Source organism: Pogona vitticeps, chromosome 2 (assembly GCF_051106095.1).
Source record: "Pogona vitticeps strain Pit_001003342236 chromosome 2, PviZW2.1, whole genome shotgun sequence".
In the NCBI taxonomy this organism is placed as follows: Eukaryota; Metazoa; Chordata; class Lepidosauria; order Squamata; family Agamidae; genus Pogona; species Pogona vitticeps.
This window is the reverse complement of record NC_135784.1, coordinates 158,717,956-158,789,159: the sequence shown is the minus strand read 5'-3', so window position 1 is coordinate 158,789,159 and position 71,204 is coordinate 158,717,956. Positions and strand designations below refer to the sequence as shown.

The 71,204-nt window shown below is 45.8% G+C and overlaps 2 protein-coding genes and 1 long non-coding RNA gene across 3 annotated transcripts; all 3 read left to right on the top strand.

Annotated features, from left to right (window-relative positions):
- The first annotated feature begins 6,910 nt into the window (after nt 1-6,910).
- Nucleotides 6,911-19,971, top strand: LOC110073670 (tubulin alpha-1C chain). The gene is made up of 4 exons (XM_072990970.2): nt 6,911-7,067; nt 15,624-15,846; nt 17,775-17,923; nt 18,891-19,971. The coding sequence occupies exons 1-4, from the start codon at nt 7,065-7,067 to the stop codon at nt 19,863-19,865; spliced, it is 1,350 nt and encodes a 449-aa protein (XP_072847071.1). The 5' UTR covers nt 6,911-7,064; the 3' UTR covers nt 19,866-19,971.
- Nucleotides 19,972-31,379: 11,408 nt separating this feature from the next.
- Nucleotides 31,380-33,976, top strand: LOC144586640 (uncharacterized). Its single transcript, XR_013541568.1, has 2 exons — nt 31,380-31,951; nt 32,050-33,976. It is a non-coding gene; the product is annotated as an uncharacterized LOC144586640 (long non-coding RNA).
- Nucleotides 33,977-44,462: 10,486 nt separating this feature from the next.
- Nucleotides 44,463-64,633, top strand: PRPH (peripherin). Its single transcript, XM_020783120.3, has 9 exons — nt 44,463-45,387; nt 49,496-49,556; nt 49,986-50,081; nt 51,580-51,744; nt 52,402-52,527; nt 53,382-53,602; nt 54,631-54,680; nt 55,170-55,255; nt 59,926-64,633. The coding sequence occupies exons 1-9, from the start codon at nt 44,819-44,821 to the stop codon at nt 59,971-59,973; spliced, it is 1,422 nt and encodes a 473-aa protein (XP_020638779.3). The 5' UTR covers nt 44,463-44,818; the 3' UTR covers nt 59,974-64,633.
- The last annotated feature ends 6,571 nt before the right edge of the window (nt 64,634-71,204 follow it).

Here is a 71,204-nt window from a genome sequence, read left to right as displayed (position 1 = left end):
GTTTATATTATGAGCATCCTGAAGAATCATACTAGGGCTTATTTTCAATTTAGGTCTTATTTTCGGGGAAACAGGGTACCTTAAAAAATAATTAAACTCTAAAACTGTTTCAAAAACATTGAATTATTAAAAGGTATCTCAACTAAGTAATGGTATTTAGGGACCCAGTCATGATTGCTAAAAGCCATAATTGTTAAAAGCTTGCCTGTAAAAATGGGTCTTCAGCTGTCAGCAGAAGCATAAAGGGCCAACTTGACCTCCCAAGGGAGAGTTCCATAACCAGGGAGCAACCGCAGAGAAGGCTCTCTCTCCTGTCCTCATCAGACATGTCTGGGCTGCCAGTGGGATCAAGAGGAAGGCCCCCTCTGAGAATCTTAAGCACTGAGAAAGTTCATATGGGGGGGGGGGATACAGTCCTTTAGGTAGCCTGGACCCAAGCCCTATAGGGCTTTATAAGTAATGACCAGATCTTTGAAATGGGCCTGGAAACAGACTGGTAGCCAGTGCGGTTCCTGTAACGGGTATTATATGATCCGTATAATTGGCCCCAATAAATAGTCTGGCTGCTGCATTTTGAACCAGATTAATAAGTAAAACCAGCGTTCCATATTGTGCAGGGAAACAGATGGGCAGCTTTTTTTTTGTTTCTTATCCCTTTAATCAGCCCCAGTTAACAATTTGGTTGTAGCATTTTTCTCATTCTTCTTCCTTCCAGATAGAACTCTGGGGACATAGGATTGACTTGTGAATATTAACAGCTCTGGCTTTGAAAAAAGAGCAAATGTCCTAAGGGCATAACTAGATTCTAGACAGAAGTTCTCACTCAATGATTGACTCATGGCACTAATAATATGGAAGCTGCAAAAGTTTTGGAGGAGAATGAGCAAATGGAAATAGGCAATGATCCCTCTGCTGACACAGATTCCCTTCTACCCTCTTTTCTGGCTGTTTTTTTCTTTCTTTACCCTTTTCTTCCTCTCTGTCATTTCAGTAACTGGAAAATGCCCACTAATGGAGATGAAAAGGCTGGAAAAAAAGTTAAATAGCATCCACTCCATCTAGTTATTTTATGCTTACATTTCCATAAGCTTCATAAATATGTTTCTGCCAACATGACATAGCTCTAGTGTCAAGATGTGCTGTACTCCTCTTCTTGAGAGATAAAGGGTGGAGTGATGCAGTTAATCAGTTCCACTGTTAGCAGCAGGGTGGATTAAAATGGATGATTTAGAAAAAAAATTAAATCAGATTTTTTCATTTAAATGAGATTTTTTAAAATTTAAATTGGACTTTTAAAAATTTTAGTCAAATTCATTTTAATGAAATGCTTTTGGATGAAAAATCTATCTAAAGATAGTTTTCTATTTAAGATACATTGTAGTTCAAAGGTTACTCAGCATGAAACAGGGCTTAGTTATGTAGCATGAGGCTGTAGTATAGTCATGCATTACATTTACATTTTTGGTAAACTAATTCAATCCAGGTTATCCAAGCTGAGATAACATGCACTTTTTCACAGTAAAATTGGTATGAAATAAACAAAGTTCAGGAAAAGACATTAATTCCATTGTTGTTTTGCAAATCTATGTACAAACAATGAACACATTATTTTAAATGCTAGGTTTCAAGTTTGTTTGGAGTGAAATATATCTGTACCAGGCTCTAAGTGTAGGGAGGGAGGGGCAAGCAGTAGAAATGAAAATGAACTCTTCGGAGCAGCTTAAAAACCTTGGGATCTTTGTGCACATAGCTTGAAGTTTGGGTTTTTTAAAAGATACTTTGGTTTTTAAAATGATATTTTTAAAGATATATTCAGTTAATAAATATTGATGTTTAAGCAAATACAATAATATGTAAGCTATATAATGTTGTTTTAGTTAAATAAATCAATTTAAGTAGTTCTCCAAATATGAACGATTAACCTATTAAACTGAAATCAGGTTTTTAAGTTTATTTGCAGTTGTTAACCCAATCCTACATAATAATAAAACTAAAATCACTTCTGATATAGCTTTTTTACCAATATGACAGGTTATTATTCTAAACATGAAATCTTCATCTGGTTGTAAATATCAAAGATTATAACTACCAGCAAGAATTTAGTCTTTACATTTAAAAAATCTTAATTTAAATCAAGTCTTGCCAACCTAGCGGTTCGAAAGCATGCAAATGCAAGTAGATAAATAGGTACCACCTCGGTGGGAAGGTAACAGTGTTCCGTGTCTAAGTCGCACTGGCCATGTGACCACGGAAGATTGTCTTCGGACAAACGCTGGCTCCATGGCTTGGAAACGGGGATGAGCACCGCCCCCTAGAGTCGAACACGACTGGACAAAAATTGTCAAGGGGAACCTTTACCTTTACCTTACCTTGCTGACTAGTGATTTAAAATCAAGTTGATTTAAATCAGATTCACCCTGGTTAGCCAATACTGTTCACTGAAGCAAAACACAAAAACAGAAAGATCTATTGGAGTAGAGAGTGATGCAGACATGGGTGCTACTCCCAGCGTATTGGAAGTGTAAGGCAAAGCAAAGATGTGTTCCTTGTTTGGGCAATCTTATCTCCTTATAGTCCTATATATATTATCTGAAAAAAAAATTGAAATTGTGTGCTGTTAAGTTGATTCTGAGTTACATATGATGACCTTTTTCAGAGTTTTATATTTATAAAGTACTGTATTCAGAAGTGGCATAATAGACCCTCCTTCAGGGGTACTCTGGGGTCATGCTGGCTGCCTGATGCTACACAGTTGGCAAGGCATATAACCCCATCTTGGTTGACCCCCTCTCCCAGGAGGCACAGTACAAATCTAAACTCCACTTACAGTACATATTCTGTATGTTTAAAAGTATAAATGAAAATCAATACATGATAAATACTAAAACAGAAGTAAATGATATTGTGTTAGAAGAGACTGCAGTTAAAGACATGCCAATGATTATGCATAGTCCATCTAGCATTGTCAGAGTAAGGTTGTGATCATTCAGGAAAACCAGACAGCAATTTGGACCACTGTGCACTGGACCACTCTTATTTCCTGGCGATGGCAGGGTGTATGGGTAAATGCATGCCCAGCCTGACCCAGATTAGCCCAGCTGTAGAGCTACTACTTTGAAGGGCCAGGCTGGAGCAATTCCCCTGCAGACAAGAAGGGTTGGTTTTAGCAAGGTTGCTGCTATTAAAGCCACCCTCTCCAGTGCCATCAGGTATGTGCCTTTGCAGCCATCTGACTGAACCCTAAGTTTCACCTGGAAATAGCAGCAGTAATGACTGCAGCCTGTAGCACTCTGAATTTACCGGAACCTTAATAGACTTCTGTCTTCATCTGGAGCCATATGAGAAGCTACAAGTGCTGAAAATTCTGCACCACCAGTAAAAGTGCAGGAGCCTTGTCCCTATTTTCACCTGGCCATCTTCTTGTTGTTGTTTAGTCATTTAGTCGTGTCTGACTCTTCGTGACCCCATGGGCCAGAGCATGCCAGGCCCTCCTGTCTTCTACTGCCTCCCGGAGTTGTGTCAAATTCATGTTGGTTGATTCGCAGACACTGTCCAGCCATCTCATCCTCTGTTGTCCCCTTCTCCTCTTGCCGTCACACTTTCCTAACATCAAGGTCTTTTCCAGGGAGTCTTCTCTTCTCATGAGATGGCCAAAGTACTGGAACCTCAGCTTCAGGATCTGTCCTTCCAGTGAGTGTCATGAGATGGGTTATGTGGTTTAAATCTTGTATTGAAGATGGGATATGTAGTAGTGAGCAATGTAAGATGGATTCCATTTTGGTTCTCTGTATAATGATTTCTGCATGCTGACAGTGTATTGTTCAGAAAAAGGTGGGAATGTTTTTCTGTAGGTCTGAGGGAAACATTCCTAGATAAGGAGGATGGACCTTGTTGTGGCGTGGTTGCAGACATGCTAAGACAAACAACACCTGTTACCCATGGGAAGAGAACAAAGCCTAGAAGAAAGAAGATAAAGAGGGACTGTTTACCTGACTTCATGCCGTGATTGGATGACAGCGTGAGAGATGGAAGATAAGGGATGTGCCAGCGAAGCTTAAAAAAAGGAACTTTTACTATGGACATTATACATTCATTCTTTCATACATACATTCATGCATTCATGCATTCATTCATTTCTTTTCCTTTGGATTACCTAACTCTACCTTTTTGGACTATTTTGAAAATGTAATTTTTCTAGGTTTGTTTGCCTGCTGCTCAGTGCGGGTGAAAGACTGGGAGAGGATGTAGGGAATTTTAGAAGAAGGGGGGCTTTTGCCTTCCCTTAAATAGCTTTTTACATATTTTTATGGATTTTTAGTATTTTAGTGTCTTTGTATTTTAATGCTTCATTTCTATTTTGTAACAGAGTCTTGAAAATGATTAATTGCTGCTTATGCATAAAACTGACTTTATTTTGTGAAACTTTTTTTAAATAAAATAATAATTATAAAAATCAATTGGTCTCTTGAACAGTGGAGCTGTCTTAAGGTTACCCTGAGGGAGAATTTAGGTCACACTGAGTCCTAATCTGATTGAGCATTCTGAGTCTACTGACTACAAAGCTCATGTGTTTTGCTTTTTGAGTTTTCCTAAGGTGGCAGAGGTGTTCTTTTTAGGGCAGACTTGTAAGCAGAAGTGTTGGGGCGGCCCTCGGTTAAGTTACCAGGACTCAACTTGGCCTAATGAGGGAGCACAAGCTTCTGATTACTCTCTGTCCAACCAGTCAGTCATCCTTTAGGGGATCTGATTGCTTGCAGTGAGCACTCAGGTTTGATTTCCTTTAGAATTGATAGGTTTGTTCTCCTTGCAGTCCAGGGGACTTTCAAGAGCCTCCTCCAGCACCACAATTCAAAGGCATAAATTCTTCAGCGGTCTGCTTTCTTTATGGTCCAGCTCTCACTTCCATACATCACTACAGGAAAAACCATAGCTTTGACTATTTGGACTTTTGTTGGCAAGGTGATGTCTCTGCTTTTTAAGATGCTGTCAAGGTTTGTCATCGCTTTCCTCCCAAGAAGCAGGCGTCTTTTAATTTCGTGGCTGCTGTCTCCATCTGCAGTGATCATGGAGCCCAGGAAAGTAAAATCTGTCACTGCCTCCATATCTTCCCCTTCTATTTCCTAGGAGGTGATGGGACCAGTGGCCATGATCTTAGCTTTTTTGATGTTGAGTTTCAGGCCGTTTTTTGCACTCTCCTCTTTCACCCTCATTACAAGGTTCTTTAGTTCCTCCTCACTTTCTGCCATCAGAGTGGTATCATCTGCATATCGGAGGTTGTTGATATTTCTTCCGGCAATCTTAATTCTGGCTTGGGATTCCTCCATTCCAGCCTTCAGCATGATGTATTCTGCATATAAGTTAAATAAGCCGGGGGACAATATACAGCCTTGTCGTACTCCTTTCCCAATTTTGAACCAATCAATTGTTCCATATCCATTTCTAACTGTTGCTCCCTGTCCCACGTATAGGTTTCTCAGGACATACATAACGTGGTCAGGCACTCCCATTTTTTTATGGACTTGCCATAGTTTGCTGTGGTCCACACAATCAAAGGCTTACTAGGAGGTATATCCAGTGTGGTGTAGTGGACAGAGTGCTGGACCGGGAGACCTGAGTTTGAAGATCTGCTCAGAAATGTAAAACTCACCAAGTGTGTCTGGTGGTACTGGTAAAACCATTACTTAAATACTGTATCTCATCCTGAAAGCCCTACAGTATTATGATCACTGTAAGTCACTTCTGACTTGGTGGCACATAACACAATCTGAGGAAGTCAGTTCCACTAAGTTTACTGAAGGTTATTTCCCAAACAATAGTGCAAAACTATGTGTCTCCTTTGAAGAAAGTTCTCAGGTAAACTGGCATAAACCACAGCTTTACTCACATCTTGCTTGGGATTCGGATAAGAGATAATCCATCTCTGCCAATAATTTGAAGATAGGCAGACAGACGCACAGCTCCTTCCCACACCCATATATTATAAAGCATAAACACCCACTCTGGTCATCTAGGAGCAAGGAGGAGCAGTGTGCCTGTCGACCCATCTGTCTTCGGAAATGTAAATCTACTGTACCTCCTTTTACACCACCCTCCGCCCCCATCTTTGGGGATTTATTCCGACACACAGAAAGAGGGACTGAAACTCTTCGGTTGGCGAGGGTGACTGGTGAGAGAGAACGATGTAAGCTAGGATAAGTTCACTGGATTGAGGGCGACCTTTAAGGAAAAAAAATCACTCACACCCAAAGCAGTTTTTCTTGGTGTGTGAACACGGATTGTGAAACGAAGAGTTTTGTGAACGTTGGTGGGTTTAGCGTTTAAGATCCTGTCCACGACCCTTCTCGACACTGCGGGTTGGCGTGGGCGCGCTGCTGTCTCCCAGGCTAGCCGGGCCAGCCTTCTGGAATGTGCAACGAGTTCGATTCCCGCCCTCTCCCGGCCCTTCTTCGTCTCCCCCCTCGGGGCGCCGCCTGCCTTCTTCGTCAACTTCCTTTTCTCCAACCCGGTCCTTTCACCCATTGGCTCTCCCCCAAACCCTGATCTCCATCTCCTCCTTGCCCACCTCCTCCTCCGGCCGCTCCACCATCACCAGCAGAGACAAGGCAAAGGAGGGAGGGCGTAAAGTCTGCTTCGGGGGTGGGTGGGTGTGAGACGCTGACCTCGGCACACCTTTATTTTAATGCCAGATGCAAGGTTCCTTCCTAGGTGGGAAGAATGTCCTTCCTCCAAGTAACTCGAGGGATCCCTCTACCCGAGGCTGGCTCTAAACGTCCCCTCGGGCTTCTTCTACCCACCGCCTCCTTCCCGCTCGTCACGGCCTCCACAATTCGAACCTGCCAATCAGGGGGCGAAGGGGCGGAGACTAAAAAGAAGCCCGCCCCCGTCGCTTTCAACTTCAGCCGCAGAGTTCCGCCCACATTTTTGGGTCACGCCCCTCCCCTACTATAAAAGGTCCCGCCCAAGGCCGGGGTGAGTTAGAAAGTATCTTTTTGCTCACTAGCGGCTTCCTTAACGAGTCGACTAGTGACAAAGACTTTCGGTTCCTAGCCTGTTTGCCAGAAGCCATGGTAAGTATACGAAATATTTTCAGGATTTTTTGGGGGGGGGGATTTCACTTTTTTTTTTCCTAGTCTGGCTTTCCATTTAAGGAGAAAACATCATGGATTTCCTGTGTTAAAAGCAGGAAGGCATGCCTATCTACGTCAGAGATAAAACTTGGGCGAGTTAGTTTTTTTTTAGGCTGGAGTTTCCAGAAACTTTCAGGCGGCATCAGATGGGGACATTCCGGGAAGTCTAGTGTGTAAAAGTAACTTTTTCAAACTCCGATCACCATGAATGAGAGTGTAGACTTGGCAAAATATACGACTGTATCTAGCAGAAGGTGTCTGGCCCTTTCTGCTGTGGGAGTAAAGCGACCCCGTGGGGGGTTAAAGAGCAATAGGTAAGGGAACTTGTGAATGGGGAGGGGAGGGAATTAAGCGGTGTCCCCCTCCTTTCTGGCTGGCGGGAGCCTTTTCTCTGAATCCGAGCTCTCGCGAGGGAGCGCCTCCCGGCACTGAATTTATCAAAAAAAAAAGAAAGTATTTCCGCCTAGAGCGCTGTGGGCACCCGCGTGAGGTCCTCTGGCTCTTTGATAGGACACGTGTCTGCTTCGATGCACAAAGCTTGGGAAAGCTCATCTCGGACGTTTCGCGCATCACGAGGTGGGGTATTAGGGCGGCAGTTTGAAACTTTATGCAACAGGATGCCTAGACCAATCCCAGTTCCCTCTTGCTGGAGAATCAGTAGAGCCCGAGGACCTGCATCTCGAAACTTCACTGCGCCACGTTCTTGCTACCCATGTGCTAGAAATGTAGCCTGTGCAGGCAGGCAGAGTTGCTTGGTCCGGTCCCTCCCTCTGTCCTTTCGGGAAATATGCGAGGCTTGGTAGAAAGTGCCCCAGAAGTGGGGGCTGGCGTGAGTCAGGCTAAGGAGCTGGCTGAGAAGAAGTCCGCATGGCAAAAGGGCGCTTTCAGCTGAGCACCATGTGCCTCGTGCTGGAGCCACCCGAGGCACTTTGCTCCCTTGGGTGGTAGAGCAAACAGGGGTGCCCTCAGTCATCCTCCAAGTGAAGGAGGATAGTACCTAAAGCCAGCTAAATAACTTTCTAAATAAATGATCTGTTTGTCTTTAAGATGCCGCAATTTATTTACTTTCGTTTACTTGTTATATATACAGAAAGAGATTGTATAAGAGATATATGATGTCACAGAAATTGACACGTACTTCTTCCCCTTCCCTGTCTGTAAAAAGAAAATAGCAGCAAATGCAATAGTTAATAATTTCCTTTTCATGACACCCCAAACCTGCTGCCCGAGACAATTGCCTTGCTCCGCTTAACAGGAGGGCTGGCCTCGCCTTACCTTTTCTAGAAAATGGGTCTGTGGATTTTTACTTAAGACCTTGGCCCAAATCCTTCGGGCTGCATTCTAAGGTAACACTTTACTCAAGGAAACAGGTAGACTAGGAGAACACCCCCCCCCAGCAAGGTTACTTTATCTTGCTTTGAGCAGCAAGTTATATCCAGCAGGGTAGCCTGATGGCATCATCTTGCTGGCCGCCCTCCTCCGGTGACTGCTGAGTCATTTTTCAGGGAAATGGGGAGGGGGGAGGTGTTCCAAAGAGAGCTGTGTAAAGGGGAAACTTCTGCTCTGGAACACCCAGGGGAAGTTTATGGAAGAAGCAGATGTTCATGAACTCGCAGGTTTTGAGGGTGACCTGCTGTGCACCTTTCCTGGAGAACATCCCTGTAGCACAGGGGTGGGGAATTTCTGTAGGAGGCCACATGAAAAATCTGAACTGTGTTCGGGGGCCAAACCAACTTTACTTAAAAATAAAATGAAACAGTGATGTTATGTGACTCAGCGGCGACGGGTGGGCCGGACAGGAGCAGCCCGCGGGCCACACTTTGCCCAGGTCTGCTGTCGCAGGTGCTTTTTAAAAAGATAGAAAGTGGCTCATCTTTCAAATGTCCATTGTAAAATGGTTGCATAAGTGGCTTTGGGTGCATTCCCCCTTCCCCTTTTATAAGGCTTCCTGAAATCCTCGTAATCTTCAGAGTTGAAGAATATCATGGAAATGGGCAAGTTCTGACTTGCCTGCCACCTGGCTTTGCATCTGTAAAGGGGCTTTATGGGACATGATGTAACGCCACCTGCAGATGGGCAGCACAACATTTCTTAAAGGATTTTTGTGACATATCCAGCCCAAGCCAATGATGGGCTGTGAAAGTATACAGGTTAGAATTGCTGTGTTGCATAACTCAAGAAGACTGCCGGGCGGGAAACACCAAAGCTGCAATTTGAACAGCAATGCAATGGTCGATTGCTCAATAACTTGACTTGAATGACAGATTTTTTGGAAAAAAAATATGCCCCCACCTTTAAAGGGGGAACATGCAGAATTCAGGGGTCAAGCACTAGGATTGTAAGTTCTGCAAAAAGCCATAGAGGAGCTATGAGACTTTGTATAGAAAGGTAAAGGCAGGATTTGCTGGTGAAACTACAGCATGGAATGTTCTAGGCACTTTAAGACAAGGATTTCTTTGCTTTTCTGAACTTTTCAATGGTCATGCTTTGAAAACCATAGAGGAGGCTTTCTGCCTCTGGTCGTCTACATGTTTGTTTTGTTCATGGATCCTGTGCTTCATCAAAGTTCCCTTCCCATGACAGGGCCAGCCCTAGCATTAGGTAGAATGGGCCAGTCAGCCCAGGCAATTTACATGGTAGGGAACGGCTCAGGCACTCATCCCCCTCTGTCAGTTAGAGCCGTGCCAAGCCCCATGGTCTTTCCTGCTCCCTCACAGCCACGGTGGAAGATGCTGTCCTTCATCTCCTGCCAAAATGATCCAGTCATACGTGGGGTGGAGTCTTGCCTTTGTCTTTGCTCGGACTACAATGGGAAGAACACACAGAGGTGATAAACCTGGAGTGCTCTGGCAAGGTGTCCCAGATAGATATTTTTAATGCACAGCTGAAGCAAGGCTGGAAAAGCTGGCCCTGCAGATGTTGGGCTCCAGTTACTATCAGCCCTCTAGTCAGTTCAGCCAGCAGCCTTGTATGGGGACAGTAGTAGTACATCAGTGTCTGAAGTATCAGATGTTTCGTACCTAGCTCCTAGAGAGAAACACTAGCTTGGTTGACTCTGGAACCTCAGTGGGTTAAAACACTTTGCTGTAGACCAGGGACAGGGAATTCAAATCTCCCACAGTGCCCCCTGGGGGAATGCCCAGCTGAGATTGCCTGGAACATATGTGGCTAATGGGATTGTGTGCCTACTGCCTATGCAGCCTTGGGCTAACTTCATGGTCCCCGAGTGCTTCCTGAAGGAGGAGCTGGTGAACCATGTCTGAATACTTTTGTACCTAGAAAACCTTGGCGGATGCTTTAATTTGGAACTTACTTGATGGCACATAACTATTATTAGTAATTAACTGTAGAACAGGAGCGGGGAGAGTATGTTCTGTGAGTTGCATGTAGCTCCCAGGGCCTAAACATAGCACCTCTGCCCTCCAAATTATAATTCTTTTCTTGGAAAAATACTTGGCTACTCTAGGGCATGAGGGGGCTTTAAAGAAAAATATTTTGAGATGAGTGGGGCCCAGGAGTGATTGCATACCTCCATGTTCCAGGGTAGATGTATCCAGTCCTCTGGAGGTTGCTTACCTTATTTTATTAGAACCTCTTCTGTTCTTTATTGGAAAAGAATTCTGAGTTCTGAAATGGAATGCAAGAGTGTTCTTAATGCTTTAGCCCTGTTGAATAGAGGCCCTTGGCCCTTTGCACTATTCAAAGGATAGTAGTGCTTCATTGCCTGCTGCTGCAAACAGTCTGTTTAGGGTAACCTCCTTCTTCTGCATAACTATAGCCAAATATTGCCTTGGCTGCTTACTGTTGGTTAAAACAAGCCTAATCCTGTTAGGACTACTAAATAGCTGGCTTTAGAACAGGTACTCATTTACATGTAGATAGATATCCCTGGAATAGAAGAGGGGAGATAAGGTGAAAACTAAAATGCTCTAATTACAGAAACTCTCAGCTGTAGTCCCATGGTTTTTATGGAGCAGCCTTGCCAAATCTGCCCTCACCCCCCACCCCACCCCTCCCCACCCCCCCACCTGCCATGTTTTGGATTACAAGAGTAGTTGTTCTCAGCAAGCATGCTTGGGGATGGTGGGAATAGGAGTTCAAAACATGGAGGAAATGCCCCCATTGGGAAATGTTGCTGGAGAAGTTGTTCATGGAAGTAGGCCTTTCAAGTCTTGCTGGAAGGGACCAGGAGTCCTTACAGATGCCTTTGGCCACAGTTTGTTCAAGGAAGCTGTCCTTTTATATATAATATATAAAAACCTGGTGAGATAATTCAAAATGCCTTCCTTTTCCTCCTTCGGCTCTTCTAGTTTACAAATTTCCAGTTCCCATCATTTGATAGTAATTAATTGCATACAACTACACATCCCTGGGCTATATGTGAGTTCTTTTGCCCCCTTGCTGCCCTTCTCTTTTCTCTCTGATAGCTGCCTGTTCATTAGATAAGCAACTCCACACAGCTTCTCTTGTCATATAGTTGAAGGTGTTGTGGGTGGGGCTCCGGCCGTGCCTGATAATGATATTCTGAGATAGTCAATCTTGGTTAAAATGTCCAGAAAATCCCTTTGTATACATCACCCTAGCCCAGTAGTTCTCAACCTTTTTTGAGTCACGCCCCCCCTTTAATAATAGCCAAGTAACCTGCAATCCTGCACCATGTTTGTATAAAAAGGCATTTTAATGGGATAAAGCCATCCCTTCTTAGAAAGCAGAGGCTTCTTTCTTCCCCAAAGGGCCTGTTTCTCATGCATACCTGTACACGCCAACTTTAACATCCTGCTCCAAAAGGTCAAGGAAGAAATTATTTAAGGAAGGTGACAACACAGAGAAGGTGAGCTGTGCCTCCCTAGAAAACACTTGGAGACACCCCCCTCCCCTTGGGCATTATGACTTCCAGGTTGGGGAACACTGCCAACTTGTGGAGGTGTTTGTGTGTGTGTGTATAAAAATGTAGAAGCAATGGTATTTCAAAACTGCCAGTATAGGGGTGGGGGGGTGGAGTTCAGCTGCTGATAGTCAGAGAGTACCCTGAGGTGATGGTGCCTCCACCACCTCTTTGTGTTTCTTTGTCTTTCGGGCAGGATCCTGTGTTGCTGCAGGCCCAGTGACTCAGACAGGGAGTCCATGCTGGCTCTGAGTCACTCCCAAGCCTTCCAGTACTGATTAGGAGGAATGAGTAACAGTATCTGGGAGACAATGGGATGGGGGTGGCTGTGACATCACACCCTTGGGAAGGGTGGCTCTGTTGCATCCTGCCAGGATCAAGGCCCTCTGGTGCAGAGGTGGGAACCCCTTTGGCTTGCCAGATGTTTATCCTTGCAGCTCTCATCAGCCTCACCCAGCATGACCCAGAATAAGGGATTGTGGGGATTTGCTATACTGTTTGAGCCTTCTTGGGAGCTGACATTCAGACTACTGTATCTAGAGAGCCAGTGATCTTGTGAACCTCATTTCTGCTATGGGTGGGTGAGCAAGCAAAGTGTGATTTAACTCAGCAGAGTGCTTTCTCATTGGAGCAGACTTGGGTCTCCTGCTCAGCTGTGTCACTCTTCAAAAACATTATTCAAGTAGGCTTGAATTATTTCAGATGCTAAAGATATCTGCAGTATTAGTGTGTGTACACAGACACACACAACCTCTTCATACCTGCTGCTGGCCGAAACTTTTGCATATCTGGGGCTACTGAGAATAAATTTTCCCGGAGCCAGTGTGTGACTAGGACATTGCAGCTTTGTGGTTTATAAACAAATGCCTCTGTTTTTGTGTAACAATGTTCATGCCTCTTGCCTAATGTTCACACAGTATTGCTACCCCAGTCAAATCCCTCTTGGCCCCTCTGTCTTGTCTCGCACAATAGCAGCTTCTGATTGCCCAAGCCTATTCATGTTTACTTGAGTAAGGTCCACTGCATTCTTCTGGAATTAATCCCAAGGGAAAACATGCCTGAAATTGCAGTTCAAGCCAGGCAGGATCCCAGCATAAGCTTGGTTTGGCCTTGGAATCCGTGCATTCAACAGAAAGTGCCAAATGCTTTGCGGAAGATCTTTTCTACCGACGTTTGCAGAAAACTTTCCACTGGTATCATTAGTGGATGCCTTTCCCTTAAATATATACCCTAGTCTTCCTAGGTATATGCACAGTTAAGTAGAGTATGGACGGGGAAATTTTAGGGATTTCAAGGCCTGATTTATGTTCTGCTAGAATGTTACGATCTACCAACTGGACCTGAATTAGGGAGAGAGAAAAAATAGTGGTGAATGGGCCAGATGTAGTTATAACTAAAGCATTACGCATGCACCCATGACCATTCATTCTCATTCTTTCTCTCTCGGCTCAGAAAGTTGCTTTTATTTCTGGAAGTGAGCCCCCACGTCTTCACTCACAAGTCCATTCCTTCATCTTAGCAGCCTCATTTGGGGTAGAAATGCCTTTTTCATAATTTCATTGTTAAAATAATTAAAACTCTGAAACCTTGGCAATTTACCATAAATTGCCCATCATTTTACCCATAGGTCTTGGTTTACCTTCTAGTTGCCGTTGTTGGTCTAGCGAAGAATGGAGGTAGAGTTTTCTGAAAGGCTGGCTCTATACTTGCTTTGCTTCTTTAGCTTGGCCTGACCACTAGTTTGTCGTCCATTCAGAGGCCTCATGGGAGTTACACGTCTCCTTCCAAACTGCAGTTCTCTCTGCTGTTTATCTATCCAGCATCTCCTGCTAAGCTGTTCTAAGGGAAGGGAGAGAGATAAGAAAGCTGAAAGTTGGAAGGGCGAAAGCAGAATAAGCTCAGCTGGCGGGTGTTACACAGTGACTAGATTGCTGTTTAGGCTCCAGATAGGGGAGGTGGAATGGTCAGCTGGAGCTGGAAAAGACTGGATTTTTTTTTTTTGAAGAGTGAAAAAAAACACTAGTTGTCTCATTAAAAAAAAAGCAGAGACTTTGTCTTAGCTAGCATTTTTCCTCTGTGGACGCTGCCAGCTTCATAAGCTTCTTTACAAGCCACTTTACCGTTCTGTGAGCAACAGACGAAAACTTTGTGAAAGTATTAAGTTCAAAACTGGATAAAACGTAACCACATTTTTCTGTTCTAGAACTACTTATAAAGAGTTTAGATAGATATATTTTTAAAAAAGGATTTCATGCATTTCAGTCTGTCAGAAACATGTCTTGTGACAAATATGGGAAAAGTGGGACAGGCCTCAGGCTTGTGTGATTTATTGCTGGGAGGGTAGGGTTGGGAGATGTTTTGAAATAGTTACACTAGTAGAGCCTGGTATACATGACATGTATTTGAGCCTTCTAAGCCAAGAGTTCCTTTTGAGTGCCACAACTGAGTGGAATCCAGGGATGTCCCATTTTAAAAATCTTGTTATGCAGTGGTTAAACTGCAGTACTGTAGTGAAGACTCTTTTCAGGACCTGAGTTTGATCTTGACAAGCTCAGGTAGACGGCTCTAGGTTGATACAACCTTCCATCTTTCTGAGGTCAGTTAACTAAGTAGCCTGAATAGTTAAATTGTAAACCACCCAGAGAGAGCTTTGAGCACTATGAGGTGATACATAACCAGCATGCTTTGCTTTTTAAAAATCTGTATATAGTTATCTAACTCTCTTCATGTGATTGGAATAATTCAGGGCAAGGGGGCAATTTTGTTTCTTCTGTTGTTAAACTACTGAGAGTCAGAAATCCTCCCTGAAGGACTGCAAACTAGCAACCCGCCCATCTCCAAAAAGCAGTATATGCAGATTTTCTTGCTACCCACCCCTGTATTGTAAAATAAATGGTCAGGGGATAGAATCTATTTCATAGATACATACCTACAGCCTTGGTTAAAATTCATGGAGCTAATGAAGTTGGCTAAAAAATGTCTGTTACTTTGTTAAAAAAAACCTTTATGGTGCTATAATACTATTAGCAGCAGCAGCATTTTCAAAAATTGGTGTATTTCCAAAGTATTCTTTCTAACCAATGAGAGCAGTAGTTCCGTTTTGACTTCTGAGCCTTTGGCATCTTTTCTACAAATTTTGAGTTCAACTATATAGTTTCTTACCTACTTAGTTGTTAGCAGGATGTGGATTTGTATGTTTTCCTCAGAACTAGTGCTGTGGATATTTTTGAAAACTCTTGTAGAAGCCTCTTTTCACTCCCAAATGCCATGCTGGAAGCAAGCCCTAAGCTGCCATTTCAGACACAGTGGTAAGAACTGGAGCGGCTGTAATGACTGGCCCCAGGTCTGCCAGGAACTGGTGGCTGAACGGTTACGATTGGCCTGCACCACACTGCCTGCTTAATAGCTCACCCAGAGAGAGTGAGGAGTCTCCGTCACAGCTGTGTTTTAACACTCCTGGAATGTCAGGGACCTTTGTAGCCACTTCCATATCGTGGTCCCCTTTGCATTAAGATGTCTAGTCATGTCCTACTGTCTGGGTCTTTTTCTGGGACCAGCAGCTTCCTAGCTGCGGAACTAATGTTACTTTATCTAATGGCTTCTCTTTCCAGCGTGAGTGCATCTCCATCCACGTCGGCCAAGCCGGTGTCCAGATTGGCAATGCCTGCTGGGAGCTGTACTGCCTTGAACATGGTATCCAGCCCGATGGGCAGATGCCCAGTGACAAGACCATCGGGGGAGGCGACGACTCCTTCAACACCTTTTTCAGTGAGACGGGAGCCGGCAAGCACGTCCCCAGGGCTGTGTTCATAGACCTGGAGCCAACTGTGATTGGTAAGCATGCAAGCCTTTCCATTTAGGATCTTCAGAAAACAGCTGGGAGAAAGGCAGGATATAAAATAAAGCTGTGTGTTCTACAAGTGGAGCTATAGGCTGGTGGTGAAGCACATGTTCTGCATACTGAAAGTTATTCTTGAATTCCTGGCATTTCTGGTTGGCAAGACAGTAAATGGAAGTACAGTGGTGCCTCGCTTAATGGGCACCCCGTTTAACAACGAAATCGCATAGTGATTAACTTTTTGCGATTGCTTTGCGATGTTCCCTATGGGGAAAAATTGCTTTGAGATGATCAGTACCCTGTTTCGCTTACCGATCATCGCAAAGCGATGATTTTTTACTGGCTGATTAGCGGTTCCAAAATAGCCGCCAGGTAAAAAAAATGGCTGCCTGCTGTTTTCTGGGACGGATTCCTCGCTTACTGGGCAGCAAAAATGGCCACCATATGGAGGATTTTCACTTAAAGTTGAGTCTGAAGCCCATAGGAACGCATTGAAGGGGTTTCAATGCATTCCTATGGGCTTTTTAATATCGCATAGTGACAAAATTGCTTTGCAGCGATTTTTGCTGCACTGATTATGGTCGCCATGCGAGGCACCACTGTAGTAGGAACCACCTCATCTTGGAAAACGAGTGCAGTTTAGAAGATACAGTGTTATGTTAAAGAAGTCCATGGTACAACTATGAAGTGAGTACCTTTGTGGTACTGAAGCTTGGGAAAGTTAGCTTATTTGTTCCACAGCTCCAAGAATCTGACCAGCCAAGTTGCTGGGAAATTCTGAGACGTGCAGAATTTCAAAGCCCTTTGTGTTACATGCCTTGGTAAGGTTTTAACTTGTGATAAGATTTGGTCACACAGTGTATTAAATGCCAAGGCTGGAGAAAAGAAGATAGAGGGGTGACAGATTAGCTGACTTCAGATATTTGGAATGGAGCATGTTTGTTTTCTTCAGCACCATTGAAGTAATGGATTCAAATTGTAAGGAAGGGGATTTGGGTAATATATTAAAAAGAACTTCCTGACAGAACTATGATGGTGAGATGGAGTGCCTTGGAAGTTGGTGGGCTCTCCAGTTTTTAAATTAAGTTTGGTATGGGCATCTTTAGGATGTTTTAGCTGTGGATGTTCTCCTTCAGCAGAGGTTGGTTGCTGAATTGTCAGCGACCTTTGTGGTCACTTCCAGATCTCAAGTTCTGTAAATCTAAGGCTGAATCCTAGAATACAGATAACAAAAGAAAGTTTCCCTCAGCCAATTTTGAATGCTGGAGGAGCTTGCCTCGTGTGTGTGAAACAGAGCTTGATGGCAGCAAGAGAGAAGTTGGAAAATACAAACATGGTACTTGAAGGAGGAAAGTTTATATTTGGATGCCCAGTGGGGCTGTCAGGAGGGAGACGTCAGGGTCTTAGTACATGACAGCCATATTGATTCCATTATGAGCCTGCCTTTTGTTTTGTTCTGCCCAGGGAGGAATGGCAGAATTCCATAATTCTGCATAAACTGTCCACACTTGGACAGTTTATGCTCTAGTTCCAGGGTCTCCAACACCCAGTCCGTGGCCTGGTACCGGGCTGTTGCCTTGGCAGGACCAGGCCACAGAGTCAGATCTGCATGTACAACCCCACATGCAGGCATGCCCCCCCGACATGCATGGATGGGTGCCCAGCCCACCTGTGCGCGTATGAGTGCACTGTGCATATGCATGGGTACCCTGCCCACACACACACACACGGACCCTGCCCCCCCCCCCCAACCAGTCTGCAGTTCAGAAAAGGTTTGGGACCACTGCTCTAGTTGATCCACCCTACTTACAGTTCCAGTCTTATGTACCCAATAATTTCTGATAGCAACACTTGTTTGATCGGGGTTGCACCTTCGCACAATGCCAAACAGTCTTAATGGCCACCCCTACTTGATTCTCTGTAGATGAAGTGCGCACTGGAACCTACCGCCAGCTCTTCCACCCTGAACAACTCATCACCGGCAAGGAGGATGCTGCTAACAACTATGCCAGGGGCCACTACACCATTGGCAAAGAGATCATTGATTTGGTCCTGGACAGGATCAGGAAGCTGGTGAGTTACTTATGCTGGCTATATGATGAGGTGAAATGTGGGATGGTTTTTCCAGCTTGAGGAAAAAATAAATAAATGTGCTTGTCATGCACACTCCAGTCTTCATAGGGGAAAAATGTTTCAGGGCATCATGATGCCCATGCTAAATTAAAAGTATTCAAGAGGGTCGTGGAGTAACCTAGAGTAGCAGGCAATTAAATTGGTCTGCAGCTGCTACTTGGATCACCTTTCTCTTGCTTCTTTATCCTGCTGTAGACCCTTTCCTAGACCCCCTCCCTGCCCCAGTGCTTGCATTACTTGTGTGAACCTGTCTCTTTCTTTTACTGCCTGAAAGTCAGGCTCATCCTCTCAGAGACAAGGGATGCATGCTTCTGTTTTGGACATCAGATCCTATAATCCCTTACCCTTGGTGATGTTGACTAAGGCCAAGGAGAAGTGAAGGTTCAAATTTCTGAACGGAGAAAGTTGCCAGCCCATCCACTACCTTTAGGGAAAGGAGAAGTGGCAGACATTGGATAAACTCCCCCCCCCTACTCCCCCCCCCACATGCTCTATGCTAGTACTTTCATATAAAAGAGCAATGTGGACAAGCATAGATTGACCCGAAGCATATGGGCTGAATAGGGTTGCTCAGCAAACCTACAAAACAAATAGTCTAGAAGTGGGAAATGTCCAGACTCTTGCTGGTCCCAGGTTTGGTCATGCTGATGGGATTAGAAAGTAACATCATTTGGAGGGCCACAAGATCCCCATTCTCTGTTCTAGTCCCCACATTACAGGTTATTGCCATGCAGAATGTGTAGCATCAACTTGAAATATGAGGCTTTCAGCCTTCTGATGGACTCCCAGTTAGGGCACCAATAAAGCTTTTCAGGTGAACATGCAAAAGCAATTCATCAATCCAGAGCACTCAGGATCTTTTAAAAAAAAAACCTAGCAGTAAGGATCTATTACTTTATTCCAACAGGCCGACCAGTGCACAGGTCTCCAGGGCTTTCTGGTCTTCCACAGCTTTGGAGGTGGCACCGGCTCTGGTTTTACTTCTTTGCTGATGGAGCGCCTCTCCGTTGACTATGGCAAGAAGTCCAAGCTGGAGTTCTCCATCTACCCAGCCCCCCAAGTCTCCACCGCGGTAGTCGAGCCCTACAACTCCATCCTGACCACCCACACCACTCTGGAGCACTCCGACTGTGCCTTCATGGTAGACAACGAGGCCATCTATGACATTTGCCGCAGGAACCTTGACATTGAGCGCCCCACTTACACCAACCTCAACCGCCTGATCAGCCAGATCGTGTCCTCCATCACTGCTTCCCTGCGATTTGATGGTGCCCTGAATGTAGATCTGACAGAGTTCCAGACCAACTTGGTGCCCTATCCCCGTATCCATTTCCCTCTGGCCACTTACGCCCCCGTCATCTCGGCTGAGAAAGCTTACCATGAACAGCTGACTGTCGCTGAGATCACCAACGCTTGCTTTGAGCCGGCCAACCAGATGGTGAAATGTGACCCTCGCCACGGTAAATACATGGCCTGCTGCCTGTTGTACCGTGGGGATGTCGTTCCCAAAGATGTCAATGCTGCTATTGCCACCATCAAGACCAAGCGTAGCATCCAGTTTGTGGACTGGTGCCCCACTGGTTTCAAGGTTGGCATCAACTACCAACCCCCCACGGTGGTCCCCGGAGGCGACCTGGCCAAAGTGCAGCGTGCCGTGTGTATGCTGAGCAACACCACCGCCATTGCAGAGGCCTGGGCTCGCCTGGACCACAAGTTTGACCTGATGTATGCCAAGCGTGCCTTTGTCCACTGGTACGTCGGGGAAGGGATGGAGGAGGGCGAGTTCTCCGAGGCTCGGGAAGACATGGCTGCCCTGGAGAAGGATTATGAAGAGGTTGGGGCAGACAGTGCAGACGGGGAGGATGAAGGGGAAGAATACTAATTTGTACTGGGGTTTTTTTTTTCTCGGCTAAACACTCCTGCCTCCTTCTGGATCCCTGTCGCTGTTCATTGTGTCAGTGCTCATTAAAAGTCGTCTTCCGCTGAAAGCGGTCTTGTTCCTTTCTTTACAGAACAAGCTCTGCCCTGTCTCTCTGTGCTATGCAAAGAGGCTGCGGGCCAGGGACCTGCTATGGTCTGGGGTCAGCTGAGAACATCTTTGCTGGATGACTGAAAGGGACTCGCTGGCCTGTTAACTTGGCAGCGCTTGAATAGTTGCGCGTCAGGCCAACACCAGCATTTGCAAACCAGTGAACCACACGGGGGCAATGACCTAGAAATCTGCAGCCCTTCAGTAGTTCCATGGTGACAAGGAGGGGTATCTCCTCCTCATCCAACACATGAATCCACCAGCCCAGGGCTTTTAATCTGGTTACTGCTTGCTGTAAGATTTTTTTTTCCAACAATGTTGTGGAGAAGTTTTTCAACAAGCCAGATTCTCTGAATCTGGTGTGTGTTTATTCACCCCTCATCCCCACTGCCACATGTATTAGAATATAGCTTCTATCATTCTTCACCAGTCAGCATTGCTCTTGACCAAGTGCTAAGCTGGCTGGGGATAATGGGAAGTGTAGTTTAACAGATTTAGGGATGCCAGGCTTGGGAGGCTCACCCTAAGGTATTGTGAAAATGAGATTCCCAAGAAGGGCAGTATTGTTTTTTTAAAAGGTCAAATTTACAAACACAAAAGCACAGTAAAGTGCTGTATTGGCAACTGGTAGTAAAGAATGCCACATTTTGATTAAGAACAGAGAATGGTTTACCACTGCTGAGCCTCGGTGACTTTCCATGGCTGAGCAAGGATTTGAACCCAGGCCTCCTGAGTCCTAGTCTGGAACTCTTATCCATTGAACTCTATGCACTACACTCAGGTTGTTAGCTTCTTGGACAGGGTTGATTATGTGAGGCCTGTGGAGCGTAGTTTCATGGATTTCAATAACCACCCTCTTGAATGTGATGGAAAAGATGTGTGTTAAACATCAGACTTATTTTACTTTTATTTTTTATTTGGAGGGGAAAACAAATATGGAGCTCTCTTGCTTGGAAGATAAGTGCAGCTAGAAATCAAGGACTTCCCAGCCTTGGCTTATAAAGGGTTGTCATGCAAGCCTGGAATGAAATAGTGCCAAGTTCAGGAATGTATTTGGAGAAACAACAGAACGCAATCCTTTCACAGAGAAACACGCTCCTGATGATACTACAATTTCTTCACTTCAGTAGTTTTAAGAGGAGGCGGAGGTGGAGGCACTTTGTTGCTGCTATTAAAATAACAGCTAGAGTATCTGTGGACATTCATTGTCATCAGGACAAAAGATGATAATTATCGTCTTAGATTCTACCACTAAACATGGGGTGGGGAATTTAGCAATCTAAATGTTGTTGGACTTCATCTTCCATCACAGTTACAAGAACTAAGGCAGAGGAGAGTTGGAGTTTAACACACTATCAGGAGAGGCAGCTGTTCCTGAGCTCTTCAGCAGATGCAGGTTATCTTTTATTTATTTGATTTATATACCACCCCATTAGTGCGAACACTACTTTGGGCGATTCTCAGGTTAAAATTTAAAACCCCACAAGACAAAATACACCCAACAACATGGTGATCCAGCAGTATAAATCTAAGATTCATACAAAAAGAAAAAAAATGAACATGAACATTAAAATTAACACAGCATTCGGGATAATCGGTTGTTGAAGGCAGCTTTGATGAATTCTGTTTTCACCAATTTCTTGAACATAAGGAAGGAAGGAGCCTGTTGTATCTTAGATGGTAACGTGCTCCAAAGACAGACCCACTGAAAAGGTGTGATTCCTTGTTGTCGTCTTTTTGGCTTCCCTCAGTATGGCCACTGAGGGAATGAGAAGAAAGGATGAATTGAGTGGTTGGTTTCTGAGAGAGACTTTCAGACAAGTATTAGGTTTTAAAGTGTTAGGGTTTTATCAGTCACCTATATATTGAGCTTGGAAACTGACAAGGAGCCAATGAAGGTGCAGCAAGACTGGGGATATATAATTGAATTTACTGGTCCCAGAAATCAGTCTGGCTGCTACATTTTGGACCTGCTGAAGTTTTCAAACTATATTCAAGGGCAGCTCTATGTAGAGAGTATTACCATAGTCTATTTTTGAGATTACCAGTATGTTACTAAGCATATCTTATCCAGGTAGGATGCAAATGAGTAAGCAACCAGAGTTGATACAAGACACTCTTGGCCTTGGCCAGTATTTGAGTCCCCTTAGAGAGTGACAGGTCTAGAAGTATCCCCAAGTTGCAAACCCAAGCCTTCGAGGGGAGTGTAATCCCATGAAGGACAGGCACCGTATGTGTTCTCTCTTAACTAGTCCAAGGATCTTCCTAACAGTAGATTCTCCATCTTATCTGGATTCAATTTCAGTTTATTGGCCCTCATCCAATCAATTATTGATGCTAGGCAGCTCTCAAGGGCCTCTACGGCACTGACTGTAGATGAAGCAAAGGAGACATAAGAGGTGTGTGTCATCGGTGTACTGACAGCAAATCTCCATATGACTTATCTCAGTGGCTTCATGTAGATCTTAAAGAGCGCTGGGGAAATGTTTGACCCCTGTGGAACCCTGCAGCAGAGGTCCCAATGGGTGGAGATGGCATCTCCAAGCCATACCATCTGGGATTGGACCTCATGGAAGGGCTGGAACTAGTGGAGAAGAGAGCCACTGATCCCTAAACTTGACAGACTTCTCAGAAGGACACTGTGATCAACAGTATCGGAGGCTGAAGAAAGATCCACCCAGCAGGGTTACAATCCCCATCTGCCTTCCTTAGAAGATCATCTTGTAGGACAACCAATGCTGTGTCAGTTCCATGGCATGGCTGAAACCTGAGCTGAAATTGCTTCAGACTATAAGTTTCTTCCAAGAACACCTGAAACGGGTCAGCTACCACCCTGTTGGTTAAGTTGACCAAAAATGGAATGCTTCAGATGGATCTATAGTTTGTCCCCAAATTAGTTTGCTTAAGAATGGGTCTTACTACAGTGGACCCTTGACTTACAGACGGCTTGACTTACAGACTTTTTGAGTTACAGACTTCTCTGGCCGCAAAATTTAGGTTTGACTTGCAGACTGAGATTTGACTTACAGACCAGAAAAAAACCAAAATGGAACAAAAACGGCCTGTTACGGGATTAATCGGTTTTCAATGCACTGTAGGTCAATGGAGACTTGACTTACAGACTTTTTGACTTGAGAACCGCCTTCCAATACGGATTAAGTTCTCAAGTCAAGACCCCACTGTATAGTTTAGTCTTTTAGACAGGAGGGTACATGATCTTGAAGAAGCATTGATGACATGGGCAGCTCATTCTACCATTACATTGTTGGCATATCTTAATTTCAGTTGTACTGTTCACATCTGTTTGTGATTTGTAAGACTGTGAACAAGTTGAAAGAGTTCAGTCAGTAGGTTGGAGGCCATGGTAAACAATTTGGTGTTACAGCCTATTTTGCCACCTTAAGTAAATTACAATATTTGGCAGACATCTGACTGCAGCCAAGTTGCTTTCCAAGGGAGCTTTCTTCCCTCTGCTTTCTAGCAGTCTTCTTGATTGCTTCATTGCCCTCAATTCTTCTGTAAACCATGGCAAAGGTCAGGCTCTGCAATGAAGAGGACATTTAGGAGTGATTGTGCCTACTGCCTGGGAAACCTCTGAATCCCAGTGGGCAACCTGGGCACAGGAGTACCGACGAGATCAGCAAGAAGACCCCCAAAGGACATTCTGGAAACCAGTTGGATCCATCAGTCTTTGGAGCTGGACCATTCTAATAGGGCCATCCACCCCACAGAAGGGCACCATTGTACAAAGGCTAAATCTCCGCAGATGATGATCAGACCATCTTCAGATCATCTTCTCTCTTCCCAGACATGAACACCAGGTCCAATGTGTGTCCTGCCACATGTGTAGGATGCATGACATGTTAGGACAGGCCCATGGATTCCATGATGTCCATGTACTCCAAGGCTGCCCTGTCAACATACCTCTCCACATGAATGCTAAAGTCTTCCAGAGGTAAAGGTCTGCAGGGACCTCAACAGCACCCCTGAGAAAAAGTCCATCAGCCTTGGTAAGGAAAGCATTTGGTCACGAGGGGCATGGTACACCAATACTATTCCCAATCTGTCCTGCTGGTCCAACTCCATGTGAAGGAACTCCAGGCCTGGGCATGAATGGGAAAAGATCCAGCTGACTTTAATTACATTTCCTATGGACTAGGGCAAGATCCTCTCCCTGTTCCACTGATCTGCCATAACTCTGGATGGAAAAACCTGGGTAAAAGGCGAACCCCACCTCCCACCCGTTCCCAGGTTTTGGTTATACAAGCCCAGTCAGCCTTTTCATCAGCTGTAAGATCACGAACGTGCCTGGCTCCTCTCTTTATCAAAAGTCCTACCCTCACCTCACTGCCCTCTTTCTCCTCTCATGTCCCCACCAATGTTCTTGAAATAGTATTTCTTGCCCTGTCCCATGGGAAATACAACTTAATTGAGATGAATGAAAGGCATCAAGTAGATTCATGTAGGATTTCTTTGCGTTCTTTACTTTCCTGAATTAAAATGGGCATTTTCCAAGTTGCTAGCTAGGGAATAGGGAAACCGGTGTATTCCAAAGTGGATGGATGATGTTTGGAGTATTCACAGAGCTACAGACCATGAGACAAGGATGTTGGCAAGTCTTTGGGTCTGAGCCCGAGCCCTTGGTACCAAGCCCCAAGACTGAGTCCCTTTTAAAAACTAATTTTCCCCAGTTCAAACTTAAGCAGTTCCTCTTCTTTGACATGATTTAACCACAGGAGGTGGAGTACTGCATCTTTAAAAGAACGTTTACTAACTTGAGGAGGGGAGGGGTGCACGACAACTTCGGTAGGTCTAATGGGACCATTAACTAGCTGTGAATCAGTCCAGGCTGTAGGTAGTCCTTTCCACATCAAACTTTCTCTCAACAAGGCACTGTCCCAAATCTCTCCCGGTTGGTTGGTCTCTGTCATGGGTTGCTCCTCATGGTGCAAACGGTCCCGCAACAGGGGTGATGGGCCCAATCCTCTTCGCGATGTGTCTCCCCAGGAGGAATAGGGTCTGGGCGCACCACCTTCCTCCAAGGAACTGTCCATTCTAAAGGTCCAATTCACCCAACGGCACTTCAATCCCCGGGATACCGCGTCCGCATGTCGGTCGGCTCTCTCTCTCTCCCTTTCTCTCTCCTCTCTTTTAGGAAAAGAGAACACATATGGTCCCTCTTCCTTTTCTTCTCCCCTGCTACCCTTTTTCTTCTCTTCCTCTCCTTTATTTAACAACTCCTCTGATCCCCAGCTCTTTCCTTTTCATGCCTTTTCCTCCAACATATCCGCTACTAAAAAGCCTTCCGTCACTGGCTGCCCTACTCTAAGGCCATTTCCAAGAGTTACACCTCAGACCATACAGGCCTCAGCATGTTAAATGTTAAAGTTCATGAGAGTACAATTAAAAAAAAGACTGAATAAGTATAATTTGTTTGGAAAGGTTGCCAGGAGAAAGCCTCTTCTCTCCAAAAAGAAAATGGCATTATGATTTAGGTTGGCAAGTTGCATCTGGACATACTATAGGACTTCTGGAACAAAGTCCTTTGGTCAGATGAGACTAAAGTGGAAATGTCTGGCCATAATGCACACTGCCACATTTGGTGAAAACCAAACACAGCAAATTAGCACAAAGACCTTATCTCAACTGTCAAGCATGGTGATGGAGGAGTTATGATTTGGGCTTGTTCTGCAGCCACAAGACCTGGGCACCTTGCAGTCCTTGAGTCAACCATGAAGTCCTCTGTATATCAAAGTATTCTAGAGTCAAAAGCTTGGCTGAAATTGGATCATGCAACAGGCATTCCAGCAAATCTACAATGGAATGGTTGAAAAATAAAAGAATCAAGGTGTTGCAATGGTCCAGTCAAAGTCCAGACTTCAACCCAATTGAAATGCTGCGGTAGGACCTTACGAGACCTGTGCATAAACAAACGCCTGCAAATCTCAATTAACTGAAACAAATTTGTAAAGAAGAGTGGGCCAAAAATTCCTCCACAACAGTATGAAAGACTGATAAAATCATACAGAAAATGATTACTTCAGATTATTGCTGCTAAAGCTGGCTCTACCAGCTATTGAATCATAAGATGTACTTAGTTTTTCACACACAGCTTCTCCATTTTGGCTTTATTTTTGAAAAATAAACCAGATGTAATATGTCATGTGTTGTTCATCTGAGGTTGTATTTACCTAATGTTCAGACCTGCTAAGGACATGATGATTTTTATTATGTGCTGATACATATAATGATAGCATTCAAAGAGAGTGCACAATACATGACTGTATTGTTTTAATCCTCCAGGCAACGTCTTAAAATTAGAACACTCATAACTCTTAGGTTGCATGGCAGCTAATATGTAACCCATTCAACCATTTCAGTTTTGAAATGAATACTTTCCATGGGACTTTGATGTTTTTTTACTCTGGGCATTTTCATTCGGCAATCCCTCAGCCAGCGTGATCAGTCCAGATGCAACAAACATATTTATGTAAGTTGGGGTAAGGGTAGTATCTGTGCAATGCCTTTCCTCTTGCTTTATAATATTTTCAAATTTTAAAAAATCACATACCCCTGATCCCTGTTGAAAAATCTTTGGACTACATGTTCAAGAACCCTCCAGCTTCCATAATCTCTTTTCTTGTTTCAATTGAGAAATCAAAAGTATTGTGAAAATTACATGTTTCTAGTCCAGACAATTTTGTCAGAGGATTATATCTGCCATGCAGCATGGCTGTTCCAAATGCAAGCCGTCCATTTATTTTGGGCTTGGGGGACTTTTGCGAAATGGTGTATTTATGGATCTTTTTGGAGATCTTACTAATTTGGTTAGAGGGCTACAACCCTCATAGTCATCAACCAGCATGACTAGTTAAGATAGAATGCACACTTTTATTTAACTTGGAACTTCAGAATACTAACAAAATTAATTAGCTTAGTAAAACAAACATGGACAATCCAATCTGAAACAATTTTAAAGCTTTGGCACTGACTGTGGAGCCAGACGTTGGGAGTTCGATTCCCCACTTGTGCTCCCTTAACAGGGGCTGGACTCAATGATCCCATAGGGTCCCTTCCAGCTTTGCAGTTCTAAGATGGTTGAAAGCAAAAAGCACTGGATCTCACATTAAAAGTCTCAGAATATAGCAGGAAGGGGAAATGTAGCCTTATCAACAGCATTTTCTACAGTGGTGAGAAAAAGTAGTATTGTAGGGTCCAAAGTTATTTTTTTTAAAATCACAGTTATAAAGCCAGTGTGGTATAGACAGTGATGAATTAGGACTCAGGACACCCTGGTTCAAATCTTTGCTGAGCCATGGAAACTCACTGGGGGTGTGGAACTGGTAAAACCACTCCTTAAATAACTCCTTTACCTTATTAGAATTGCTATAACTCAGACATTAATTACTGGATGGCGTATAACATTAGGGCATATGTATATGGCTGCTGTCCATCTTGAGTCTATCATAGGTGAGAACCCCAGGCTCTGAAGTGTGCTGAATGTAATATTTGTGGATTATACTGGGCGTGTGTGTAATAGGTTTTCACAATGTGATGCAGTGGAAGACAGATCTCTTTTTCTTGCCTTCCCTATGATGGGATAGTGAGTTAATTTATCTTACATGTTTGTAGGATCTGGTGTAGGTTATAAAAGAAGACATTCTGAAGCTGTTTATACTGGTGCTCTAGGCTGGAACTGTGACACTTGTCCTAATGCATGGCATGAGGTGGAGTGCTGAATTCACGTAGTTGGCATTTCAGCTCTCACAGTCTCTATAAATACCGCAGCTGTGCTAGAAAAACCAATAAAATATTTACTTGCAGTGCTAAGATGAGATTTTAGCAAAATGGGGAGCTTAAACTGAGATGAACCGAGATCAGTGCCAGAGACTGTGTTGGAAAAACCGAGGAATTAGAAAATGTGCTTTATTAGTAGATGCAGAAGATAACAAGTCCTTATTGTATACTGTGACTGAGATATCACCATTATAACACACTGCTGTTCCTTTGAGTCTTTAATTCCCCCTCTGCAGCAAATGGCTGCAACCATACTCTTTTATGAACTTTTTGTGAAACCATCCTAAATCTAGTCAGTGTATAAGCGATGAGGAGGACCCATTGCAGGAGCTTTATAGGACTCTGACCCTGCTTGCTAGAACATGCATGTTTTTCATCCTTTTCGTTTGGTGCTGATTCCTCCTCTGTTCCTGCAGTGCCTGTTCTAGGCCAGCAAGCAGCCGTGTCAATGGACGAGCGCAGACTCCTAAGTCTGCAACCGCTAAGTCTCCCCGAAGCATGAGAAAAGCCTCGCCTGCCAAGTAGTTTTCTGGGTGGCAGCGTACGTAATGGAAAGGAAGACAAGTCTGGATGGGGTTCATGACGCTGCTGCTTTCAGCTATGCCACAACTACATCTGCATAGGGCAGAGAGTCAACTTAATCATCAGAGGAGCCTGAATCTGGTCTTTAAAGTGTCTGGCTGAGGTTTGTAACAGGCCATGACTCCTTGACCTGGTTTCGTTCCCCTGCGTGGCCCACCTTAGGGCTTTTGAGCCCTGGTAGTAGGAATAAAGCCTGCCGTCTGAATTCAAGTACAGTGGTGCCTCGCATAACGTTTGCTTCGTTTAACGTTTTTTTCGCTTAACGTTTATTTTTTCAGAGTCAGATTGTGCTTCGTATAACGTTTTTCCCTATGGGCGATTTTCGCATAGCGTTTTTGGGACCATGCTTCGCTTAACGTTTTTTGTTTTAGGTCCCCTGCTTCACTTAACGATTTTTTTTTCAATTAAAAAGTGTCTTAGAAGGGTCAAAAATGGTTCTAAATGCTTGGATTCGTTAGAGGACCCCTTAAGACATGTGCAAACCTGATTTGGCTTTGATCTGACTTTTCGTTAATTTTTTGTGAATTTTTGTTTTTTGGCCCATAGGAACCAATGGACCTGTCAAAATCTGACAGCTCCATGCTTTCCTATGGGGGAGAAAACAATTTACAAAAAATTAACGAAAGTTCAGATCAAAGCCAAATCAGGTTTGCACACAACTTAGGGGGTCCTCTAACGAACCCAAGAATTTAGAACAGTTGCTGAGTCTTCATTAATTTTTTGTGAATTTTTTCTTCCCCCATAGGAAATAATGGAGCTGTCAGATTTTGACAGCTGTCAAAAGTTGGGGGAAAAAAATTCACCATTAATTAACGAAAAGTCAGATCAAAGCCAAATTAACTTTTGCATCCGTTTTAGAGGGTGCAGAAGCTAATCCAAGCATTTAAAACCATTTTTGACCCTTTTATGACACACTTAATTTTGCAAAAATTGACTTCGCAAAGCCATTGAAATGTATTGAGTCAGCTACAATACATTCCAATGGAGGATACATTGTATCGTTTAACGATGTTTCCTATGGGTTTTTTCGCTTAAGGACGGCAATCCGTGCCTATTGGAACGGATTAACCGGTTTCCAATGCATCTCTATGGGAAATGGTGTTTCGCATAACGATGTTTCGCATAACGTTTTTTTTTGGAACCAATTAAAAACGTTATGCGAGGCACCACTGTACCACATTCACATCTAGCTGTCTTCTTTGTACGATCACTGTCAAGAGTCCCTCAGGCCAGACGGCTAAAGGCTGTACTGACTGGGACTTCTAGGGTCTCAGTACACAACAGTTTGAAATTAAGCAAACTTTTCTAAGGTTTGCCTATTTACAAGTTTATATACCACTCACTGTCAGGGTTCTTCAACCAAGCCTTGCACAGTTGTAAGGAATGAGAGGGAAAGGGGATATTTGCACTTCTATTTTAGAAAAAAAAAGGGGGGTCCAGGGTCAGTACGTAATGCAACAGCTTGGGCCCTGTGCTTCAGTTTGATCAAAGGCCCAGATAATGTTTTCTTGCAGACAAAAAGGATCTGAGTCATTGTCCACTCCACACCAATGCCAATGATGGTCAAAAGAGAAATATGATCCAAGGTCTCCTGTGAATGCTAATTGCCCAATGATCTGAGCATTTGCTGTGTTACACCACATAACCCTCCCCCCTCCCAAGTGGCAGTCAATCTCCTCCTGGCTTTTCCTGCCAGCTTCATTCTCTTTAAAGAGCAGTGTTTTTGTAAACAGGGCTGAGGGCAAGGCAGGCCCAAGGGGCTGTCTAAGGCAGAAAACGAAACGGTAGCTCCATCTTACCAATGAAACTGCATTTTACCCAAAGACAGCCAAGTTATTTTGGTATATGAGGAAGGAAATCCTACAAACGCTGCTTCCTGCTCTCTGGGAGTAAAAATAATACAGTAACAAACTAGGTAATTAATAATTTGCTGCCCTCCATATATCTAAAATCAGTTGCCTTAAATTGGCCATCTTACTAACTGTATCTTCAACCCTAACCAGAGAGTCTTCCCATATTTTCCCCTCTCCTTTTTGTCTTGCCTAACAAATTCTGCCTCTTTCCTGAGATGCTTTTTGTATCAGGAGCAACGTTCCCTCTAATGTTCATTCCCGCTGCGCAGTAGACTCAACCTGTTTGTGCACAGAGGGATGAAGCTTCATCCAAAATGGGAAGTAAACTAACTGGCTGCCAGCTGCCCATGCGCAGCCCTGATAGAGCTCTGTGCAGGTGCATGCATCTTAGAGGGAACACTGATTAGAAATAACTGATGTTTGCACTGCTATAGCTGTATCAGGAGGAAAAAAAGAGAATGTGGAAACAATATACTGTACTGAAGACTTACACACCATTCTAAAAATTGAAGTGAAAGCTGCTCTGAAAGCACTGGGAAAAATAAATCACCCAGGAGTAGATGTGATACGGATAGAATTCTTTCAAGCCACAGGGACTGAATTTATCAAAATCCTAACAAGAATATGCAAATAAATGTGAAAAACAAAACAATGTCCTACAGACTGAAAACATTCAACATATATTCCAGTCCCCAAGAAAGGAGATGCCAAGGAGTTCCGTAACTACCTGGACATTGCTTTAATTTCCCATCAAGCAAAGTGATACTGAAGGTGTTGCACCTTATATAGAGAAAGAAATCACTATTTTTGTTGCATTCAAAAAAGTACTTGAGAAGATATTGCAAATATCTGCGGGCTACTTCAAGGCGCCAAAAATTTCAGAAGATCAGGCTATGCTTTATAGACTACAACAATGTTTTTAACTGTGTGGATCATGAAAAACTATGGATTGTTATCAAGAAATGGGCAATGTAAAGTTGGAGAGGCCCCAGAACGTGACAGAAAGAGGAAAGACAACGAACATGCCAAGTCACCCATTTTTTTACCACTGCAGATTACCCTGGTCCATGCCATGGTTGAGGATGCGGTACGTCTAACCTGTCGCTTTCCTCCCTCGGCCGATGAATGGCGGCACCCTCTACAACCGGCTGCTCTCTCTTCTGCCCGCCCCAGTCCCGCAGGGCCGCCAAGCAAGACGCGCCACCGCGCCCTCTATAGGGCCGTGGCGAGGTCCGCGCCCGAGCCGGGACTTCGAAAGGACTCTGGCTCAAAGCCCCGCCTTGCCGGGCAGCTTTTGCATGTCTTGGTCCGGATCCAAAGAGGAAGAGGAGAAGAAGAAGGTGCGGAGGAGCAGCGGGAAAGAGACCCGCCTTCGGGTTCCGCCCGTTAAAAGGAACGTCTCTTGTCCCCAAAGGAGGGCGGCTGGCTCGGCTGGCACCGCGAACCGTCCGACCGGCGTGGCCGGGAGGGAGGAGCCCGAGCCCCGCCGGCAGCCCTCGATCTGGCGAGAGGGACGAGCCCCGGGGTCCTCGGTGGAGCCGGGGGGGGGACTGGCGCCGGGTTGGCTGCAGAGGCGGAGGGCGCAGCAGGGCCGGCGGCGGGTAGGGAGCTCGGGAGCTCATCCTCGAGGTGAACGCGGCCCGGAGGAGAAACTCCCCGCCGAGCAGGCTTCCGGATGAAGAAGGAGCAGCCTCGCCCCACCAACAGGTCCCTCCTCCAAAATCAAATCAAATCAAATAAAAATACATTTTAAAAATCTGACCTTCGGTATTGATAAGGGACTAACATCTAAGTTTTATTCTCAGCAAATACAGGCTCTCTAAATCACGAGGACTTCTTGAGCGGTCGCTTCTGCAAATCCCACTGGCCGCCGTCCTGTTGGTGTTGGCTTCCGTTTCGCGTAACTCCGGCGGCGGCTCATGGGACGAGGTGCCAGGGCGTGGCTTGGTCGCGTCCCCGGTCGTGTCCCTGATGCGCGGACGAGATGCGCTGCCCTAGCTGCCCCCATTACCCAGAGCGAGTTATGCAAACCTTACATGAACTCGAATCGGAATTCCAGCCGCTGCTTCATGGGGGGGGGGGGCTGCACTTTTTAGGCAGAGCCAGTGAGGTACAGCGGAGTGTTGGAACTGGGGAGACCTGGGCTTAAATTCCAGCTCCACGTTTGCTAGGAGTGCACTGATAAAGTCACTCTTTGAATATATCTCATACTTCACAAACCCTATGTGGTCTCCATAAATTGGAGGTGAATTGACAGCACATAAAATATACTCTGGGAGTAACTGAGTTCAGCTGTTTCTCTCTCTCCTTCCTTTTATACTTCTGCCCCTACCCCACTACCATAATTTGGGAGTGTGGCTTTGAGTGTCACCTCTTTTGATTCACCAGATGTTGGCAAGATGCTTTCTTTCTCAACTTCATGCACTTCCTTTGGGGTTCTGGACCCAAGACCCAGATGTCGTTGGTTACCATTGTAAGGCACACATTTAAACAACTAATCTTATTGTTGTTCAAAACAAATTGATATAGTTACCTTTAAAACATTAAAATGTGACAAGCTGTTAATATGTGGTACAAAACATAAGCAGTGAATACATTCCAGATGAGTTAAATTAAAACACATTTGCACCATAAAAAGGAGAAAAATTATCTGTCAGTTTGTTATAACTATGTAATTTGCTTATCATGAAGTCACTGAAAGAAGGAATTGCTTGCAAATAACTTATCTGTACTGTACTTGAGAAACCAGGAGTCCTGTAGAACCTATAGGACCAATTACTGTAGTTATTTTTCATAAAGTTTTATGTGTTCAAGCACACTTCTTCAGAGAAACGGAATGCTGTATGTCTCAGGGAAATATAAAATTATTAGCAGTTTAAAACCATTGCTAACAGTTCTGAGCTGTTGCCTACAGTTCTCTTTGCCAAAATTTTTACAACTAGATCTTCCACAGACAATAGAAAGTAATTAATTCCATTAGAATGGTGATTGGAGTCTGACTGAGTGACAGTGGTTCAGATGATTAAATTTAATATATATGATGACACAGGAAACCATTGTCTTTGTTTGAGCCTAGAGAGAGCATGCTGGATCTCCTGTCGCATTCCTGCTCAGTAGCCTCCCTTTGGAATCTGTCCTTGAAATGTCTTTTTTCAAGGGCTGCAACTCAGATTCGAAAGGGAGCAGGAACACATCAGGAGGTTCAGCATCATCTTTCTACGCTTAAACAAGACAATGGTTTCCTGCGCCATTACTGAATAGATGCACAACAGTAACTCCTGTTAAAAGGCTTTTAAGCAGCCAGGGCTGTGAATGAAGAAAGAAATTAAAGGTAGACTGGTGGAAGCCCATTTCTTGATATATAGAACATACAACAATCTAGTGCAGATCCCTGCTTTATACCCATTGCTTTAGGCTTTGGGGGGCTCGCTGTGCTTTGTATAGTCAGCTTCAGCCATAAAGGTCAGTGGCTTGAGCCTTCTTTATCCTTTTAGACTGGGCGGGGGTTAGGGTTAGGAAAAGGCAACCCAGCAGTCTTTTTGCTTGAAGTAAGAAGACGGGGACAAGAAGAATTCGGAATTGTTGAAATTTAGTCTAAATGATGGATGCCTAGTTCTGTTGTTTTTAATTATGAACTGCAAAATATGAGCCCCCCTTGCAAACATATTGCAAAATCTCTGCAATATATTCACAACATCCACCCAGTACAGTATTCTGAAGCACTCTCCAAAACTATACCACTGATAGGTCATGGAGTTTCTAGCAAACATGCAGAAGAATCCAACACTGTCCTTTTCCAAATCAAAATGGATGCCAAGGTCTGCAACAGTAGGGGTTTGCAGTGCAAAGCGTGTATGTATAAATAGCCATATCTAGTTTTGGGGGAGTCCTGCTGATCATCCGCAAACCAACATTATCCTTTTCATTAAAAGTCAATGCCAAGTAAATTGCTTGGGTCAACCACCTCCGAGGGAAGTCAATGATGTGCGTGTAAACTTCCTTGGCTCTTATGTCTCAGTTCGGATCAGAGCAACTGGCTTCAGGGATGGGAGCCAGTGGTTTGGCTGCCCAGGCCCTTTAATCTTGGTGGCTCGTCTTCACACAGATTGAGAAGAATTAGAGATGGAAGGGGTTCCTTCCTGATTCTGTTCCATTGGGTGAACTCTCACTCCCAACAAGGAAATGCCAGGAATTTTGAGAAGCCAGTATGCTCATATGTCCAAGAGACAAAAAAAACTGTATTATTAAGAATTCTCTTGCCTTTTTTGTTTTAGGTATTGCTGGCATATGCAAAGATTTAACTTCCCGCTCTCTAAAGAGGCAGCACTTTAAAATATAAAAGTATGTCTAGCTCTTGAGTCAGCATTGAACCCTTTGCAAAGACCTTTTTCTCTGTCTGGCCTGACTGCAGATCATCTATTAAAGTTGAAAATTCAATACAGCTGGCATTTCACTGAGGTTTCAATTGCTCTGCATCTCTTTCTCTCACCCCACCTTCCTTAGCTGTGCTTTGGGCCCATTTCAAGTCCCGCAGCAAATATATTCAGTTGCCTGGCTTTCCCGTAAATTGCTGGCATGATTCTCAGACAGGGGAGGGGGAGTAGCGGCGGGGAGACAGGAGCGGCAAGGTGGTGGCCGCGGCAGAATAGGGCGAAGCGTGAATTGCAGTGAACCATTGAGCTGAAAAATGCTCGTCACTGGAGGTCCGCCCTCCTTCTCTGGGCTTTTATTGCAGGAATGATTTATTTGTCATTATATCTGCCTTGCCAGTCTCTGCATCCTCCTAATGACTTCGTTAGCATGGCTCGGCCTAAACCATCTTAGAGAGATACCAAAGCCTCAGCAGCACTGGGAGAGGTAGGTTGTTCGCTGAGTTTGGGACAGAGGTTTCAAATCCTTACTTACATCATTTTGTGTCCGAATGTCCTGTAGGGGTTAATTAACAAAAGTTAATTTGTTTTATTCAGCCATCCAAACCATGAGACCATGACTGTGTGGCAATGTTGTGGAAACCAGTGCCGAGGGAGAGGGAGAGAGAGAGAGAGAGAGGGAGGGAGGGAGAAACTGTTATGTAATCCATGATATGAATCGTCTCCCATTCCAGGACTTCTGTGGCTTCGCCTCAGATCGGTCACTCCTGGGCTCATGGCAGGCCCAAGAACCCTGGAGGGACCACTCTGGCTGACGTGTGCATCTCCCCACCCCCACCCCCACCCCACCCTTTTTTGTCAACCTGTGTGTAAAAGAAGCACCATGTTGGCTGGAGAGGTCTCCATCTTAATGCTCCCACAGTGCCCTTGGGTGCCTCACACGTCACTCCAAGAGAGCTGGACTAAGGCCCAGAGTCACGGTGCAGCTATTAAGATGGCGGCAGCTCCAGCCAGGCCAGCCTTTCTCCTCTCACTGGCAAGTGGCACAGCACGAAGGATAAGAAGGACCTGGGTCCCGGAGCCCCCTCTTCTTTCGGCACAGCTGCTTCTCCCACAGCAAGCCTCTGCTTTCCAAATGGACAAAAGAGCTGCTTTGCTGGGGGCACCGGAGGATGCTGGACCAGAGGCCGTATGCCTAGGCGCTTCCTCAGTCTTGGCCCCGGCCTGCAGGGCCTCGCTTCTTACCTCAGGGTCCTCCTTCTCCTGTCTCTGCCGTCCTCAGCTGTCTGAGGATTTCCTCCTTGCTTAAAAATAAGCAGCCCCCTGCATGTTAACTGATGCCTCTTACACCTGGAAATCCTTCCCAGGATATCTACAGGAAGAGCGGAGAGCCTGTGGCCCTCCAGGTATTGTTGGATGGCACCTCTTGTCCGCTGTTGCCAGTGTAGCCAACATTCGGAACTGTAGCCCAACACTGTATAGAAAAAAAGCCATAGGCACCTGATCTGTATAATGCCATCTTTAAGTTTGGAATCCCTCTTCAAAGCCTATCTTTTTTCCTTTGGACTAACCTTTTAGCCCTTCCCCACTAATCGAAGATAATTCCAATGAAAAGTTTATTAGCCATGTTTGTCCTCTGTTGAATTTGTCTGTCTCTCCCCCCCCCCCCGCGCCAATTTCCATTCATTCTCAGAATGTGGAGTGTAAGTACTTCAGGGCAGAGACCCTTGTTTGTTATTCTGTAAAGCACTGCTGACACCAATGATGCTGCATACGGAATAATAGTCTCCCACTGTTTGCCTAATTGGGCTGAATTTTAATCCACTTTCTCTTGCAAGGGTGGAGGACAAGGAGTAGTAGCCAAGCTCTTTCTGTCCTGGCTGTTCCAGTTCTGTGTTGGAGCCGTTTCCTTTTATTTATCATCTCAGTGGCACTTTCAGGGGCGCCAGGAGCTTTACAGTAATTGACTCCCTGATCTTCACATTCCAGGGTCATTCATAATGTCCCTTTCAGAGCTGAAGAACTGACACCGAGAGAGAAAGGAAAACATCTTGCTGGGCACGAATTTGAGCCCAGCTCTTCCCAGTTGCCCCCAACACCCACCTGGGCTTCCCTTTGTTCCTGTTCCCTAGTCCCAATCGACCCCCCCACACACACACACAGAGACAGAATCCAGGCATCCTGAGGCCAGTTCCCATGTCTTCTGACTGCTACATCATGGTTTCACTGGGCAAAGTTGTCAACCTAGATAAATACTGTACAGTAGTTGCAATATGACCATTTATGTTTCATTAGGCTTCTTTATCTGTATCAGAGCATTGCATAATTTAAAATTATGGATGTATACGAAATGTAGATAAAATGAAAAACCAATTAAAATATTAAGATGATTAGACTGTTTTCTACCAGAAGTGGGCTACTTCAAATAGGCTTTATCTTGGCCATTTGATAGATCTTCTTTTGTAGACACGGTATTTCTCTACAGTCCCAGAACATTTGTCTTGCATCCAAGTAGCCCCATTTTGCTTGATTATTCTTTTACAGTATCTTCTTACTTAGCTCCTGCTGGAATCTTGTCCCGTTGGGAGACCCTCTTCAGATTAAACAACCTATTACTGTATTTTGTCACACAGCCATTTCTGTTGTGCCACCTGGTGGTTACTGTCATCATAGCAGATCCAGCTCCGTTCATGTGGTGGAGCCATTCGCTACATCTAGCTGAGGAAGGATTCTCCTCTCCCTCAATCCTAGGACAAACATTTTTAAAAATAGAGGAGTTGTACTGATATGGAGAAAACAACCCCATCCAGGGTGCAATGGTGAGTTTAGCATAGGGGTTAGACAGTTGGGCTAGGATTCTGGAAACCTTGATGAAATCAAATCCCCACAGGGCCATCAACCTCATTGAATGGCCTTGGGATAGTCCCACTTTCTTTGCCTGATTGACTTCAGAGGGGTGGGGGAGAAAGAAATAGTCTCTCTGAAGAAGAACACGGGGCCCCTGGGCAAGGACAGCACCCTCTTGGGAGATCCGTCCACTCCGTAAGGAAGCATCAGTGGATTGCTTCGGACATGAATAAAACAGAACCTCACAAGAGTGTTCTGCGGATGAATATCTTAAATGGATGAATATAATGCAAAAAGAGTGATCTACAGCATTTCGATCTCACTGAAGAAAAGGTGCCCTGTCATTTTAACACAAAAACAAACAAAGGAACAAGAGCAATTGTGCTGAAAGAGATGAGGCTCTTTAGCTCAGGAATAGAGGCTCAGTGGGACTACAGATGCAGGGCTGAAACCTCCCTCAGTCCTCACAGTTACCTGTGCTGCCTAGAGCTGATGGTAGTTGTAGTTCAGTAACATCTTGAGGGCCAGACGTGTTGCCTGCAGGAGATAGACAGATATGCTCACGCTCTTTTCTCTCACTCTCGTTTCAAAATGTGGTGAGCCAAGCAGTTGCTGTTTTTGGAGCCTTCCTGCTCCTTCTTTTCAGAGATCCCTGGGGATGTCTGCCTTGAAGTGTTGGTCTGACACACCGCTGACCTCAATCGCAGGGGCAAACCATGATCAGAGAACCAGCTGTCACATGATGAGGCCATGAACCCCCTTCACTGGAAAGAAGCCCCCACCAACCGTCCTATCAGGAGGATATGCGTTTCCACCTCAGCTGATTGCATAAACCATTTGAGGAAGGAGCCCTGTCATTATTATTTTTGACTCAAGCAGTTGAGAAATAAGAACTATAATAATAGCAAGAGTAGCAATTGATTTTTTGCTACTCTTTTAATCTCTGGCTGCTTAGCTGCCGCTCTGGCACCAGTCCTTCCTGCTGATGATAGATCAAGTCTCTTAGGTTCTTCCTTCTTTCTTTTGTTTATTTGCTAAGCTCCATTAGTTGCTAAAAGCCACTGAGGTCTGTAGGCAGGATTTGCCAGTCTGGTTGTCTGGCTTGTTCTCTGCTTGTCCGCGTCAAGTCATCATAGGCCCACCAGCACTCCTTGGGCTATTATAAATAAATCTGTGTATACTTTTAGTGCAAAAATCCTTTACAGTGCTTTGCCTTTTTTTCTTCTTCTTCCATTATTGAAGAAGTAATTCATATCAGTCACTAATGGACTGGGCAAAAGGGAAAAATAAACTGTCTGCCCGGAAAATGAATGTTTCAGCATTAGAGTTGCAGCCTTGTTGTCCACTGGCTTCACAGCTTGAACACTGCACTTTTTTGGAGCCCTCGCACATGCTAGCTGGGAAAGCTGGGGAAGTGTTTTTTTCCCCCCAAGCTTTGATTGGCTAGTCAGTGGGATATCGGCTTCCAGTGCCTTTAGCAAGGGGGTGGAGAATCTGTGGCCCTCCAGATGTTCCTGACTGCAGTGCCCCATCACCATGAACCACTGCCCATGGCTGGGTAAGGCTTGTGGGAGTTGCCGCCCCAACATCAGGCAGACCGCAAATTTCCCTGCCTTGTCTGGAGAACTACGAGTCAACTGTGCTTGCGAAGCTCCATTAGTTGCTAAAAGCCACAGTAGTTTGCAGGCAGCAAAATTCAAGTTAGTACACACTTGATTAATACTAGAGAGACTCAGGCTCAAGTCTCTACTCAGCCGCAGTCCTCACTGGTTGATCTTGAACTTCTCCACCTACGTCACAAGTTTATTGTGAGGGTGAAATGTGGGTGGATGGGGAATCCTTAATTGCTTTCCTGAGGAATTGTGCTTTCTTAGGAAAAGCAGGATACAAATGTGATAAATAAGTGTGGAACTCCTTCCTTCTTTTCATGTATAATATCAAAGCCACATGGAGAGATGTCTTCTTTCTCTCCTCTCCCAGAAGAGAGAAAGCTTAAGCTTAATCAAAATTTGGCTTTGATTTTTATAATAATTTTGAGAAGAAGCAAGGATATCTGTGTAGCACCCATCAGTTTGCCAACTGTTTTACCACGTCTAACTTCCTTCTCTTCGCAATGGGCTTCTGCAGTAACCTAGGCTGAAAACGCAGTGAAATCACGGAGGAAGGTTCCTGGTCAAGACCATGTACCTTATGCAACTCTAAGCACAGAATTTAATATCAGATGGAGAATTCAAAAGCCTGAGAATCTCAGCTTTCATTTTCCTTTCTCTTTTTAAAAATACGCTTCTAGCCTTTATTGCTGCAAAACAATGTTTACGAATGTATAGGCAATATTGAATAAAATACTGTATTCAGAGTGCTCCAGCAAGGGTCTGGAAAGTTCGGCGTCTTATCTTAGCTTCTGGATCTCTATATCACCCCTTGAAAGGTTACATTCAGAAAAGAGATATAAACGAATACTCGCTTGACATCTGTGAGGAAATCAGATGGGTTATGTTGTATTTCTCCAGGCTGCTCCAACTGGTGCTTATCTGCATGAATAAGATTTGTTTTGCTCTGTTCTAGGCTGCACCAACAGCATCCTAAAGTGAGCCAGAGACATTATATTCCATTCCTAATTGCTTGTTAACACAGATGAGAACTGTAAGGAGGGACTGAGAGAAGTTACATTTTGAGGGTGAAGTTACTGGACAAAGGACTTGCACCCGATTGAATAACATCATGTTGGGGGATTTAAGATTCAGCAAAAAGCTAGTTAGGAGCTGTCCAGCTAGCTATTCATCTGTCTGATTAGGGGTAGAGATGCGGTAGAAGCTTAATCATGATAAGTTAGCTGGTATATAGTTTTTTAGTCAGAAGTAGTTAGTTTTTATTATTTTAAGGGGAAAGCTTTTATAGAGCTCACACATCTGAACATGCATTGCTTATTGCTTTTGCGTGGTTTTCGAACTGCACAACTACCTTTTTGAATTCTTTTTTTTAAAATATAATTTTTCTAAACCTTTTTATATTTTTACCAAGTGTGATCCTTGGGGGGAAAAGTGGTTTGGTTATCTGCAGAAGGTGGCTTGGCTACATTTGCTAAGATTATTATTCTAGGTGGTCTGCCCTGTCTGGCTAAGAACAAAGTGCACAATCAGGAAAGAATTCCGTCTTGGGTAAGGAGGCAGGCTGCACATCTAGGTTAGAAGTTTGCCCATAGTGCTAATTCTTTCACCTTCCAGGTCTCACCCAGCCTGGGGTTCAAAGGGTGAGACTCCTTCGCCTAACAGAATGTCCTCTTTTATTTTTAACTTAATTAATACTATAATACAAATTCAATCATGACTACACACAGTGCACATTGAACTTTCCCTACCCATGCCGCCTTCACCCTTGGGACTAGGTGACTGGTAATATCAATTTATGTCCCTTTTCACCCCATACCTTTCCAAAAATAAATTGATTCTTTTGCTGGAATATAGCTTTTCCCCTTCGAAAAGGCATGCTCCAAGTATACATTGCATACATCTTTGAAATCATTAGACTTTACCATTCCTCTTCTTATTTTCACTTCACGTTAACTTACTATTAATTGCTAAGCTCCACATTTCTTTGTACCAATCTTGAAGATTAATATGTCACTTTTCCAATTCTTTGCAAATATTAGTCTTGCTACTGTAACCATAATAACAACTAACTCAGATCTTTTTTAGATGGTCATTCTTAATTACATTTAGGAGGGCAATAATTGGTGGTATCTGAATATTGTATACAATAATTTTAATCATTTGCTTAAAAGCCTGTGCTCATTCTTTCTTTCTTATTTCACATGTCCACCACATATGCATATAGGGACCTAACAGAATGCCCTCAAGGGATTCCTTACATCTAAATGTAAACAGATCACACAGCTCAGCTTTTTATGGCACACAATTTGAACTTTCTTAGGAAAGAAAATGAACATCTTGCAAACTTCATGACTACACAGGACATGCCTCACACAAAATAAGTTGTACTTCATGGCAAAAAAAAATTACAGCTGCATCATGGTTCTGCTCTGAGCCTTCATGGGCTTATTAAAGGTACAGATTCAGAAATGCAGGCATCTATATTTTCTGAACCTATTAACTGTGTAGCTGGCATTAATTAGCCTAGATATTGGCTGTCCCAGCAGGTGGCCAAAGGACTGGACAAGCCCTTCAGGCAGCTTTCCCTCTGCTGGGAGCATCCCTTTGGCCATCTGCTGGATTGCACGAACTGGTTTTGCCCAGAGTCAGGAGACATATGTTTGTACACACTTGGGGGAGGTGGGGAGATCTGAAGCTACAGCTCCCATAACACTGTATCAATGGCCATGCTGAGTGCAGCTTCTGGGAATTAACAGCCAAACCAACTGGAAGGCTGAAGACACGTTATCCTCACAGACAGGTGTTTGTGTGAAATAGATATCCAGATCTTTGGAAAAGGGCTGCGACAGAATCCTCCGAGTTGAATGCCAATTTCCACGCCAGTGGCTGAGCCAAGCCACAGCCATTAGTCCTGCTGCTTCAGGACGGTTCAGACACAGTCACTTTCTCTGTAGATACAAGAGACCTATGAATAAACCATAACTATGTACGCATGCCTGTGTGATTCACCACACGTGGCAATTTTAATGTGGCAGGCAATCTTCCTGGGCTTGGCATACCTTTTCCACTGTGAAATACCTTTACTGCCAGAAAAACTTAATGGCTATGAACTTATTGAGCTTCCACTGAGTGGAAAGCACTGCAAAGTTATCATATGGAATTGTGCCCCTCGTGCAGTGGTTGCTGTTGCATAAGCAATGATCTCCACGAAGATCTTCCCTGTGGTGAGGCTTGCACAAGCAGTAGTGGTATCATCCTGTGTTTACTACGCTGGCAGATTTTTCCATTCAGCAGGAGCTGATAAGATTGATCCTGGCCCCATGTGTGAAAACACCTGAACTGGAAGGCAGCAGCGGGCTAGTGGAGGTGTGAGGAAGAAGAATGCTCTGGGAAATTAAAAAAAAAAGGAGGGAATTCGAGTGAATGCCAAGGAAATGGAGCCGTCACGCAATGCTGCAGATGGGTCTCTCTCAACCTTTGGCTCTCCAGATGTTTGGAAGGGATAACTCCCATAAACCCCAGCCAGCACGGCCACATGGTTCAAGATGATAAGAGCAGTAGTCCAGGACAGGACGTCCCATGGGGGAAGGCGAGCGTACATATTGCGAATAAACAGTGTGTTTATTTTCCGTCCATATTTTTGCATTGCTGTCATCTAGCCCCATTGTTTTCTGGCATAATAAACTGGATAGTTGTCTTTAAGGTGTTGCAAGACTTTTCCTTCTTATAGTTTTTGCCTGCTGTGAAGACCTATTGACAGGTGCAACCAAACTATTGTACAAGAGCACCTATGGAGGAAGGTGAAGGGGGGCTGAAGAGGCAAGTAGAAATCTTTTTTCCTCCACTCACATGAAAAGAAGCCAGCAAGGAAAAGAGGAGCAGCCCAGCAGTGGCAGCAAAGCAGCCTGGTCTAGACAACCCCAAAAGAACAGCAGACAAACGTAGCATTAGAGAACCAAACATTGTCTGGAGGAGGGGAGGGACAAACAGAGAAGCATGCCAGAAACGGAGGGGTGGAACAAGCAGCATTTGCAGGGTGGCGGCAGCGGGAGGTTCTGGGTCAAAAAAGACTGTTGCCACCGAAAGAGAAGCAGTAGCAAGCCTTCCAGTCCTATTTTTTTTTCCTGCAGTTCTTCAGCTCCAAAATTCTGGCTTCCAAAGAGCAAAAGTGATGGTTACCCACCTAGGCAGAGCTTGGAAGAGTTATCAGGGAGAGGCATTAATATCTGGTTCCATGCTCTGACTGCGCCACCTGCAGAATTCTGGGAACTGCACTCTAAAAATAACATTTCCAAGCTCTACATAATATAACAGTCCCGGAGCAATATTTCTGTGTAGCCAGCAAAATGTATAGGTGGGATGGGAAGCCAGGACAGCTTTTTGAGTAGGTGTGTGAGTCAGCATATGTGGGTCTCTCTCTTTCATTCGGTGTTCTGGAAATTCTACTGAATACATCGCCCATGACTTGGCATATTTTGTGTGCACACGGGTGTACCCATTGTTTCATGATGTTTGGACATGCAAGTATTCCCAAATATGATGGGACACTTCAGCCCGATGCTACTGTCAACATTTCTCTCCCCCCCTTCCATTTATCACAAGGAACCATGTAAATGCACAGTCTTTTACAAATGCTCTGGGATAACTGCTGTATGGTTTGTGGAAGGTCAGGATACCATGTGCTCCAAGAAAGAACCCCTTGAGATAAATGTCTGCTCCCTCATCTTCTCTGAGTGGTCAGGAAAGGCCAAAAGCCAAGAGGCAGGAGCCTCCCCATTGATTATGCTATACCAAGTCTCTCTCTCTTTCTCTCTCTCTCTCCCCCCCCCTGCCCGCCCCTGTGCCCCCCAGCCTTCCTTCCTGTAATGCAGGAAAGGAAAATTGCTAAAACGAAAATGGCCATATAAGAACTACTGTACTTCCTGCCTAATGGAAATGATTAAATTAAACAACATCTGTTTCTTCCTGGTAAATAACCATAAACAGCGTGGGGTAAATGTCGCAGTCTAAACAATTAAAGAACTCTCCCTTCAGGACTTAGCAGAAAATCCTTTTGCTTCCTAAGGCAAAAGGATATCATCATCACGTTTGGTGCTCTTTTCATTCTTCAGATAAAGGTTAGCCGAGCAGAACTGTCTTGCTGTCTCCAAATGTTTAACCTGCTGAACCTCCCCATTACGGTTCTATTTCATGGCCAAAGCCCGAGGGCGCGAATCGTGACTCCTGCTCCACCATCAAAAGAAAAGAGCGCTCCCTTCTAACCCCGCTCCCCCTCTCCCCGAATTACGTAACTTCTGCTTCTTTCCCGGGGAACTGTCATCCACCTGACACTCCAGCCCAGAACTGAAGGCTGCCGTCCTGGGGGGGAGGGGGGAGAAGCCCCCGTGGCGGGATTCAGCCAAACTTCTGGGCCACCCAGGGCGCGGCGCGACACGGGGGGGGGGGGAGTCCCGGAGCATCTTTGCAGGGCGCGCCGGCTCGGGTAGGTGGCTCCTCTCGCCGCGCGACGGGGCTGCAATGCGGGGCTCTGGGCCGCCGCCAAGAGAGGTGGAGCCAGCGGGCCCCTCGCTCCCCTCGCCCGGCCTTTCCTCCCTCCCGCTCACGACTTGGCCGCCTATAAAGCAGCATCCCTGCAACCGGCGCCTTCTTCCTCCTCCTCTTCATCCCCAGCGGGAACTTCTCAGACGTGCTCGGGGAGCGCCAGGCCGCCGCCGGTCCGATTCTTGCTCGCCCTTCGGCCCTTCATCATGAGCCACCTCCGCGCCACCTCCTACCGCCGCGCCTTCGGGCCGCCGCCCACGCTGTCGCCGGTGTCGTACTCCTCCTCGTCGTCGCGCTTCGCCTCGGCCTCCTCGGCCAGCGCCACGCGGCTGCTGAGCACGCCGTCGCCGGGCGCCTCCCTGCGCTCCTACCGGGGCAGCGGCGGCGGCGGCGCCCTGTACCTGCGCTCGAGCACCCCCTCGGCGGCGGCGCCGCGCTACGCTTCCTACGGGGCCGAGAAGCTGGACTTCTCGGTGGCCGAGGCGCTGAACCAGGAGTTCCTGGCCACGCGGAGCAACGAGAAGCAGGAGCTGCAGGAGCTCAACGACCGCTTCGCCAGCTTCATCGAGAAAGTGCGCTACTTGGAGACCCAGAACGCCGCCCTGGTGGCCGAGCTGGGCCGGGCGCGCGCCAAGGAGCCCCCGCGCGCCGCCGACCTCTTCCAGGACGAGCTGCGCGAGCTCCGCCGGCAGGTGGACGCCCTGGGCAAGGACCGCGACCGCCTCCAGGTCGAGAGGGACAACATGGCCGAGGACCTGGCCGCCCTCAAGCAGAGGTGGGCCGCCCCGGGGGAGCGGGAGGCGAGGGGAGGGGACAGGGCCGGCCGGGACACCCCCCCCCCCGAGCTCTGCCGCCTGAGGGCCTCTAGCTAGCCGGCCGACGGCAAGGGGGGGTCGGGCTCCTGCGGAGGCGAGGAGCCCCTGGAGCCAAGGGCTCTCCCTCTGCCTCGCTGAGAGGGGAACGAGGGGATGGAGTGAGGCAGAGAGAGAGAGAACACTATCTGCACCGATCAAGGCTCAATCTGGCCGCTCCCACCCCACCCCCCGGTAGTACCTTGTTTGAGGGCCAAAGCGCGTTCCATCAAGAAGGTGAATAGATGCTCCTGAACATACACAGAGCGCCTTTTCCTGTTCATCTTCCAGGAGCCTTAACTAGCCTTCTCCGCTGTGAAGCAGGGAGAAGAGTCTCCTCACTAGCCTGGAGTTCTGGCACGTGTCCGTTTCGAAACAAACCGCTGTTCAAACACGAACCTCTAAAGGGTGAGGTTTGTCTGGTGCTGAGAGTCGGGATGCCCGGATTTTTTCCAGACAGTGGGGGGTTATTGCGGTCCTTGAGTGCTGGCAGTGGATTCTCTCTTGCCCCCCCCCTCCGCCCCCCCCAACTATCTCTGATAACAGCCAAGAGTCAGCAGACCCTTGGAAGGGGCGAGGCAGCCTAGTGATGGGTGGACTAAAGGAAGCTGGACTAGGAACAGTAGTGGGGAGATTTAGCAGGTTAAACATTTGGAGGCAGCAGGACAGTTCTGCTAGGCTAACCTCGCCGGGCCGCCAGTTAGATGGAGTGATTTGTATGATCTTCTGGCTCTCCTTTTGGTTTCCTTCATTTCCAGTTTCCCTGAGAAACAAGCATGCCATAAATGAAAATATAAAGAAAACGAAACAGTACACTATATAAAAAGATTAGTTTTTTAAAAAGGAGCAAACTAATTCTGTGTGATTCCTTCTCTTGCTCTTGGTATAGAGACCAAATCTCAGTATGATGCAAAAGAGTTTACCCCCCTCTGCCCCCCCTTGCCTTCTAGTTTCGTATACTGTGTGGAGGAATCTAATGTCTTTGTGCTGCATTGGTCTGGGAATCAAGGTTTATTCCCAGTGCTAGAAGACAGACCAATGGAACAGTAACTTTCCAGTAACAGAAATCCCAAGCGGAGTTATCCTGCATGTGCTGTATATCCATCCCAGGGAGTCCAGAGGGGCGGTATATTCTATGCTGAGGAAGGGTCTGTAATGCAGCAATGGCGACAGCTGCAGTCCTTTGCATACTTGCAGTGTGTGCTGCAGGAGAAAGCCCCACTGAATACAGTGGGACCTCCTCCTGAGTAAATAGTCACAGTTTTCTACTGCATAGCCACATGCATTGGGACATAAAGACCTGTAACCTGAAATCTGGCCAGGGGCAGTCTGAGGACAGGAATTGTGGGCTGGCCCTGAAATGATGGGAAGATGTGCCTCCCTTGCTCTGACTGTCGTCCCTTGGATTTGGAAGCAGAGTGATGGTTTAAGGAGGATGCAGCTGTCATCTAGAGAACCTTTTCCGTAGATTGAAGACTAGAGTTTCTTGGGTTCTGTTGTCGCTGTGGGTAGACAATGTTGATCAGGAGTTAGGAAAAAAAAATATGTGGCAAGCTCTCTTGAGAGTCCTGCATCCCAGCACTCTTGGGAAAGTCCGGGTTTTATACACATAAAAAGAGATGTTGTGGTTCAAAGGGATGGGGGAGATCCCTGGAGGGTCTATATGATCAAAAAAAAAATTATCCAGTATATAGCTTATGGGGTAGTCCTTGATGGGAGCCAAAAAAGTAGAAAAGGGGTGGTGGCTCCACTGAGGTGGCATGAGACCTGCTGGAATGGTGTGACAGGGATGGTCCAGATAGCCAGCAAGTCATCCTGGGCATCCAGAAGGAAGGAAGGAAGGAAAGGGTGTGGCTTGATTCTGTGGGGTGTGGCTGTCGTGAACAGGGCTTGGGAGGAACAGGCAGAGCCAAGGGCGGCAGGGTGTGGCAGGCGTCCAGCATCGTTTGCACCAAAGTACTTCTTTCACCTGAAAGGCCAGTCTCAGTTCAGGTGAGGTTGTTGGGGGGCCACCTTGCCATGGAGGAAGAGAATGGAAAGTGGAAAGAGGAGGACCCTAAATACCAATGGATGATGATGAAGGTGCAAGAGGCATTTCAGGTTCCTAGTTGGGGCAAATAACAAAACCTGAGAAAGAAATGATGCTGGCCTGGGGAAGGGGTGTGGACACCCAAGGATCCTGGGAGGGCCAGATCCAACCCCAGGGCCTGAGGTTCCCTACCTCTGATCTGCACCCTCCTCCTGCTGCTTTGTGGCCCCCATAGGATGTCTGGGTGGGGCAGAGGGAGAGAGAGAGAGAATGGGGTTGCTTACTTCAGTCGGTGCTTGGACAGAGATGGACCGTGGGCGTAACTAGGGCACTGCTGAAGAGCGCTGGAGGGTAGGCATGGTGACCCATGGGAGTGGCCCGCCGTGCGTCAGCAAAAGCGTGCCATGCAGCAGAGACCCCTGTGGGTGGGGTGCCTGCAACCACTTCTCAAAGGGAGCGTGTGGTGCATTGAGGGTCCTGTTGGGCTCTCGTGCTGATCTCTCAAACTACAACCCTGCGGATGGAAAGGGATGGGGACCGAAGGGAAGGAAACCACCAGAGAGAGAGGAACCATGACTGCATTCCCCAAGGCACAGTGGGGTGGGGCTGGCATTTCTGCATCCTGGCATAGCTCACCGCTGTGGCAGATGGAGGAGCAGGAGCAGAAGGAAGAGGAGGGGACTGAGAAGCCGAGGGATCAAAAGCCTGAAAAAGAGGTGGGAGGTGTCCCCACTCCAGCCCTGTTCATAGACACACCAAGCAGTGAAGCTGCCTGCCATCTTTCTATGAGGGTCTTGAATCTTTTGAGGCAGCTTTAGAAGTTGGAGGGAGGCCTTAGAAGAGGAGGGTGTGGCTAGAGAGCAGCTCTCACTGACACAGTTTGAGTTGGAGGAAAAGCTTCTGTTTTCTGGTTGGGATCAACCTTTTAAAAGCATAGAAGAGGAAAAGCTTTTTCACGCCACTCAAGTCTGTACAATGTTTCTGGAATTATATTAATTTCACTTGACTTGCATCTTTTTTTATATAACCAAATGTCTACAGTACAGTTCTTCACTGCATGAATAAATAATGTTTTCCTGGTACAGGGAGGGGGAACTTGTGCTTCCCCAGGAAGTTTCAGCTGCAACTCCCATCAGCTATAACAAGCATAAGTAAAGGTAAAGGTACCCCTTGGCATTTAGTCCAGTCATGTCCGACTCTAGGGTGCGGTGCTCATCCCCGCTTCCAAGCCGTAGAGACAGCATTTGTTCGAAGAAAGTTTCCGTGGTCATGTGGCCAGCACGACTAGACACGGAACGCTGTTACCTTCCCACAAGACGGAACAGATTCCATTCAATTTGTGTTTTTTTAAAATTCATATTTAGGGAGAAAAAAAAGATGCTATGGCAAATGGATAGCATGTGAGGCACTGCTGATGAATGTTCAGTTTTCCCTTAGCTTTTTCTAACTTTAGTTAAAATGTAATAACTTTTCAAATGAACAAGCAAATAAAATGCAATCTTGTTATTTGTGGTATACTGTAATTGTATTATTGATTTTGTAGCTCATTGCATTTAATTTTAAAAAAATAATTATCTGACCCAAGTAAGCTTTGTGACCAGGACTGCCATTTTATATAAGTATATAGTGTTTTGCATACAGTAAATCAATGTTAGGTAAGCATGAGATGTCTGATGGATTTAAATGTTACTATTTAGGATGACAGCTCCTAAAATCCCTTGACTTTTGAGACCAGAAGCTGTCTGGCATATCCAACTTGGCCCCTGAAAGCAGAGCCCAGAGAGCAGGATTGGAAAGAAGTGGGTTACTATTTCCAAAATAGAAATAGAGAATTGGGATGTGTGAGGTGAGACAGAGAATGACTGGAGTTCGAGTCTGTGGTCAGGCAGAGCAGATGATGGCAAATTTGGTACCTTTTAAGATGCTACTAGCCTTCTCCTTGGCAAAGAAATGCAGTCTTAAGTCCTGCTTCTACCTCTTTTGCTGCTCTCTGCCCTCTGCAGGCTGGATGAGGAAATGCACAAGCGTGAAGATGCTGAGAACAACCTGGTTCTTTTCCGCAAGGTGAGCCAAGCCTTGAGGTGAGGCAGAGCTAAGACTGCAATACGTTTGGCTGCTTCAAACCTGCAGGCACATTCATGCTTGTATTCTTGCAAATTCTTGGTATGCTGGTATTTGCACACTCTCACAATTTTTTCTGATCTTTTCCACATGAGTATGAGTGCTGCCCGCCCATACATTTGTTCTTCTGTGTTGTTTCTGTCCCAGCATTCAAGCCTATTTCTTGAATGCATTTTTTTTTGGGGGGGGGAGTCATGTCGTTTATCTCTCTTAACAGAAAGCTTGCTCCATCTCATCACCCACCTGGTTGGTCAGGCTGGGAGGGTCTGGTGTGATGGCCCTAGTTTTGCTCTTCATTTTCAGTTAAATGGAAAGGGCCGACAACTTCCGGTGACTCTGATGATTCTTTGTTCCTCCTCTCCAACATGGCAGGATGTGGATGACGCCACCCTTTCACGCCTGGAGCTGGAACGCAAGATTGAGTCCCTCATGGATGAAATTGAATTCCTCAAGAAACTACATGAGGAGGTGGGGGAAATAAGGGCGGGTTGACGCCCTCTGGGCTGAAAGCAGCATTTATTTATTTCATTTCATTATCCTGCCTTTCCACATACACAAACAAAGTAGCTAACAAAAAAACCCAACCCCATAAAAAGAAATGAAACAACAAAAACATTAAAATAATCACAAAAAGCAATGAGCATCAACATTGTTCAGAAGACCAGACTGAATGCATGTGTCTTCATACCTTTCCCGTGAGAGCAGAGAGGGATAACCAGCTATGAAAGGAGTGGATTCCACGAGGCTGAGAATGGTCTCTCTCTCTCCTGAGTTCTGCAGGGGAGAGACCATTCCCAGAAGTTCATCAAATGGGCTTATGAGTTAGTATTTTTAAGGTGGGGTCTCCTTGAGATTGTAACCTCTGGAAAAATTTATAATGGGTTGAAAAGCTTCCCCCTTTCCTCAGTATAGAAATCCCCTTGGGTTGGCATTTGCAGGGTCGTCTTCAAAGATGACATGCTCATCAGGTTTGTTCCTGCTTTCTCTTGATCTTGTAAAAACATCAAAATGACATTTCTTTCCTTGCTTAGCAACAGTTATATGTTTTCCTTCAACTGAATGGTTTGCTGTTAGCAATGGCACATGCCCAAATGTCCCCATCAATGGCTTTATTGAACATGGTTAAGAAAGATCAAGTGTTGAAACAAAATAAGGATTTAATTGTAATAATGGTTACGGCAGCAAGGTTAATCTTTGCAAGAAACTGGAAAGATGATAACCATTTTAATTTAGAGGAATGGTATAGAGAATTATGAGATATGGCAATTAATGATATATTGACATGTGATATGAAGATAAGAGAAGGCCTATCAAAAAATAATGATTTTAAGAAAATATGGAGTGTATTCGTGGAATATGTATTTTGGAGAGGGAAGGGGCATACGCCGAGGGAAGAAACAATGATGTTTTGGAGAGAAAATTGACTGAATGAATTTTTTTAAAAAACTGTTAATACCAGCCCTGAGGGTGAAAGTGGCAATGGTGTTTTATGTGTATGCAATTGTATTCTAGGTTTATGTTGTGTAGACTGGATGTTTGTTTAATTTTTTATAAAAAAAAGAAAAAGCAATGGCATATGCTCTGGAATCATGGCGGCAGCCTCTGAAGACTAGTGGTCTATGCAGAAGAAGCAATAAGACTAAATGTGAGGGTACTGGAGAAGACCATATGTGCATATGGGTATCCTATATAGGTACTTCCAGTATTCATATGATGTCTTGAAAATCCTGCATAATCCATGTTGCTTGTTTACCATCTAGTGGTGGATGATAACATTACAGCAGCATCTCTTTTCTGCCATGGGATGTTTGGCAACGTAGGTTGACAGGGTTGATCTGGGTAAGAAAGCATCACACATTGTAGTTGGCCATGGATGACTGTCATTGTATAGGCACATTTTATTTTTGCATGACTGATGCAGCCTTGTACGTATCTGACCATCCCCATATGTGCCTGACATCTGCAGGAGATGAATGACATGCAGGTGAGCATACACAGCCAGCAGCAGGTGCAGGTGGAGGTGGAGCAAGCTAAGCCAGACCTGACAGCTGCCCTGCGAGACATCCGCACCCAATATGAAAGCATCGCTGTGAAGAACCTGCAGGAAGCTGAAGAGTGGTACAAATCCAAGGTGCTTAAACTGGGTGTGACTACAAGGGGGTGTGGTTAGGGCAAGACTGGCCAGGGGCATATATCTGCTGGTAGCCTAGGTAATGTCATGCATAGACCGAGGGTCAGACCTCTACTTGGCCATGAAACCTCCTGGTTAACCTGCTGTCCAGAACTGCTGTGTGGACAGATTGATGGAAAAACCCCATGCATGTTGCCCTGAGCGACTTGAATGGGGAATACATGAATGATAAATTGGTAGGTATCTTATGCAAACCATAGTTTGCTGGTAGAGCATGAGCTTTGTATTTGGGAAGTCCCAGGATCAGGACCTGACATCTTGTTGTTAAGCAGCCCATGATGGGAATAACTCCTGGTTGAGACCCCAAAGAGCCACCACCTGTTATACAGAGACCACAGCAGGCTGGTCTGTCCTAGAATTGGGATACTTCCCTTTGTCCCTTTGCCCCTGTTTGCAGGAATCCAGCATTTTGGTCTGGCCTTGCTAGTCAAGCCAAAAGTGATGATTGCCAACATTGCCTCTCTCTCTCTCTCTCTCTCTCTCAACTGGTTGGAGACCAACAGCTGAAGGGTCCTCACCTGTTTTGCTTTTAGGATGCCTTTCCCTTGTCAACAAGGGAACACTTTACATCACTCAACACTTTACAATTCCTTGCAGTTTGCTGACCTGTCGGATGCAGCCAATCGGAACCACGAGGCCCTTCGCCAGGCCAAGCATGAGATGAACGAATCTCGACGCCAGATTCAGACTCTGACCTGCGAAGTGGATGGGCTCAAAGGAACCGTGAGTAGGGGCTGCCACCCTAGACTCAGCCTCCAGCCCCCTTCCCTGAAGCTCTTGGCTTGGGGTCCTGACCCGTGGCCGCCATGGTCCACCTAGGTTGGCTAAGAGCTTGTGAATAGGGAGGACCGGCTCAATCCCCAGTGGCAGGAGGCGGCCCTTCCTTTCTCGATGAGCACAAGCTCCGCAAGGGTTGAACCCGAGGAACTGCCTGCAGGGTCTTTTTTCATGGATTTAGGGTAACAAAAGGTATAAATGTATTTATATTTCTGCCCTGTAATAGGATATCCCAAACTCTGTTTAGGGATATTCTCTTAATTGTGCCACTCCTCTACTACTGTGGGAAAATGTAGGCCATATAAGTTTAATTATTTGAATAATATACATTTTGGCACTTACCCGTATTTTTCGCTCCATAAGACGCACCTTTCCATAAGACACACCAATTTTTTAGGAGAAGAAAACAGGAAAATATAATCTGTTTTCTTCGCTCCATAAGACACACAGACTTTCCACCCCCCAGTTTTGTGGGGGAAAAGTGCGTCTTATGGTGCGAAAAATACGGTATATAGCTAGCTTTTAGTTTGGCATTGGCAGCTTATTGCATATCTGTGTTCATGGTGGATATGATTCGAGTTACTGGAAGATAAGTGTGGTATAGTGGTGAGATCAGGGCAGGGGAACATTTGCTTTCATGATCACTCTCAGACCTCTTGTCATCTTGAGGTCTGCAGACCCCCCCCCTCCCTTGAGTTGCCTACACATTGGGAGCAGGGATTGGGGGCTGAGGTCAAGAGGTCAGGTTCCTGGGTCAGTTTTCTACACTTTGAATCCCCTGGTACGGCTTGCCTTGCCAGAATGAAGCCTTGCTGAGGCAGATGAGGGAGCTGGAGGAACAATACGGGACGGAAGTGAGCTCTTACCAGGACAACGTGGCGCGGCTGGAGCAGGAGATCCAGCACATGAAGGAGGAGATGGCACGGCACCTGCGGGAATACCAGGACCTGCTGAATGTCAAGATGGCCCTGGACATCGAGATTGCCACTTACCGCAAGCTGCTAGAGGGGGAGGAGAGCAGGTGGGTCACCCGTGGACACGGATGCCTCTTTACCTTTTTGGCCTCGTGCGGCCATTTGGAATGCCTGGCTTTTGTAGGCACAGCAATAAAATAGCCGCTTCAAGGGGGTGGCTGTGGCAAAGCCCCGATTCAACCAAGACAAAAAGTACCAGTTCAATGGAAGGCCAAGTGACAAAGCTCAGAAGGAAGCAACTTGCCCAAAGAATTGAGTAGAAGGCTGGGGTGGACTCTGAGCCCCCCCCCTTCAAACCATACCTTTGAATCCAAATGTTTCTACCGTAACAAAGTATCCACTTCACAGAAGGCAAACCACATGTTTTGCACAATGTAAAATTTATTTTAGCAACTCATGTGCCCCTCAAAGTGGCATGTAAACCTGCAATGACCCAGAACAATTCCCCAAATACTCACGTGTATGCATAAATGTACCCACATTCATCTCCCAGGATTAACTATTCTCAACCCATTTCCCTGCTGGAATCCCCTTTTTTGTCAAAAATTCACGCCTTCTGAACTCTCACAAACATACACCTCTCCCCCCCCACATCCCTGTTCCTCTCCTTTTCTCACACCCACCTGCACACATGCTGTGCAACTTTCTATCTTCATAATTTCCTAAGAGTTCCCCAGAAGCCCAGAGGTGTCCTTTGGAAATTAAGATGACAGCTGCAGGTGAGGGACGTTGCTTTATTTTCTGTCAGAACTCCAAAACAACTAAATGGAAGTAGGCATACTAGTTTCCTCCTCCCAACAATAGCATGGTGTGACACCGAGGGGGAAACACGAAACAAAACTGAACTACATTTAAATTTAACACTGTCGAGCCCCTGGTTGACTCACAGATGTCCATGGATTCTGTGTGATAAATGATAGTCCCCTTAACTGTCCAGGGTTCAGTCCCTCTCTGGGAGTGAGAGAGAAAACCTCTGCCTTTGTAGGACACAAGAAAAATGTCTAGAAGGGAAGTTTACGGCTTGGCTTGGCTATGGGAATGTATCATACTCTTCACTCCCCTGTGTTCCCTGCAGGATTTCAATGCCTGTCCAATCCATGGCTTCTCTCAGCATCAAAACACAAGGTAAGTTTAGAGCACCATCTGTGAGATGGGCAAGCTTTTGCCCATGAAAGGGGGCTTCTGGAAGAGCTGGGACAACGATCTGTTTGTTTCATTAGCAGATAGGTGAGAGGCTATGTATGTTTCTGGGGACCCGGTCATATATGTTCCTGCCATGTTCAGTTCTTGCTCCCTGTTGACCAGTACCAGCACAGCCAGAGATGAAGTTTGGTTGACCTTGCGGACAACACACTGGCTGATGGTTAAGCTTTCCTGCCCCCTCCCGGTCCGTTTCTTACTGAACTATACAGACACATAGCTAAACTCCTGTTTAGCCTTTGTTGCCTCTACTTTCCCTTAGGAGTGGGCACAAAGGCTCCACCTCTGCCTCTGCCCCCCTCAACCTCTACTGTTTTTCCTGATCTTGTCAAGATCAGCTCAGAGACCTTGTTATGGGTGGAAGGGGATTGCAGGGAGGGGATCTCTTTGTCCCTAAAAACTTGCTAAATGTAGTTTCAGAGCCGGAGCCAGCCATAGAGACTCATACCAGTACCAGGAAGACGGTCCTGATCAAAACCATTGAGACCCGTGATGGAGAGGTGAGCTTATTGTTACCTATGCCATACACACACACACACACACACACACAGAGAGAGAGAGAGAGAGAGAGAGAGAGAGAGAGAGAGAGAGAGAGTTCAGTGCGTCAATGTGATCTTGAGTTATGGGGATTGCTGCATGTCCACATCTCCAGCAAGAGTGGGGGAAACCATTGGCTTTCCATGTGTTTTGGCTTAGAGCCCCCACGCGCTCCACCAGGAAGGCCAGTGCTAATGGACTGTGCAAATTTCAGGCCACAAGATTTGGAAGGACAAATGTCTTCTGCATGTGGAACAAAATGGGAGGTTTGAAGAGGCTTGTGTCATGGTTCTGGGCTGGATCCAGCCTTCCTCATCCTTGAGGGGGACCTACCAAAATCAGAAAGATTTCAGTGATGACTAACTTAAGATCATATATATATACCCCTATCCCAGTAGGTCTGCTCAAGGTATGACTAAGAGTGTGGCTAAACTATGAAAATAAATTGGGAGAGGGATTGGGGTTTTTGAAATCTGTTTAAAGTCGTGCGGTTTGGGGCTCAGTTTGTGTGTGTGTGTGTGTGTGTGTGTCCTTTTGGGAAAACTTTTAATCAGTTTTTAAAGTGTGCTGCATATTGGTAGAGGGGGGCTGCACAGGCTTTTACAATCACTGCATTTGAGGCTTTGTCCTGTGCCCGCCCACCCTCGTGCTGGCTGCCTCTCACAGCCACTTGCCGCCACCTCTGCTGCTGTGGGGTTATTTTTAATACAGTGGTGCCTCGCAAGATGAGCGCTCCGTTTTACGACGGAATCGCATAAAGATGAAGTTTTTGCGATTGCAAAACGATGTTTCCTATGGGTTTTTTTTCCCTTTGCGATGATCAGTTCCCTGCTTCGGGAACCGATTCTCGCAAAACGACAATTTTCCTACAGCTGATTGGCGGTTTCAAAATGGCCGCCGGGTAAAAAAAAAAGGCCAGCCGCTGTTTTCTGGGACGGATTCCTCACTGCACGGGCAGCAAAAATGGCCGCGCTATGGAGGATCTTTGCTGGACGGTGAGTTTCAAGCCCATAGAAACGCATTAAAACACAATTAATGCATTCCTATGGGCCCATAGGAACGCATTAATCGGGTTTTAATGCATTTCTATGGGCTTTTAAATTTTGCTTTACGATGTTTTCGTTCTCCAGCGATTTCGCTGGAATGAATTAACATCGTAATGCGAGGCACCGCTGTATATATTTTTTAAAAATCTAGCATCATGCAATCTGGCATTGTACTTTTATGACAGATAGGGGGTTAAAACTCAGATCAGACTGCAAGCTTTCACTGCAGCCCAACACACACACGGGGGGGGGCGGGGTTTGGAGAAGGACAGGGAGTGGGGGATTTAGCAGCCAGACTGGTGAGTGGGAAGAGACACCAGTGAGTGGAAATTTACAAGAGCCAGCAGAGAGAGAAAGGTGGTGGTGCGGGAAGCCTTTCCTCTTTCACAAGCCTAGAAGCCACTGATCTTGTAAATGTCTCTTGTCAGTTTCTCTTTGACACTCACTGGTGTGTCTTCACTCTGGCCAGCCTGGCTGACAGCTCCCTTTCTCCTTCTCCACCACCTCTCTGTGCGTGTGTGCACATGCGCACCTATCTGTCTGTCTCCATGTGCATGTGTGGGGCTGCAGTGAACGCTTACCATCTGATCTTTTCCCCCTGTATATCATACTAGCACTGTGAGTGGCTCAGAGAGGCACCCAGCATGAGGCAACAGAAACAATTTACACTGTCAGCGGCAGTCACATATGCTGAAACAATCCAAAATAAATCAAATAATCATCCACATTAAAATAAACAACCCCTTGGCAGCTGCATAAAATAACTTGCTTCTGATTTTAAAAAAACATGATTCACAACAGCAGTCCATGTTGTTGTCCCTGTTCTCTGCCGTCTGCTATGGTCTGCATTGTGTGGTTTTGTGCAGAGGTAGCTCATAGCTCAGCACCACCTCCTACTGTATCTTGCAGTATAGTCTGAAATTAGATTGACTTTTATTGCTTACCAGTTTTATGCTTGGCATGCGTTCTACTCCTTAAAGTAACTACAGTGGTGCCTCGCATAACGAGCGCACCATTGAACGATGGATCCGCATTGCGATGTGGATTTCCCCATCGCTAATGCGAGGGCATGCTTGCATTAAGATGGGGGAACAGCTGTTTAGCGGTGCAAAATGGCCGCCGGACACCCAAAATGGCTGCCGGAACACCAAAAATGGCCACCGGGACACCCAAAATGGCCACCGGGACACCAAAAATGGCCACTGGGACCACCCAAAATGGCCACCGGAACATGGGAAAACATTGAAGAATGGTGAGTTTTGGGCCTATTTGGAATGCATTAAACGAAGTTTAATGCGTTCCAATGGGTTTCCCCGTCCCGCTTAACGATGTTTTCCCATAGCGAAGGTTAATCTGGAATGGATTAACCTCGCTATGCAGGGCACCACTGTATTAGCACCAAGTAATCAACAAAATAGCCTTGGGTCTGGTTTCAAAGAAACTGTGCAAGTTTTGCAAATGTGGATATGTTCACTCATTTTTCACATATTTTTGTGCTTATGTCAGTCATGGGGGAGAAGCAAAGAACTATGTAAGGGAGCCCATTGTTGGCTACTGGAAATCATGTCCAGTGTCCCTTCCACTGCCAACTGGTATCTTTAGGGCAGTGGTTCCCAATCTTGGGTAATTTAGGTGTTCTTGGACTGCAGTTCCCAGAAGCCTTCACCACTAGCTGTGCTGGCAAGGGTTTCTGGGGGTTGCAGTCTAAGAACTCCTTTATGGGTTTCTGCACAAACCTGTACTGGTCTTCATATGAGGAAGATTTTCCTTGTTAAGGCAGGCATTTGCTCTATGGTTTTCAGTTTAGTATTTTATTGGCAGTATCTGTCTATTATAGTGTTCTGTTTTTGAAATTTCACTGTTTCATTATCGGTTTTCATTTTTCCCCCCTGAAAAATATGTGTAAGTAGGCATGGGCAACCATGGCAAGTTGGCAGGGAGGGGCCAGTTGTCTGCCACTAGGATCTGCTTGGACCACCAATAGAGATGGGATATTCGTATTCATCTCCTTGGGGGAGATGAATACGAATATTGCCACCACAGGTGGCTGGGCCAATTGGATCTTCCCCCCAGAAGTGGGCTGTCGATGTACTGTTCATGGCATGGTGCAGGTGGCCATTGTCATTCATGCCGCACCAATCATGGAACTAACCCGACTAGGGCTTCCCCACCTCCCTACGCTGCTGACCCATCCGGCAGCAACAGCTAAGTGGGGAGACTCATCATTGCACCTCCTTGCTGGATGGGTCAGCAGAGCAGGGAGGCCGGGAAGCCCTGTGTCGGGGCTACTTCCATGATTGGCGCAGTGTAGACGATGACAGCCGCGTGCCACTCTGTGAACAGTAAATAGATGGCCTGGTTCTGAAGGGAGGGTCTAATCAGCCTGGCCATCTGTGGTGGTGATATTTGTATTCATTTCGCAGGAAGATGAATATGAATATTCCATCTCTAACCACCACCACCACCACCAAACAAACAAACAAACAAACAAACAAACAAACAAACAAACAAATAAATAAAAGGCAGGGGGAGGGTTCAATGAAACTGGAAGAGACCAGAATTTCTCTTCTGTGTGTTTTTAATGAGTGTTTTTTTATATTAGTGGAAGGGGATCCTATGACCTATTTAAATGGTGAATTACTGTTTCTGGAGACCTCGTTGTTATAAAATATTGTTTTGGGGTGAATCATGGGGGAGGGCATGGGAGTCCGATGGGGCTGGGGGCTGGCTGGGGGGAAAAGGCCCTGGGAGCAGGAAGCGGCCGGTGGCCCCACTTTGCCCACCCTTGCATAAGAGGGATGGATATAGGTTCTCCTATACATAATTAGAAGGACGTGGTGGCGCTGCGGGCTAAACCGCAGAAGCCTGTGCTGCAGAGTCAGAAGACCAAGCAGTCGTAAGATCGAATCCACACGACGGAGTGAGCTCCCGTCGCTTGTCCCAGCTCCCGCCAACCTAGCGGTTTGAAAGCATGCAAATGCGAGTAGATAGGGACCACCTCGGTGGGAAGGTAACAGCGTTCCGTGTCTCAGTCGCACTGGCCATGTGACCACGGAAGATTGTCTTTGGACAAAAAAGCTGGCTCTATGGTTTGGAAACGGGGATGAGCACCGCCCCCTAGAGTCGAACATGACTGGACAAAAATTGTCAAGGGGAACCTTTACCTTTACCTATACATAATTAAGATGAAGGACTATTGGCAGCCTTAACAGCTAGAAGCCTGCTTTTCTAATGAACACCTCTTTTGTGACTGATGCCAACCCTAGTGCCTATGTGTGCCCCCTTGCACAGAACACCAAAAAGCCCATGGCCCTCCCTCTGTCTCTGGGCATGAGGTCACCTTCTTCTTGGCAACTTCCCACACAGCAGAGATAGCCCTCCAATATTTTCCCCAGGATCCCTCATTGTCCGTTATGGTGGCTTGAGGCTGAAGGGGGATATAGGACAAAAACATCTGGATGACCACAGCTGCCCAGTCCTTCTCCACACTGCAGCTGCCTTCTCGTGCCCCCTGCCCTCTCCTTCTCTTTGGTTCTGACCTTTGTGTGCTGGCTATTTCCACTCCCCCCCTCCTAAATCTCCTGCAGGTGGTGACTGAATCCAGGAAGGAACAAAGGGCTGAAATAGAGAAGTGAGATCCGTCCCCCTTGGGGCCCCCCTCCCCGCCGATGTGCTGTGGAGCCAGGCGCTTCGCTAATCACCATACAGAAGAACTCCTAGCAGCCGATTCCCCGTTTTCCTCACAAAGCCACACTGGCCTTACTGATGGTGATGATGATACCTCTTACCTCTGACAGCCTTTCCACACTGTATGCCAGGCTTTCCAAGCAAATTCTTCTCCTTTAGTGTGCACTTCTAGCCTTCTTTGGGGCAGCCTGGTTGTGAACCCAGCAATAACCTCACGTATGGGCTGGGGGAGTGGGGATGCCTTCTTCAACCCACTCCCCTCTTCCACTGCCTCCTCCTCCCTCTTTCTACCACATAGCCTCTTGCCATCCTTCCAGCACCCTTCTTGTCTTGAAAGGTAGCCTTCCTTGATCTGCCTCAGCCCCAACCAGGTACATATATTTGTCAGGTACATTTGGGTCTAAAACTGGGGTGATGCTGATCAGGTAGGTCCTTAGGTCTTCAGGGACCTAACAGGCTAGCAGACTCTCAGCAGCTGGCAAGTTTCGTTAGGCAACACCAATCTAGAAACACCAAAGAGGACCAAAAGCTTGGTCTCAGTTTTATTCTGTGTGCTCATCGCTGCAACCTGTCACCACTTTAGAGTGAACACGAACACCTCTCATTATGATAAGATCTTTCGCCAAGGTTAGGACTGTGAGGCTATAGATCACCCAAGTTCTCAGTTCAAATCCTGCCCCTACTGTCAATCACTAGGTGGTTCATTGGCCATCCCAGCCTTACAATATAAGAGAGAATAAAAGTCATTTTCTTTACAGCCCCATTTGAGGATGGTCATGGAACATTTTGAGAATATTACAAAAGTTACAACCCTCCTTCCCAGGGAAAAAAAGGCACATATATTCCACAACTTGCAAACAATTAATTTTTTTAAAAAATCAATCAATTAATTAATTTTTGGTCCCCAGTTCACAGACCTTCAAAGCCAATCCCTGGACTCTTGTGCTGCTGATGGACCACAGGCTGAGACCGTGAACCTACAGGTTTGCTGTGAGGATGACAATGAGAGAAATGCTTTGAACACTCAAAAGAGCTATAGCAATGCTAAGCCTTATTAAATTCCACAAGTTTTCCCAGATCTAATGAAAATGGGTGATCACAAAACAGATACTTTTTTTGGGATTTCCAAACCAAATTTACAATTTGCAGGAGAATCTTCCAAAAAAACTTTTAAAAAAAAGAGTGGCTGCCTAAAGAATTGATTTCTTTCAGGGTGCCATGGATTCTTCACACAGCATGCTCCCAAGTGACAAATGTTACCACTTGATCCTATAGATGTTTGCTCAGAACTAAGGCCCACTGAACATTTATTCACCTCACTCCTAGGCAGACGTGTCCTGTCCTTTCTATAGCAGCCTTGAAGTCACTGCTTTGCCTTTCAAAGGATATCTTTGTTTTTTTAAAGAGGCAATTCATACACCTCTAATGTGAAAACCTTTTTCCCATCTGATAAACTTTGAACCTTGCTGAACCCTTGCCTCTCCTTTATTCTTTTAATGTCTTCAACTGTTTGTACAAACCCAACATTTCTTATTTCCATCGATGGAAAGTTCTGTGAGATGTAGAATAACACTGTGGTTGGTTCAGCTCTTGTTGATCAAGATCACCATCTATGCTGCATGCAGGTGAATATTACATTGGTGAGAAAGGCAGATGATCAAGCAATATTTATAGAGTGGTGGTCCTTAACCTTAGGTCATCTACGTTTTGGACTTCATCCCTCAGAAATACTGTTCAGGAATTCTGGGTGCTGATGTGCAAATAGGGTAGCAGGCCAGAGACTAAGAACCACTACTTAAGCATTTGTTTATTCCTGTTCCTAAAACAGGCCCAGAGGGAATGACGTTTCAATGGCAGATTGTATCGCTATAAGTTTGAGGCTGTGTGTGTGTGCAATTTGCTGTTTATGGGCAACAGAAATAAATGGGGAAGGAACAGGAGTGTTGTAAGGAAGCACAGCCCTACAAGTTCCAGGACAGGACAAAAATGGTCCCCATCAGAAGTTGCTCACCCTTGATTCATATACTTTGAGTGAACACAATTTTTAAAAATGATGTAATAAACAGAGGTAAAGTATATACATCTAAAAACTGATTTATTACTTATCAACATCCCTCTACTGGAACTGTGGGTTCTCGTGGATACTAAAGCTAAGCTCTTATCAGTGTGACACCTTTTTCTCAGATCTGTATTTCCGGTGGTTGTGCCTGCATTTAGAGTTTTATCTCCTTTGACATCCTGTCTTTCTGCTTCTGCCTTCCCATCATCACCAGTTCTGTTTTTCCTTCCCTCATTCTGCCCTTAATGCTCCATATTCTTTCCCTTCAGAGATGTCTTCTTTGCTGAAGCTTTGCGAAGCACATAGCAACCACAGCTTTTCATGGGGGTGGGGAAATCATTTACAGTGGTGCCCCCCTAGACGATTACCTCACAAAACAACGAATCTGCATGATGATTTTTTGTGATCGCTATAGCACTTCGCAAAACAGTGTTTCGTATGGGTGATTTTTGCTATACGATGTTTCGGTCTGTGCTTCGCAAGACGGTTTTTTTTCCTGGGACCGACTTTCGTAAGACAATGATTTTGACAGCTAGGTCCATGACTTGCAAAACGGGTGTTTTCAGGACCGATTTTCACAAGACAGCGATTTTAACAGCTGATTGGCGTGTCGCAGAACGGTTTCTCTATGGGCGATTTTTGCAAAATGATGCTTTGTCCCCATTGGAACGCATTAAATGGATTTCAGTACATTCCAATGGGGAACGGCATTTCGCAAGATGTTTTCACAAGACAGCGATTTTCGCTGAGCGAATTAACATCGTCTTGCGGGGCACCACTGTACTCTTTTCACATCTTGGCATGTGGCTGGATCAGGGAAGGCCAGCATTCTTGTCCCTTTAGCCCTGGGACTTGTCCTGCAAAGCAAGAACACTGTTGTCCCATGTCTCTTTTCATATCCCAGAAGAGGAAGCGACTGCTGAGAAGCATGCTCCAGAATGTTTGCCTAATTCTTCCAGGCCTTTCAGAATAGAGGTCAACAGGTTGCATCCATAATACTGTTTTTTTTTTTTGCAGCTTCTGGTTCAGTCAGACCTTCCTGTGAAAAATAAGATTTTTTTCCTTAGGTATGTTCTTACTCCCAGATGGGTCATTTGCTGCCCATGCCGCCTACCTGCAGCCTGTTCTTGAAGCTCAAGGTCCCAACATCCCATTTGAGCATTTTCTTCAAGCAACCAGTGATTGGGACCTAGAAGCCAGGCTGAGTCACCAGGCACACAGTCAAAATGTGGGCTTGCTGCCCCTGCCTTGACTTAATTAACTAGTGGAGGCTTGGGTAACTGTGTGGCTCTTTACCTCTTTGTTGGATTACAATTCCCAGTGTTCCTCACAGCTAGCTGAGGCTGATGGGGTTATGTAGTTCATTGGCAGGACTACAAATGCACTTTTAAGGTGCTAGTGGACTCCCGGTAGGCAGTGGATTGGCCACCCTGTGAACTGAATGCTGGACTGGAAGGCCTTTGGTTTGATCTAGCAGGCTTTGTTTAAGATGTAACAGGAACTAGTGAGTGAATAGCTAGGTATATGATAAAACCAAACATAATTAGTCAAAAATAAATACAAGATCAAACAGGCAGCCAAATGCACTGTAGAGCTGCCCATTTTCTTTTTTTTTACACTAGTCATGGATACCTCCTTGCAAATGATCCTCTAAGATGTATGATTCCTGTACTTACATAGCTATTAGGAAGATAATACACACACAGAAAGATACAGCTTGTCAGAGGCACTTTTCAGCCAAACTGTGAGAAAACTGCGGTGCAATAGACCCAGCAGCTAGTTAAGCCAATGCAGTGGAGTCAAAGCAATGGCAAGTTACTGTAATCAGCAGTCGCGTGAAGACTTTAAACCCAGAAGAGAGCTGGAGGGCAAGAGTCCTCCTTTACATCCCTAAATTGCTGTTGGGAGCAAAGAAGGTTACGTACCCAAACTGGGTTCACTGTCCTCAACCCTGTACAGGACAAGGGTCTGTAGTAGTTCTTCCTTGTGTTGTTGCCGTATATGATGACATGGGCACATTACACAGTTCTACTGCAGAATATCTGATGCCCATTTCAGCCTTGCCTATATCTTACCCATTTTCAATAACAAATTTTGAAAAACAGGGTTCCTCCCTTATCCAGGTATCAGGTTCTTGGTGCTGTTTTCACCTGTTTTTGACAGTCATATTCCCAGTCTCTTCTACTCCTAAATCAAACCCCATCTCTTTTTCACCACTGTTCTGTGCTAATTCTCCACTCGCTCCACTCTTCTGTGCTCTACCCTGACATGCCCATATGCGCTGATTCTCCAGAGTCATTTTTTCTTACCACCTGGTTTGCCTAACATGGGGAAGGATGATGCAACGTGGCCAAGTGATAAACCATTCTTTTGCTCCTATGAAGATGGAAGGTGCGTGGAGACTTGGGAGTGGTTGCAGCAGGGCTGTTTTTGGTGCTTCTCAATCCCCTCACCCCCCCTCCCAATAGTGACTGGTATCTGATGCTACTTGGCAATTATCTGCCATGTGCTGCTTTCAATGAGCCAATAAACATCATAATGGAGAGTCACTCTGTATCTGTGCTGTTTCTGCTTATGTGATTTCTTTCACATTCTAGCCAGGGCGTGTTGGGATACTTGTGTGAGCTCTGTGTTTGGTGAAACAAGCAGGGGCCACCGGGTGAACATCACAATTGTGACATTTGCCCTAGTGGCCCCTGCTTGTCTTTCCCTCACAAAGGCTCGCGTCGCGTTCTCTTCTCGCTGCCACCAGTGGATTACTTCAATCCACAATACAAATGACGTATGTCAGAACACTTGTCTTGTGAACAGAAACAGAACTTATTTATTGAAGTGAAGCAGACTGAATAAGAACAGATGTTTCTCAGATACACATTATACACAAGCAATTCATCAACAGTTCTCTCAGTACATACTCCTTTTCTCTTGCTATATCATTACCACCTTCTCTACCTATTTTCCTAACCTATCTCTCTGATTAACCCTATCTATTTCAGTATCTGTTCCCTCTCTCTCTGACTTAACTAGCCCTATCTCTGGGAGTTCCTCATTAGGAAAATAGGTTCAGTACTGAACGGACCTCAGTCTTTCATAGGAAATATAGGTTGATAAAGAGATCAACTGGGGGCAGCGAGTTAAAGGGCAGGCTGGGCTACCTTTGTGAGCTCTGTGTGAACTATTACAATAAGTTCCGCTCCTGGCATGGTTAGCATGGCCATTGTCATTTGTGCCATGCCTATTGCGGAATTAGCCCTGCCTATGCTTCCCTGCCTCGTTGCACTGTTGACCACTCTGGCAAGGAGGCAAGATGATGAATCCCCTCACTCAGCTGTTGAGTGATTAGCAGCACAGGGAGACAGGGAAGCCCTAGCAGGGCTACTTCAGCAATTGGTGCGGCACAAACAACAGCCCCATGAACTGCAAGCAGCAAGTGGACTGGCCTGTTCTGGGGGGTGGGTCCAAAGGGCCTGGCCGCTTGTGGTGGCAATATTTGTATTCATCTCCCCTGAGGGACGAATACAAATATCCCATCTCTAGTCCTAGTCTCTCACTCTATCCAGCCATTCTCAAAAGGGGCTATATGGGCCACATTTGAAGGGGGCCATCAACTGGAAACAATTCTTTACAGAACACCTTATAAGGTTTGTTATACAACTTACACAATCTGATTCATTCTATATTTCTTTCACATTGTGCTTATAGTCATGGCCAAAAAGCAGTTGATAATGTCTGCTTGCACCACAACATGTGCCATATTGTTGTTGTTTAGTCGTGTCCGACTCTTCATGACCCTATGAACCAGAGGATGCCAGACCCTCCTGTCTTCCACTGCCTCCCGGAGTTGGATCAAATTCATGTTGGTAGCGCTGATGACACTGTCTGACCATCTTGGTACAGTAATTTAATACAGCCTTTTAGTGCTATGCCCTCACGGGGCAGTTTCAAATATCTGAAAAGCTTTCCCACTACAATTTAGTCTTTAAGTCATGTCTGACTCTTCGTGACCCCATGGACCAGAACATTCTAGGCCCTCCTGTCTACCACTGCGTCCCAGAGTTGGGTCAAATTTATGTTGGTAGCTTCGATGACACTGTCCAACCATCCCTCTGTCATCCCCTTCTCCTCTTGCTCTCACACTTTCCCAACATCAGGGTCTTTTCCAGGGAGTCTTCTCTTCTCATGAGATGGCCAAAGTATTGGAGCCTCAGCTTCAGAATCTGTCCTTCAAGTGAGCACTCAGGTTGATTCCCTTCAAAATGGATAGGTTTTATCTCCTTGCAGTCCAGGGGACTCTCAAGAGTCTCCTCCAGCACCACAATTTAAAAGCATCAGTTCTTCGGCGGTCAGCCTTTTTTATGGTCCAGCTCTCACTTCCATACATCGCTACTGGAAAAACCATAGCTTTGATTATGCAGACCTTTGTCAGCAAGGTGACACAACAATAGGGCTGTAAAAATCAATCTATATGGAATAAGAGGAAAGAGTTGAAATGCTGGCTTTCCATTTGTATGTACCTTTGTGCCCAAGGGACATTGAAAAGAGCTTGATCAATGGATTGTGAATCTGCACTGAAGACTTCAAGTCTCAAAACAAAGACAGATGCGTCCCTTTTGATGCAGATAAATTCCAAAAAATTCATGGAAAATCCTTGTACTAAATCTGTCTTCAGCCTCAAACCCAACATTAATTTATACTTTAAAAAACAACAACAAACCATGCCCAGGTATGAGCTCCTAAGAAACTGATACTGGTTGAACATAGTTTCCTGTAAGCACCATGAAAGAAGTGGGGAGAACTTTAGGAGTCCAAATCTTAATCAGCTCCACTTGTCCATCAGCTTCAGGCAGGATGGCTAATGGTCTTCAATAATGGGAAGTTGTAGCTCAGCAAAAGCAGAAAGATGCTGGGTTCCCACTCTTGCAATATGTTAATGAATCTTATGGTAGCACTACAAATACATGTTAAGTACCTGTAGCGCCTATATCAGGATAGACAGTATGTGTCCCCAAGGGCCCAAATGCTGTCCCAAAGCACCCCCACTTACCCTGCCCCTAGAATATTTGATCCAGAAACTCCTTTTGTGTTATCTAGGGCGGTGGTTCCCAATTTTGGGTGCCTAGATGTTTCTGGGATTACAGAAACTCCCAGAATTACTGGCTGCACAATTAGCAATGAAGGCTTCTGGGAGCTTTAGTCCAAGAACATCTGGGCATCCAAGGTTGAGAACCACTAGTCTTGGTAATGCTGTGGGCATTTTTGCCATGTTTTAAGGTTCCCATACCTCTAAATGATGTTTTTGTTTTTAAGGCCACCACAGATCCTGAAGTTGAGGCTCTGATACTTTGGCCATCTCATGAGAAGACTCCCTGCAAAAGACCCTGTGTGACACCCGTGAACCGGGTAGAGAGGTGATGCTAGGAGTGCCGTCTCGCCCCAAAGCCTCCGTGGGCACGCAGACAGCTCCCAAGCCATTCCCACCCCGGATGTTACACCAGTCCGTGGATACAGTAGACTTAGAGAAGGGAGTGAAAGGGTTAAGCATATCTACCCAGACTCCTCGGGTCTGGGCAGGGAGGGGGACGAAGGACCCTGAGGAGGGAGCAGCAGGGGAAGTCAGTGACCGGCCGGCAGGGGAAGAGAGTGGATGGGAGTGGGTATCTATCCAAGACCCCTGGTCGGGTAAATGGGAACAAGTCTGTCTGACGAAACAGGAGGCAGAGGAGAGGAGGAGGAATGAGGCTAGAGTCCGACCCTCTTATTGGGGAGAAAGAGAGACCCGAGAGTGGCGTAGGAAATTAGTAGAGGAGAAGAAAAGGGTAGAGAGAGAAAAGGAGGAGAAGACCAGATGGCATCTGGAGGAGTTGAAGAGACTGGGTTATCGCCAGGACCTTGGGAACAACCCGGGGCAGAGACCTCCATACCCTGGGGATACACAGGGTTCGAGGAGACGACCCCTCTACTAACAGCCGAGAGAGAAGACTTCGATCCCGAAGAACCCTCACGGGTTCAGGCTGGCCCATGGGCGTCGAAGTCCAGTAACCCGTTCGACGAAGATTGGGTGCCCCTGTATGAACCGTTGCTTCAGCAGGAGAAGTTTGTTCCCAAGTTGATTGACGTTTCCATCCCGTTACCCCAGTTAAATAAAGAAGACAAATGGTTCAGTTCAAATGTGTCTACGACTTTATTTGGGACGGGGGAGGTGAAGAATAGCGGACCCTCACATATTGGCGCCCAGAACGCGGGGCCTCCCCCGCAACCTACAGACGCGGAGAAATGGATGCAACGGATAACGGAAGGGCAAGAGGTCCTGTTAAAACAGCTAGCCGACCAACAACGGATGATAATCGAACAGCTGAGACCCCCTCAGTTAAACCAGACCCCAGAGAGCCCTGGACAGAAACAACCCATCGCGACACGACCCCCCATTAAGTTACAGAAAATGGGCCCTCAAGACGATCCAGCAGCGTTCTTACACACATTTGAGAGGATTGCCACCTCAGCGCATTGGCCGAAAGATCAATGGGCACTCATATTGACCCCGTATCTCACAGGGTTACCTCAAGAAATCGTCGATACCCTGGACCCAGAAGAAGCGGGGGATTACGACATAGTAAGGACGGCCATTTTGAACACTCTCAACTTAAACGAAGAAGCCTACCGGAGAAAATTTAGAGGACTAAAGCTGAAACCCGGGTTACACCCCAGAACACTAGCCCAGAAATTAAGGGTCAATGCCACGAGGTGGATTCAACCAAAGGGGAAGACCGCAGAACAGGTCTTAGAAATAGTTGTTATGGAGCAGCTGATCTCAACGTTAAACAGCGGAGCTCGTAACTGGGTCATCAAGAATAAACCCTCTACCCTAGAGGGCGCTGTAACGCTGTTAGAAGACTACCTAGAGGCTGAGGACACGTGGCAAATTCGAAGTGCGTCACAAGGAGACGGAGCTAAGCCGCGGGAGAAAATGGCGGAAACAAGCGGACAAGCGGACGCGAGAGGAGCCGGACAGACGGGGGCCAAAAAGAACAGACCGGACCGGATCGAGTATGCGAATCCAGTGGGAACACGGGTACCTAGGCCGACCGTCACGAGTGACCCAGCAGCCTCAAAACAGGCGGCGACCTGGAACCTGGGTAAAGACAAAATGACCGCTTGCTTTTCCTGTGGCCAGTTTGGCCATATCCGGAAGTACTGCCCAGTGACTGAGTGTGCTTGGGCAGAAGCGTACACCGGCGCCTCCAAGGTGGGTGAAGAGAACCACCCGGGGTGGGTAGTGGAAGCGAAGGTCAATGGCCACGTGAAACAGGCCTTGGTGGATACAGGGTGCAGTAAGACCCTAGTGAAAGAGCTAGAGGGCGAACTGTTGCCAGAGATTACCGTCATTCGATGCATTCACGGGGATACCAAAGAATATGCAACCACGAAGGCTGAGGTAGAGGTGGCCGGTTTGAAAAGAAACATGGAAGTGGGGATAGTCCCCGGGATGACCCGTGAAATGCTGTTAGGGAGAGACTGGCCAGGACTGAGTAATTTGACTTCAAAGCCTGGGGAAGTTGGCTGGGCACAAGAAGAAAATGAGGCCAGAGAGTTAGAAGTCATGAATTTGTCTAGAGAACAGATAAGAAACCTTCAACAAGATGATGCAGGACTTTCCAACTGCATGCAACGAGCCCTGGAGGAAGGGGCTACCCCGGATGGGGAAAAAGGATTTGAAATGAGGGGAGGCTTGCTATATCACATTAACAAGTCGTCCAGCGATGATGAGGCTCAACTGGTAATCCCAGAGGGCTTAAGATTCTGGGTGATGCATTGGGCTCACGATTTACCAGTGGCAGGGCATTTGGCTACCCAAAAGACATTGGACAGAGTGAAACAACGCTTCTTTTGGCCGGGGATGGCTCATGATGTGGAGGAGTTTTGCCGTTCCTGTAACAATTGCCAAATGACCCAACCCAAGGCAGGACCTGGGGCAGAATTAGTCCCTATGCCCCTGGTAGACAGACCCTTTGATAGAATCGCCTTAGATATCGTGGGACCCCTCAATAAGTCAACGGGGGGACACCAATATATATTGGTAGTGATTGATTATGCGACCCGATACCCCGAGGCGGTACCCCTAAGGTCTACAACGGCTAAAGTCTTGGCAAAAGAGTTGTTAGAACTCTTCTCCAGAGTCGGTTTCCCAAAGGAGGTGCTAACAGACCAAGGATCCAATTTTATGAGCCTAACCTTTAAACAGATGTGGCAATTACTAGGGGTCAAGCCTTTAAAAACATCTGTCTATCATCCTCAGGCTAATGGCCTGGTAGAAAGGTTTAACCGGACCCTTAAAGGGATGCTTAGGAAATTGTCCTTGGAAAAACCCAAATTGTGGCATACTTTTTTAGCTCCCTTGATGTTTGCTATTCGGGAAGCCCCTCAGGCTTCCACGGGGTTTTCGCCTTTCGAGTTGTTATACGGACGGAGACCCCGGGGCATTCTTGATCTAATAAGGGAAAGATGGGAAGAAGGAGAGGATCATTCAAAGGGGGTGCTGCAGCAGATAGCAGAAATGAGAAACCAGCTGCAGCTAGCCTGGGAGATGGCCAAAGAGAATTTAGGCCAAGCCCAGGCTAGGCAAAAGGCCTCTTACCACAAGAGAGTAAGGCCTTGGAGTTTTTAACCCCAACAAAAGGTGTTGGTATTGTTGCCTACAGACAACTCCAAATTTTTAGCCAAGTGGCACGGACCGTACACAGTGTTAAGAAAGTTAAATGAGGTAGACTATGAAGTGGAAACCCCAGACCGAAGGAAGAAGACACAAATGTTTCATGTAAACCTATTGAAAGAATGGGTAGACCGTGAGGCATTGTTCGGGTCTGAGGTGGACGACGAATTAGGCCCTGATAGAGAAGAGCTCACCTCAGGAGGTGACGTGGTTATAGGAGACCTGTTGTCGGGGGAACAAAAACAACAAGCGTTACACCTAAAGGAAGATTTTCCCCGGGTCTTCTCCACCACGCCGGGTTGTACACAGTTGGTAGAGCATAATATTGAGACCCTCCCGGGGGAGGTAGTAAGGGTTAGCGGAAGATCATGGCCCAGACATGTAACGGGAGTCATCAATGAAGAAGTAGAAGA

Excerpts from the sequence above, each read along its gene's own strand:
- PRPH (XM_020783120.3), top strand. The coding sequence starts at position 44,819 with ATGAGCCACCTCCGCGCCACCTCCTACCGCCGCGCCTTCGGGCCGCCG. Across the intron at positions 50,082-51,579 it reads TCAAGAAACTACATGAGGAG|GAGATGAATGACATGCAGGT; the intron begins GTGGGGGAAATA and ends TGACATCTGCAG. Across the intron at positions 51,745-52,401 it reads AAGAGTGGTACAAATCCAAG|TTTGCTGACCTGTCGGATGC; the intron begins GTGCTTAAACTG and ends AATTCCTTGCAG.
- LOC110073670 (XM_072990970.2), top strand. Across the intron at positions 15,847-17,774 it reads CCTGGAGCCAACTGTGATTG|ATGAAGTGCGCACTGGAACC; the intron begins GTAAGCATGCAA and ends GATTCTCTGTAG. Across the intron at positions 17,924-18,890 it reads TGGACAGGATCAGGAAGCTG|GCCGACCAGTGCACAGGTCT; the intron begins GTGAGTTACTTA and ends TTATTCCAACAG.